Below are 72,089 nucleotides of genomic sequence, written 5' to 3' on the forward strand. Positions count from 1 at the left end.
AATTAACATGCGTATAATAGGATAAGTACAATTACCCAACAATAGGCAAAAGAAGAGAGTAAATTTAGTGAGATTTTAGGAAATCAAGGATGAAAGTGCTGGTATTAGAGACTCAAACAATTCTTTTTAAAAAAAAATTAAGGGGAAATAGATACATTTGATTTGCATAAGGGGTAATACTAGGGACACTAAATTTGGGGACTAAATTAGCAAACTAAATGATGTGTTACTAATAAGAATGAGCACGTTTATTTACGCTTAAGCAATAAACCAATAATCAATTTTCATGTCTTTTAGTTTTCAAAATTTAGTCTCCCTAACATTACCCTTTGCAGAAATGATCATTTTCAGTAACAACATATTGATCACATATCGACGACATAACGATGATATAACCACAATACAACAATGATATAATAACGACTGATCATTTTTGCAACAAAATAACAAATATGTTTATTGTAACTAATTGCCAAAATTTAATTAGCATCAGAATCCAGATTAAGAGATTTTGAGATTATTTAAGGGGTGTGCTATCCACACACTCCATTTTTCTTCTCACACACCTCTTGATAATTTTTGTCCGTTAATCTTCTTTAATTCATCCTATCCGACGGCCGAAAATTAAAAAGGTGTGTGAGAAGTAAAATGAGGTGTATGGATATCACATCCCTTATTTAATAGAAGAAAAATTGTTTAGATTAAACTTTGTGTAATAACATTGTTGGAAAATTACAATAAATAATCTCTGTGAATATATAAAATACAACAAATACAATAAATAAGAAAGAAGTCACCAAAATGATAGAGATACGGCTTTGGTTGAGGCGTGGAGAATCACTGTCTTTAAAGCCGATGTTGCGCTCTCTCCCAAGCATGGAAGAAAATGCCGATATTATCGGCGAAATATCGCCGATAATATCGCTTTTAGGAGAGAATGATATTTTAACACATATCCAATGAGTTTTCGTCCAAATATCGCGATATTACCGATAATATCGCCTCTCGAACAGCTGAGTCGACTCGGATGGGGGCGAGTCGAATCGGTTGAATATGCTCAACTCGTGGTCGTACATGGCCTTCTTGGTGGGGTTAAAGATGACGTTCCAGGCCTCGGAGACCAGCCGGAAGGCATAATCAGGGAAGCGATTCCGATGGGGGTTCAGCAGAAGAGCGAGTCGACGGTACTGAGTCGCGACGATTTCGAGGTTTTGAGTGTACTGGGCGAGTTGGAGAATAGCGTACCAGTCGGGCTGCTGGTTTTGGTTGTTGATCTGGGATTCAACGGCGAGAAGAGTGTCGGCGACGGTAATTATCTGCTCGGTGGCCTCGAGCCTGGGGTCAGTCTCTCGGGCTCGGATCGCGAAAGTCTTGGTCTCTTGCAAGTCATGCGCCGACAGTAGCTTCACGGCGCTCCGCTTCCGCCCTCGCCCTATTGGTGTTGAAATTGAACTCCATTTCTCTCTCTTCTCTCTCTCTCTCACTCCCCTTTCTGCCTTTCTTGGTTTTCGGTGAAGTTCGGACAGAGTAGAAGCGTGGGGGAATTTTGGGTGGACGAAAGAGGACCTGGGTTGTGACTGAAATGACGGAGATTGTTTGGTGGTGGGGTGGGAGAATGGGAGGTGCAGTAGGGGTATTTTGGGAGAATGGGAGATTGTTGTTGTTGAGGGTTTTGAGCACACTTGGACTCGGTTAATGGATTGAGATTTTAAAGCAAAGGAACTGCTACCCTTCAACACCTTGACCACCATATCACTTATGTTTTCGTAAAAATATGCTAAAATATTTATATATATGGTTTTGTTTTGAATTCTTTTTGCAAGAAACAAATTTGCATATGACAGCTCGCTATATAATCCACTTAAATCAGTTAAATCCATCATGCAATGCATTTCCTTCCAATTTTTTGTGATAAACTAATAGATAATTGACTAAATAAACATCCTGCAAAGTTTCAATAAAAATTTCCAAGTTTTTCTTACAATTTCCGTGGTTTCCATGTAATTTTTATCGATATCGATATTATCCCGATATTTCCATCGATATTTCCGTGTTTTCGGACTACCGATATTTCCGATATTACCGATACTTTCTTCCTTGCTCCCAAGTACCACGGCGCAAAAAGATCTTTTGCGCGTTGACCTCCAAAATTCAACAACCAAAGGACTTTGCTAGATGTGCACTCGTAATAACAAAATTGAAGCAAAGCCAAAAGAATAGTGCCCAACAAAAAAGAAGAAAACAAGATTACAATGATTAACAAGTTAAAGAATGAAAGTTCGGCTTTGTGTCCTATTTTGTCTAATATAGCTTCGTTTCTTTTACTGTAGTCTAATATTATTCTTTTTTACTTGTAAGTAAAAAAACCGTAAACTCAAATTTTATAAATCACGAATTTGTGACTAATTTTATTCCCACCATACTTAAAATCGTATATAGATAGTTGTATATTTTTTTTTATACCAAGTCAAATTGAATATTTTTTCGTACAGTGCAAGTCAACTTTCCATTTTTTGTTTTTTTTTTTGGCACACAAGTCAACTTCCATTTCACCTAACATTTAAATTTATTAGTTATGAGTGAAGCATCTTTTTGAACCTTATAAATACATCGTATCACAAATAATGTTCCCTTATAACCAATCATTCATGTTTCCTTTGTTTCCTAGCTATCTCTCTCATCATGCAAGAACCCGCAGAGTCCAGAAAATGGAAGCGCAAAACAACCGCTGTGCTCAAAGCCTCAGCAGCCGAAAAGGTTTGGCCTCTCTTGGCTGATTTCTGCAACTTACACAAAATCTTCCCCAAACTAGCCACATGTTACCAAATCGAGGGAGTTTCTGGCCAACCGGGTCTGATCCGGTACTGTGAAACTCCTCCTACCAATCCCGCTGATGAGTCGACCGTCAAGTGGGTCAAGGAGAAGCTACTGATGATTGATCCAATCAAACGGTGCATAAGCTATGAGATCATTGAGAATAACATGGGGTTTCACTCTTACGTTGCTACCATGCAAGTAGTGCCTACAAACGACATTGATCAGGATGGTGTTTACGGGTGCAAGATAGATTGGTCTGTAGTTTGTGATCCGGTCGATGGATGGAGATCTGAAAATCTTCAGGAGTTTCTTGAGTCTAATCTTCAATTGGTTGCAAAAACAATGGAGCATGCTCTTCTATCTACTTAAATATACATATATATATATATATATTCATGCTTTTTTTTTATCAGTCTTTTCATGTTTATGTAATATGTAATATGTCGAATAATTAAGGTTCTAAAAAACGCTCGCAGCTAGTCGAGCGGTGGACAAGGGCCTAGCGCCCAAGCCGATTTATGTAAATGTATTATATATCTTGTAAATAAGTGTCTATTTACACTTTAAAAAAATTATACTTGTATGGATAATAAAAGAATGATAAAATGCAAAAATAGAAGTAGAAGAATACACAAAGTACATCAATCCAACAAGTTCAATATTTAAAAAACAGTAAGCATATAATCATAATGACATAATGAGGAGTATTCTTGGATGATAGACTAAATTCTTCTTGTTCATGATCCTTGCATTGGTTTGGATGTAAACTAAACTATTTAACGTTATTGTATCTAGTTTATTTATTTCTTTTTTTTTGTATGTATCTCCTCAAAAGTTCTCCAATTCATTTCACAATTGGATGAACTTGTAGTCAATCCATCCTTTGCAAATTAGATACATCATTTCCATAAAGTATACCACCATGAAACTAAAAAATAAAAAAGCACACAATTAATAAATAAATAAAAAAGAAAAATCAAATCCGCCTAGCTCCAGATCAATTTTTTGAAATGATTTTCCCTAAATCCCGATGGGTCTTCACCGCCTAGGCTGATTTTTAGAACACTGAAAATAATGACTTTGTACAAAATAAATAGTTATGATGTTTCTGAAACTAGCCATCATCAACCCATACATGAAGGATTGTGCGTGTGGTATTTACCAAATTGAGGACAGTATCAGAGTTGATGGAAGTGGACCTTCGACCCATCTCTTTGATAATTCTATAGACTTCACCATTCTACAACCATATTCTTTGATATCGTTGCATTATTTTCCTATCAAATATTATTGTTGACTCAGTTTTTCTATATGCTGGTCAATCAAAACACCCATATGTATTGTATAGTTGGAAATACTTTTAAAATAATTATAAGAGTTTCTTCAAATTATAAAAGTGCTTCTGATGCTTTTTGAGAAAGCATTTACATTTTTATTAAAAGTTTTGATGTGCTTTTAATGAAAACACTTATGAACAAAAGTGTTTTTTAAAGAAGCCCTAATTCCTTACATTTAATTAGAAATATTTACTCAAACAACACACATAGGGTGTAATCCAGTTACAAACAAACTTTACACTTTTTCAAATTACATGCACCACTCTAACAGTGTGAAAAAAATTAAACAGTTTGATATGTTTTAAATTTGGATAACATGGTTGATATTTTCGGAGTATGAGGTATATTTAAAACACATTTATTTACTTTCCATTCTTATACAACTTCAAAAATAAATAATCACTACAACAAAATTGGCCACTACGCACAATAGAGGCCAAAAAGCACCAACAATTGTGCTTATAGACCAATAGCAACAGTGTAGCTACTATCTTTGTGTATGTGCCCTTTATAGGCGTCACCATTGCTGATAGCACACAATATGATGTTTTGTGCTCAAAGAGGCAGGCACAAATAGACCACTATTTGTGCCTCGTTTCTGACAACTTGTCAGACAACCTTTTCCAGACACGTTGGCACTTCATATTGTAATTGTGCCAACACGAATTAAATATTAAAAAAAATTGAGGAAATGAAAATTTTTAATTTTCTTAAAATGAAAAGGCCTACAACACATTCCCAATCTCACAAACATAATGTAATGTTACATATTTTATCTCTAATACAATAAAACTTGAAAGCACATATTTTTGGACAGATGCATTTTCCTCAGCAAGCCTTGCACCTCATCAGAAGCTATAACAGATATAGTCGAATTCAAAACAAAATTAGTCCAAAATAGGTTGGCCAGCTTGTCTGTGATACTTAAATCTTCAAAGCGTGGAACATCCAAATAGGAAGGCTAGCTTGCTGGTACTTCCAAATCTCTGGTAACAAGACGAACACACAAACAAAAGCCGGTACTCTTTAGTCTTTAGTAAGAATAATTAAAGAAAAAAGTGCATCTTATATACAATTCCAAGAAGACATAGTATAACTATAATGCAAAACAACAAACCCCTCAAGCCATTTCTCCTTGCAGAGATTGATAAAAGCATTTGTATATCTTCTAAAGATACCATCCAATCGATCCACCAAAATATCAATATCTTGTAGTTCATGCAATTAAACTATGGGTAGGGCAAAAACAAGCTTTTATGATTTAGTTCTATAAACTGATTCATACAGATAATTAAACCAATAATTCCTAATACCATTTGAATTCGTCGGACGCCAAACAACCTTCAACCACCACAGATAACACGGTATTGACATCCCTTGCTCTGACAGCCTCTAAAAAATGACCATGAGTAAGAAATATATCAAGCAGTAAAATACATTATCACATTGGATATTACTGAAAAAATGAACTATAAATTTAGACTACCAAGAAGCTCTTGAAAATGAAACTGACATCATTTACACAGAGCAGCAAGAACGAGTATGTAATGGCTTCCAAATTTTTAAATCATGATTCCTTTTCTTTACATGATCAAATGCTATATATCCTTCCTCCCACAAATTAATTGGTGTAATTCTGCTATGTATACATGCACTTGTTCGTGATTGAAACATAATGACTTTTGCCAGACACTTTAGTAACATTTTTAATTTCTTCATGCATGGCAATCAATCTTCACACAAATTAACACATGAAAAAAGCAATCCACAGTCCCAATAATGCGACTCTACCTCTTTCGAATGTAGAATAAAAGAGAGATGCAAAAAAATATCTCAAAATAGGTCATTTCCTACAACATATAACAAACACGAATTTTAGGACTTAGGAGATAATTAGTAGTTGGTCTAGAGTTTAATTGACAGAACACATAAGTGTAATGGAAAAAAAATGCACATCTTGTCATGGGCATCACAATTAACTGTAAGACATTGACTAATTTTCACATTCAATGATAATGACGTTATCCTATAGTCAAATTGAAACTTCCCCAAAAGAAACCTAATGTAAATTACCTAAATCAGAGTCAGATCTGAGCAAAAAAAATTAGGGAATATCTTCTATAGTCAAATTGAAACTTCCCCAAAAGAAACCCAGTTAAAAACAGTCAATAAATGAAGATTTACATAATTTAATTATCACATAAACACCAGTCAGCGATCATGAATTCGAAAGTAGAAATACTAAAACAAAGTACTACCTAGAAACCAAAACACATTAAAATTGAAAAATCTTAGAAAAAGATTACCTGATTTTAGTAACGTGATTTCCGATTCAGGCTATACATCCACCGATCTTCCCAAACCCGACACACCCCCTCCATATAAGTATTCGTGCACATAGAGAAATTTCATGTAAACATACAATGTGACGACCCGTCCCTGATTTTACGTTTTTATTAATTTTTAAAATGTGAATTTACGAAAATGCCCTAGGGACGAAGGCTTTGACTTCTGTTGACCATTGGTTAGAGAGACGTATGACTTATTCTTGTAGTATATCCTCGTAGTACTCGTTGGTACGAACGCATAGGCGAAAGCCATTTGCGAGTCCAGATTATAATTGTATAGTTACGGACATTTGAAATTGGTTACTTGTTAAGTTAATTTTGAACTCCCACCAGGTGGGAATAGTGGACCAATTAAATTAAAGGGACAATAAACCAATTAGAAGAGAGGGAGAGTGCAACAGCCCAATCAAAAATCAGGAAAAGAAGAACAAAAGAAAGAAAAAAAAAAAAGAAAGCTCCCAGCTTTCCGTGCACCCACACCCACACCCATTGCGACCACCCATCTTCAAAGGCCGATTCCAGCCAACTCCGGTGGAGTTTTTCGATGCCAGCACCACCATCTTAAAGTTTTCATTCCCCTCTACAAAACCCATCCAAGAACCACCTTTAGAAACCACCACATGTGGCAGGGCGAAGCTATGAAATCAAACCCGTCAAAACTGTGTTCGGCCACTCTTTTCAATTCTTCTGGCAAATCGGCAAACTGATGGCTGATGCCACCACTTAGGCTTTGTATCCCATCATCCCAGGAGAAAATCCCAACCAACCTTGACCCCGTTGGTCCACCGTAGACGACGAATCAACGGTAGGAAATTTTAGGCACCGTCGGCTTTATGGGCAAATTTGACCATCTTCTGTCTACTTTTGGACTTCATGGCAGGTATGAAATTTGTGCATCTCTTTGAGATCTTCATTTCTATAAAATTTGAGAATTTTAGAAATAGTGGAATTTTCCGACGAACCGTGGAGGCCAGCCACCACCGCGGTGGCACGTGCGGCAACGGCCTGGCCAGTGGGCCGACGATGTCCTTTTGAGTTCAATTAGATGTTCTGATGTCATAATTGATATGCAATGATGTGGTTTGATTGTTTGAACTTAGTTTCATTACGATACATCACTTGACCTTTATACGAATCGATGATTCGTCTATTCGATCATCACCAAACTTTGATACATATTAGTACGTAATATTTGAGGATCATAAAAACTTACGGATCGGGAATCCGACGTACGGATATTCCCAAATTGGATTTGTAAGTTCATAAAATAAAATGTTGACTGCCACTTGGTTTTTGGCAATTGGTAGAGATCCGACCGTTGGATCGTAATGAAATTTTAGGATGTTGTTTTAGAAGCATAATGTGGATCTTTGAAAGTAACGAATCAGAAATCCTTGATGTGGATCTTCCAGATCAAATCTTAGCTTGATGGCAAATAGAATATATTTGTACTATATATGAACACTTGGAATTTACAGGTTACCCACATGCACAACACATTCATCAACTACCGTCATGCATTGCAGGACAACGAGGTGGAACCAGGCGCCCTAAACGAAAATAAGACAATTAACTACTTCAAGTTTAAACGAGTAAAACGGATGTGAATCTTTTCATAAGCTCTTCCATAAACTTCCAGAAGCTACTTGTAACACTAGGATGAATTTAAGCAAAAAGAAAATCCAATCTTTGACATGCATACAAAAAAAAATGCATACGTGGGTGGGTCTAATTCTTCTCGGCCCAGGTTGGAAACAAACTTGATTCACCTTCCTCGTCCCAATCTTTGACATGCATATAGAAAATTGATTTAAAATTCGAAATCTAGAATCGACCCCAAAACTAAAAGTTTTTATTTTGGAAAACAACTTACAGTGGAGGACAGCCCACAAGGAGAGGATCATTTTTACCTCTTGGGTCGAGGTCCGATTCCAACGGGTTTGGTAGAAAATTTGTCGGAAAATCACCAGCCATGCTTCTTAATCTGAAATTGACGAAATTCGACTACGAATTTGTAAAAACTAACCTGGGGGTTGGAAGGAGGACGTGAAGAGGATTCTGGAGGTTTAATTTGACGGTCGTTGGTGACCGGTGGATGGCTTGTGTGAAAGAGGAGAGAGAGAGAGAGAGAGAGGACGAAGGGGGAAGGGATGAGGGGGAAAATGAGGGAAGAGAGAGGAGTTGGACGTTTGTGAAGGGAAGAGAGATTTTTTAAGTTTTTCATATTTTATAAATGTGTTTAACTTATCCTATCTAAAATCTGAAGGCAAGTACAATCCAAACCTCATTTGGTTTCCTTGCTTGCCCCATAAAAATCCCAAAAGTAAATATGTAAGGACACAAAACTTACTTTTTATTTAAATATATTGAACTAAAGGGCACAATAACCTTTGTCGTGTTTTTGCAAATTAATAAAAAAATTACAAATCTGACACATGCAAGGCAGGATGGACATAAAGCGCTGCTGACAAACATATTTTATAGACACAAAATCCTTTTTATGCCCTTCTTAAGTAAAAAAGTACCCTACTCGGCACGGTTTTCGTGTTCATTACTGTTTTGTATTTTTTTTTTTTTTTTTAACATTGGGCACCATATATGGTGCCCTTTATTGAATATGAACTATTTAAGCTTTTTGATGGTCAAACTGACACAAAATTCTCAATTGTACTCTTTTTTTTGTACCTAAAGCTCATTTTTGTTGTAGTGAATTATATATTTTTAGTTATCAGGTGATTAATTAAGAGTATTTTGTTATGAATAATTATTCAGAATTTTTTTACTGTTAAATGTGAACTACCTGCCCACGTGCCACCGATCAAGTACCATATATACATGATAGAAATACAAAATATGAGGTGGTTTTGGTAACCCAATACCAACAGAAATTACAAAATACAAATTTGTTCTTTAGCCAAACGAATTTCATTTACCCTAGCGAACACATGATGAAGAATCTTTGATGGTTGAGTGAGAAAATCCTTATAACTAAATGTTGCATTAAGCCATGTTTCTCATAAGTAACCGGTACATGTTGTCCTTTAAGATTGCATGGTTAGAACACTAATGCATGTGATAATAAATATTACCATATTGAAACTCTAACCAGGTGAAGCTCCAGCAGCTATGGTATTCGTTGAACCGAGAAGAAGAAACACCAAGTCTTCTACAAACTCCTAGTCAAGATTGGGTTCAGTTGAGTCCTGAAATTGATGAAATTTTACAGGATTAGAATGAATAATTATAAGATTGGCGAATGGTTCTTTTTAAATGGACTATAATATCCCTCAACGAATGTCAACCTTGTCAAGGATCCCATCGCCAACTTAAGCCTTGCTCAAGAGTACCTACTTTGGCACCAACGCCCTGCTATCCCTCAGAACCAGTGTCCACTTTGTTTCCAAACTTTTGTAAAAACTCACATGAATGTGAGACTTGTCAATTGTCAAAAGCCACCGAACTTCTTTTTGTATCATCTATTTAAGTCTAGAATCAGTAAGCTATTTGAGGTTGTTCACTCATATATCTGGATCACTTTCGTGTATAATCATTTGATGGATACAAGTATTATGTCACATTTGTGGATGATTATTATAAAGTCACTTGGTTGTATCTCTTGAAATTTAAGAGTGAATTGTTTGATGTTTTCAAGGATTGTTACAATCAATTTTCATCTAAAATAACACTAAGGTACCGTTTGGTACGCAGACGGGACGGAACGGGACGGGATGGGACGGGACGGGATGGAATGGTACGAAATGGAGGTTCGTGTTATGTTTGGTATGCATAGGATGGAACGGTTCGAATTTCATGTTAAATGACTATCTTAGCCTTGTTTGTACAATTTCTACAGTGTCGTCGTTTTCCTTCATTTTCTCAACAACCAATCAGACCCCCAAACAATTACAAGAAGAAAAAAAATGACGAATCAGACCCCCAAACAATTTCTTTCTCTTCAAATCAAACAAAGAAAAATCCTAAAATTCATTTCAATCAATTTCTGCAGCTTCGTCATCGTCCTCCCTGCAGCGTCGTCATCATCCTCCATGCAGCATCCACCTTCTTCCCTCCGACCCACCAAACTGTTTCACTATCTCTCTCCCCAACCTCCCTCTCCAAATCGGGCGACTCCGTCTTAATCCAATGGTCCGGCATCGACTCGCCCTCCCGACTCGACTAGCTCGGCATCTACTCGCCCCCTTCCTCCCACCACGACAACTTTATAGGATACAAGTTCCTCTCCTCCGCCCCCACATGGAAATCTGGGTTGGGCTTCATTTCCTTCCCTCTGGTCAATCTTCGATTCAACTACTCCTTCCAGATTTTCCGCTGGAACGAGTCTGAGGTCGACCCCAACCACCTCGACCAAGACCACAACCCCCTCCCCGGCATCGCCCACCAGCTCGCCACCTCAGATGACGAGTTTAGGTTCGAATCGGGTCATGTTCCGGATCAGATCCACCTTGCTTACACGGACGAAGATGGCGAGATGCGGGTCATGTTCGTGACGCCAGACAGCGCCGGAGAAGAAGAGGGTTTGCTATGGTGACGTCGTCGTCGTCGGATGGGTTTGCTGGGATTGGGTTAGCAGTTGGGTTACTGGGTTTGTGGTAGAGGAAGAGGAGGGCTACGGGAAAGACAAGGGTAGAAGAGAGGGAGGTTACGGGAGAGAAAGGGAGCTAGACATTGTAATTAATGAAAAATAAGAGGGGTATTATTGTCCAAAAAAATATAATTTTATGTCCCACGGGATGGAAAAACCCATTCCAAGGGGGGAGGGGGAACCAAAATCTAACCCATTTTCGTTCTGTGGGACGCGCGTTCCACATAATTTTAGCGCACCAAATGTGGGACGGAACGCCTCAGTCCCATCCCACGTACCAAACGCACCCTAAAGTCACACAATGGCACTAGGTACACAACCAATAACATGTCCGACTATTTGAGCACTCATGACATTTTGCACCAAACTAGTTGTGTTGGTACCCCACAACAAAATGGTGTAGCCAAGAGGAAAAAAAAAAAGGCTTGCCGGAGAAAACAATGTCCCTAATGTTACAAATGAATGTACCCAAGAGGTTCTGGTCCGAAGCACTTACCACTACTACCTGTAGGTTGCCTACTCGTGTGTTGAATGTCAAATCACCTTATGAAAGGGAGAACCATGGACTTGTCTCATCTCAAGATCTTTGGATGCACTTTCTATGCACACATTCAAGCTGCTCATCCACTACTAGAAATTTGGCTATAAGCCACCCTTTTCATTGGTGGCTATTGTCAAGTGTTGCCACTCACATTGGTGGCAAACCTCTATGGCCACCAAGCACCCACTAAACTAGAGAGTGTGACCAATGTAGAGGACTCTATTGTAACAATGGCTACTAATATTGCATTGGTGGGTATGTGAACAATGCCACCCTAATTCACATTGGTGGCAAATTTTCAAAATAATATTAAAAAAAAAAAGGATGCCTTAGGGGGCACCCAGATTTGAATATAATATCTTCTTTTTTTTTTTTGGTGATAAAACAAATTGTAATATCATTGATATTAAGAATATACTACAAATCCGCATAACTGATCTTTTATACAATTTTGAACAAATGTTGGGACTCAAACTTTGAAAAGTGTTTGAACACTCTGTTTCCAACGAGCTAAATCATGTCAATAACTTGAATCTGATCATTTGCTGCACCCAAAGTCAAATCCACAAATTTCATAAGAATAATGTTAAATCAAATTCAACCGTTAAAGCAATTAGAGTTGAGGACATGCATCACTGAGATATGATCAAATAAATACCTGGGAAATGTAGTTTTTCAAGAGGTTTGCAGTCATAATATCAGCCATGAAGACTCTCACGTTACTGCTACTGTTGGTTGGAAGGCGCAAGTAACTTTGCCGACAAAAATTTCTCACAAACCTGTGGAGATACAAAATTAAAAAAAAAAATTGAGCACTATCCACAGGTAACTAATAACGAACTAACTAAATTAATCTATGCTCAAAGTGCACAACTATTAGTTCAGAATAGTTCAATTTTCTGCAAGGAAAGGAAAGGAAAGCAAGGTGAATAACAAAGAGAAACTAAGATTTGGAGTTAGCTTTATGAAGAGATTGCATATAACATAAAAATGAAATAAGATGAACCAAAACACAATAATTAAAAATGGATTTCATGACAATACTAACAGAGTAATTAGAGAGTAGTAGCAAGCAAGGATGATAGATGCCATTACCAGAGCTCAAAACAGGGGACTCTATTCTTATTGTTGCCATGATCTCAATCAACTTTCTCTAACCTAGAACATAATAAAAACAGCAAATCAACTTTCCTTAACCTTGAAGCATAATATTTCAAGCATAAGACGAACACTAAAATCCCCAGAAAGTAATAAATAGCATTCCAGTTTCTAGTCTCTGAACATAGAGTACACCAAGAGCTCTCAGACATTACAAAGTAATCACACATATTAAATAATATTCAATGTAGATGCATACACATCATACATGTATGCAGCCCAGTTTATGACAAACAACAAATAACTATCACACTCACAATTACAAATATCAAATTGACCTCAATAATATATGATAACTATTACGAGGAACACGTTCGATTTAATTTCCAAAGTTACACTTTAAAGCCCAAAACATATCAATTTTTTTTTCCTTTTTTTTTTCATTTATGTGTATAAACAACCAACCAAATTGTTTTACCTTAAATCATCAAGAGAAACCTAAGCAGCCGAGAAAAATAATTCCAACCTGCAAGTTCATACCAAACAAAAAAAATTCTGGAAAAAATAGACCAAATAATTAAAATACCTACACATGTATAAATTTATCAGGTGAATAATTTCAACAATTATCCAGAATAAAAAAATTAAAACAAAAAAAAATGAATTTTACCCAAACAGAGAGTGGATCCATGGATGTGGAAGTGAAGGACGCTTGTGAGGGTCGGCCCAGGTTGGAAACAACTTTAATTCACCTTCCCCGATACATGCATACTGATAACGTAATTAAAATTTGAAATCTAGAATTGATCCCATAACTAAAACCTTTTATTTTGGAAAAGCACTTACACTGGAGGATAGCCGTCGAGGAGAGGATCGTTTTTACCTTTTGGGTCTAGGTCCAATTCCGGCAGGCTTTGCCGGAAATTGGCCGGAAACCCCGCGGTCACCGTTTATTAGATCTGAAATTGAAGAAATTCCGCTATGAATTTTTAGAAACTAACTTGGGGGTTGGAAAAAGGACGGGAAGAGGACTCTAGAGGTAAGATTTGCTGGTCGTTGGTGACCGGTCGATGGTGGCACTGTTGCATGGAAGAGAAGAGGGTGAGAGAGGATACGGGAGGGAGGAAGACGGCTGAAGAGGACAATGAGAACTTGAGAGAGAGAGAGAGAGAGAAGAAAAGTAGTAGAAAAGTAAATAAAAAAAGCAGCACCACTTAGGCGCCAACAAAATAAATAATGAAATAAAAAAAAAAGCAGAAGAAAAGTAATTTTAAGAAATAAAGCTATTTAACAGCCACCAATCATTGGTGGCTCAATGTTGAAGGCCACCCTTATCAGTGGCATTCCACTGTAAAGCCACCAAAAAATAGTAAGAGTAGCAACTTTATATCTATGGCCACCAATTGCAAAGGGTGGGCAAAAAATGGTGTGTAATGAGCATAATTCCAGTAGTGATCGTGATAGATTGGAACCTAAGGCTGTCAAATATGGATATTCTAGTCCTAAAAAAGGTACAAATGTTACAGCCCACACACTGGGAAACTGGCAGTGTCTAGAGATGTACGATTTGATGAGCTCTCTCCCTACTTTCACAAGGATTCTGAGAATGATCATAAGGGGGAGGTAGAGCCCCATGGAATCCTTCCCAACTGCCAACTCCAGTAGAGATCCATGAATGCACTCCCCAAAATTCCTCCATTGAGCATCACTTCATTGAAAAACTACATCACTAATAAAACAGAACAAACATTGTAGAGGAACCTCAATACAGAAGCGACACAGAGAAAATTACAGGGGAGCAATAATCTAAGAGAAAATTAGATAAACGTCGGGAAAATCTTCGAACCAAGAACAATATTGACTTGAGTACAGGGCAAGGCAATGAGCAGCACCATTAGCTTGGCTCGAATATGGGTGATATTAGCTTTAGTGATTGAGTTGAGGAAAGTATAGTACAGTAATTGTTTGGAATAAAACTTGAACTTTGAGCTCAAAAGGGAGTTAGCCCAGACGAAGGAATGGAAAGCGAAAAGCCTAAGGCCCAACCGAAGCCCAGAAGAAAGAAAAAGCTTGTTTCCCGACCAAGTGCAGATCATTTAAACCACATGCTCACCTACCTAAAGGTCAAGTGGCGTAGACCAGCCAGCTAATCGGCCCAAAAGTACTTTACAATGGCAGTACAAGTAAAAAGTTGATGAGTCACTACCCTTCAGATACATTCGGGCAAAATCAATATTGCAGGCAGCCAGGCCAAATCGTCTATAAAAGGAGGAAAAAAAATCAAAGACAAGGACATTCAATCAAACAAACAAATACAAGCACAAACTCTGCTCAAACCATATTTGCCTTCACGAAGTTGTAGTCAGCCTCCAAGCCTTCATCCCTTTCGGGATCAACCTTCACCAGAAAGCCTTTGTAAAAGCTCTGCTACTTTGTCTAAATCTTGTTGTAATATCGATTCCCTTATATAAACTCATCTCCCAATCTCCCCTTTTAGCATTCAAACCCTTTGTAAATCACAAAGAGAGGAAGTTGCAAGACGATCAGCCTTGCCCGACCTCCTTTGTTTTTGTCTTTCATTCATGAATCTAGTAATATGATGTATATTTCCATCTACATCCAAGTTATTTCTAGCCAGTATATGATTAAAAGACTTCTAAGTTCTAACCATTCGGGCAGACGAGATTGATCAATTAAAAGTCCTTGGTCTCAAGGCATAAAAAAGAGCCCTATGTAGACTTAACTCATCCACGACAGTCCTTGATAACAAGAAGTCCGAAGTTACTTAGGGCGCAGGTAATTGGCTTATTCTCTCGTTTTAATTCTGTTATATCATGATTGCTACAAAACGCTTGAGTATAGAATTAACTCTGATAGGAAGCCTCAAGGCCTATACCTAAGGCCCAACAAAGGCACTTATCTGAATTCATTCTGCTCTATGGACTCGGGCGATTAAAGTATAACGGTTGTGATACTTCTGCAATAATAAAACAACCAATATATGTTCGAGTACTTGGTTAGTTTTTTTATTAGAAGCCTCAAGGCTTAAACCAAAGGCCCCACAAAGGCACCTTTCATAACTAAACTCGGGCATATTTACTCAAACTAAACATCTGTTTTACATCTGTCATGCTAAAGATGGCAGTGGCACGCCTGAACACCTAAAGGTTAATTTTGATTGTGAGCCTCAATGCCTACACCTAAGGCCCCACAAAGGCACCTTTCATGATTAACTTTGTCCCTTCTCTTACAGCCCGACAATAAGCAGAAGCCTGACAGACAAGATCAACCAGCGCCAACCTCTCGGGAAGCTGTGTGCTCGTTGGCTAGGAAACGTCCTCACTGGATATTCCTTAAGACGAACATAATTTTGGCACGCCCAGTGGGACACATTTTTTTTTTAATCTCGCATGTCAAAGAAGAAAAGCCATAAACCTTGTAGAAAGAGCACAAAGGACGAATCATCTCAACCTTTGTTACAAATGACAGAGCAATCAGGAAATCTTTCTTCTCCATTAGGACAGGTGGTCCTGGAAAGCCCAACTTCATCTGGAAGGTCTGAAGGAAAAGGAACTAATGAAGAACTGCAGGCTACTATGATACAAGTGTTGAAGAGCATGGAAAGAATCTTTTTGGAAACTAAGGGAGAAGTAAGTAGACTTTGTACCTTAACAGGGAAGCTACAGAGAAGACTAGATCTGGAGTTCTCTACTCCAAAAGGTGCTCAAGGAAGTGGGATGAGCCAGGTTACCATCAGAGGTGAACTAGTTATTCCCCTATTTCCGTTATTGGAAGAAAAAAAGGATAAGGGAAAGGAAAAAGAAGTCCCTGAAGGAAGCCATCCCATAATTGAACCGGTTCTAGAAAAAGAATTCCCCAGCTTCCCATTATTATCATTTAATAATAGGAAGCAGAGCGAACAAGAAAGGACAAGGTATGGGATGCCCATAATAACCGGAGAACCCAACGGAAAAGAAGGCTTTATCACCTCAGATAAGCCTCCTCCTTATAGGCCACCTCCGTTGGCTAATAAGGGAGGAGGAGCTAACTGGAGAAAGCCCGAGTCAAAAAATGGAGCAGGAACGAGAAATGACTGAAGCCCAAAGAATGAAGCTGCTCTTATCTTCCATAATAATAATACAGCTACTCAACAACTGAGGGAGGAGCTGGCTGAGTTAAGGAGGACGGTGGCTCATAATGCTCAACCACAAGCTCATCCAATATTCAGAGTTACTTATAAAAAACCTTATCCTGAATATATTGATGAGCAGAACCCATTTCCTATCAACTTCAAAATGCCTGCATTCCCAATATTCACGGGAGAAGATGGAAGTGTGTCCTCCAGAGATCATATTTTCAAATTCTCCAATCATTGTGTGGCATATGAAGATAACCCAACTACAAGCTGAAGTTGTTTGGAAATTCATTGGCGCGGCTAGCATCTCAGTGGTACTCTCTATTGCCCCCTAACTCTATTGCCAACTGGGGGCAGATGGAGATAGCCTTCCATGAACAATTTTACAGAATAGAACCAGAAATGACTATCAATGACTTGGTTGAAGTCAAGCAATACGACCATGAGACCATAAAAGATTTCATGATGAGGTTCAAAAAGACAAGAATGAGATGCCAATTCCCTATTAACCAAGCTCATCTTATATCAATTGCTCAGAGGGCTTTAAATTACCTCTGAGGAAAAGGTTATATGATACACAATTCAATGAGTTACAAGAGTTGGTAATCGTCATCACAAAGTATGAAAGGTTGTTGCTAGAAGAACAACAAGTGAAGCACACTTCCAAGACTCATCCCTTTTACAAAAACAAAGCTGCAATTCATCGTGTGGAGGTGGAAAAAGTAGGGCCAGAACATGTAGATGGCCATGATAGAAAGGAAATTGATGTTTGTGCTGCTGAGATGACCACGCCTGTCAAACCATTAATGGTGAAAGGGTTGGTTCAACCCATCAAAGATCAGAAAATCATAATGAATGATGGAGGGTTTGTCCCTATGAAACCTCCCAAGTACCAGAGTTATTCCTTTGACTTGGCCAAAGCTCCTGAGATCTACGAAGAGTTGGTGTGGGCAAGAATAATTTTGCTCGACAGTACTAAGAAGGTGCCTAAGCCAGAAGAACTAAGAGGGAAGAAGTATTGCAAGATGCACTATACCTTCAACCATTCTATAACCAATTGTGTCCAATTCAGAGATTGGATACAGGACCTTATAGTGAAGGGCAAACTGTTGCTTGACAAGCCCCAAACCAGTATGCTGGTTGATACAAACCCGTTCTCGGAGGCCCCGTATCAATGCGATCAACCTGGTTTAGGTAGAAAAGCTGGGATCATCATTTGTTAAGAAAGAAGAGGGAAACAGATCCCATGTTCCCCCAACACTTCCATGTCAATAATATCAGATGGAGGACCAATTGATCAAGATTAGGTCATGAAATTGGTATTGGTAAGAGAAGCAGAAAAGAAGCAGAAAAGAAAATAAATGGGGGGCAGGGAGCTGCCCGAAGATATAACATGGGATTTACAATGCAAATGGGGCCATGAGCAAGACAAGCATAGGCAAAATACATGTTCATTTTGATAAAAGAAGGGTTACAAGTGATTCTAGTCTAACAAGTTTACATCTTTACTCAGAATAATTATTCGGGAATGATAAATCTGCATGATTGTAAAAATTCTACCAGGTTCGGCCAGAACAGTGTTGCTATTAGCAAGTTGAGATCTAGTGTGTTCGAGCTCTAAGTTTGACTTCTTCACTTCTTCAATTTGATGTTTAAAGGTGCCAAGAAGGGTTGTTTGCTCAGCCTTGAGAACAATAAGTTGTTCTTCCAACTTCTGGATTTCAGAAGTTACCACTCCAATCCTTTCTTTTGTCAGCAAGCCCTCATCCAGTAACCATTCGACCTGAGCAGAAGTACTCAATTCCTTCTCCTTGAAGCATTTTACACGATTGGCTTGTCTTTTAGCTCTCTGATATTGAACCCTGAGAGCCTTCAAGTTCTCAAAGAAAGAGAAAAAGGAATCATGTTGGGTTTTGGATAACTGGCCGGCCTTGAAAAGCTCTATCGTAACCTTCTCTATATCATGAAGAGCCTTAAGGCTGAACGAAGTTGAGAAGTCTTTCTTCACCTAATCTTGGAAAGCTTGACGTTGTTCTTGAAAGCCAGAAAGTTCAGAAAAACGCTTTGAAGACTTCAGCCTTGTTTCAAGTTGCCCGAATTCTTCAAAAAGTTCGGGCAAATCAGCAGTTGTTGAAAATGAAAAAGAAGGGGGAGGGGTTCGTACTCCAGTTTCTTCTAAGGGAGTAGTAACCACTGATGAGGCAACTTTAGTCCCGGTCCTCTCAATTCCAGGGAGAGAAATCCCCGTATCTTCAGAAGTTGAAGAAGGCCGAGGGAACACCGTTTTATACACCACACATGGGGGAGACTTGCCCGAAGCCTCTCCTATGGCCTGCTGCAAGAACCAAAGAAGACTAGATTAAGGCAAGAAAACAATTAAACAGTTTAAAGTAGAAAGGAACTTTGGGAAGAAGAAATATGCCTGAATGGGCCCTGGGGTTTTAAAAGAAAGAGTATTAGCTCCTGTTTGAGGAGGAGAATCACTACCACCGACAGGGGAAGAATGAGGTTCATCGGTAGTAGTTACTGGGCAAGGAAACACTTGCAAAATAGCTCCCATTGGGGTTATAGGAATTTTAGGGGCTACGGGTTCTTCAAGTGTTACCATTGGTGGTCGTCGTGATTCATGTATTGGAGATGGCTAGAGGAAATGTAAATGGAAAGTTAGTACGGGCATAGTGTATGGAAGTTCAATATCAAAATAACTGCTCACCAAATTGCTGTCTTCATTTACAAAATGCAACATAACTCTTGTGGCTGGATTAAATTGAGAAGATGGAGTTACATCCAAAGCGGAAGGAGAAATAGAAGACTTTGGAGGGGAACCTTGGCTAGGCAATGGGGCAAATACCCCAGCCTGGATAAAAAGAAAGGCAGAAAGAAGTTCAGTCATCTGTTTTAGAGACCTCGGGCAGAAGAATCTTTTCTTCACTTACGGCCTAATCAAGCAATCATGTTCAAAGTTTAAAAGAAAAGCAAGGGAGATCATACAGATGAAAATACAAGCAAATACCTCACGCTCTCTAAGGATAGACTTCTGCAGATCTTCAGCTCTTTGATGCATTTCAGTTTCCAGTGGACCTTCCCTGGGTGTGATAGTTGGTTTCTTAGAAGTATGAGGCCCTGATTTCGAAGAGAGCAGAGACAATCAGATAAGGAAAAAGGGTAGCATCTGATTGAAGAAAAGCAAAAAACTTACTTGACGACTTTTGCTTCGTTATGCCTGCCTTAGAAACTGGAGCTGAGGAGGCTGAAGACTTAGAAGCTTGGATAGTCCTCGCTCTTTTACTCATTCTGGTAGGAGTTAGCCGTTTAGGTTTGGGTGGTGATGCAGGTTCAGATTCTGCTGAGGTCTCAACCATAACTACTTTTCTCCGTTTAGGCGCCTTGACGTTTGCTTCGGGTACTTCTTCAACATCTGAATCTCCAAAAGATTCTGAAACATCTCCGCCTACTCCAGCTTCTCACCTTTGAGCTTCTAGTGTGGCTCCATGAAGAACTGCTGCATCAGCTGAATCATCTTCTTCTTTGATGGATGTCGTTTCGACATCTACTTGAGCTGCAGGATCAAGGAAAATAAGACTAAATAACTTTAACCTCAAAGGAAGGCAAGGTCAAGATAGGGAGAGAAATACCTATCAAAAGTAACCGGTTCTTCTGCTAAATCATTTCCTTCCAGTTTTCAAGTTCACCTGAACTTGGGTATGACTTGAGAGAAAGTTGACAAAAGAGACGGTCGTGAGTTTCTTGCAAATCTTCTCCATATTTCTTGGTCCATTTGGCTTCCCACCAAGTGGAGAAGAGTGAAGTACATTCGAAGTTTAGAACTATAGACTTTCGGGCAGCTTGATTCATAACTTCAAGACTTCGTTGGGCAGCTCGAAAGGTCACCTCTGAAGGGGATGATAACCGAAAGGAAGTGCCACAATGGACAGAATCAAAAAAGGGGATAGGGATGGCTTGTCTAAAGCCTAATTGCCTGCTACAAAAATTAGGGTGATACACTTCCAATCCGCGATCATAACGGTTGCCACGAACTTCCCAGGCTATGTCTCTCTGTTGAATACAACTGATGAATTTCTCCTTGCAAAATGAGGTGGCATCTTCTCCGGAAGCGTCTTGGAATGCTTAATAAGAGAACAAGGGATATCTCCTCAAAACTGAAGCGCCCCACTCCAGGTATAATCAAGTTCTACAAATCTTGAAGAAATAATAACAGGCAAAAGTAAAGTGATCTATGGGAGTAGCTTCAGCTAGGATTCGGGCAGGGGCTACACCTTTTGGGAATTCTAAGTTACTGGCCCGAAATTCTGGGAAATACCATTGGAGCCATGTTTGGATCATCCATAAGGGTCCATTCAGAGTGGTTTCAAATGGCTCACCTTGAGTCATTTCAAAGAGGAGATGATAAAGATGAGAAAGAAGAAATGGATTTGTGGCTACATTATCAAAGTTATGAAGGGCTTCCACTAAGGGGATCCATTCAACCTTCACCCCTTTGGATTTATTTGGGAAGACATGCTTGTTGAGCCAGTATAATAGGAAATACATATGTTCCTAATCTTTGTTAGCAAGAGAGGAATCTGCACCAAAATTCTCCTTGACAAAAGGGATGAATCCCTTAAAAGAAGTCCCATAACTCTTAAAGGTTGCAGAGTTATATTCCAATTTAAGAAAAGAGGCGGAGGAACTAAACCAAACAAAGGCACCTTTCATTACTAAACTCGGGCATATTTACTCAAACTAAACATATGTTTTACATCTGTCATGCTAAAGATGGCAGTAGCACGCCTGAACACCTAAAGGTTAATTTTGATTGTGAGCCTCAAGACCTACACCTAAGGCCCCATAAAGGCACCTTTCATGATTAACTCTGTCCCTTCTCTTACAGCCCGACAATAAGCAGAAGCCCGACAGACAACATCAACCGGCGCCAACCTCTCGGGAAGCTGTGTGCTCGTTGGCCAGGAAACGTCCTCACTGGATATTCCTCAAGACGAACAGTAATACTGTCTGGTTTTGGATACAAATACCATAACAAATATCTTCGATTCGATACAATTACCGTTTGGTACAAAAAAAAGGCACAAAATCGATATGGTGTAGTGTAGTAATGATATGATATTGTAGAATGACAAATAATTCCACCCCTAAACTTACCTCCAGTGCTTCGGAGGTCGATGCAGCATCTAGAACTCCTAACCCAACTCCATCTGTTATTAGTCCATCCATCATATCGCATGATTAATTCAGAACACCATCACTTTAGCATCTCTATTTTGATGTCAGTATTTTTCCTTAAATCAATTGAGTTTGTTGCCATATACGATAGTTGAAGAATCTTTCATGAGTAGTCGACAAATTAAAAAGTAAGACAAAATTAGCTCTCCAGTTGCCATGAGGATCCTCTCCAGATCCTCTTTGTGATGATCTTAAGAATCTTCAAATCGTGTCTGTTTACCGTACATTGTGCGGTCAGTTTTCATCAGATACTATTTATATTTAATTTTAAATACAAATATTTAAAATAATTTTTGACCACACGTATACAATAAACGGATACAATTTAAAAATTCTCGATATCCTTACAAAAAAGGATCCCAAGAGGATACTCGTTCCTCCAGTTGGCCACCAATTAAGCATCCACCAAGTAAAATAATTCACGAGCAAACAAAGAATCTTGCGTGACTCACCTTTCCACTCCACTCAAACAGCAGTCAACACACACAAATATATGGACTAAATAAAACGCACAATTTTTCACTTTCTCCCTTTCAATTCTCTCTCTGTCTCTCTCTCTCTCTCTCTCTCTCTCTATTTCTCATGGAGGAAGAAGAAGATCAGAAGCAGTCCAAATGGCAAGGCAACGCCTCCGCCGAGCTGAAACGCACGGCAGCGGAGCAAGCCTGGCCGGCCCTGGCCGATTTCTGCAACTTACACAAGTGGTTCCCAAATCTTGCCACGTGTCGCCAAGTGGAGGGCATCTCTGGCCAGCCAGGTGTGATCCGGTACTGCGCGAGTGCACCTGTTGATAATGATGAGTCCAGCATCAAGTGGGCTAAAGAGAAGTTGTTGACCATTGATCCGATCCAACGGTGCTTGAGCTACGAGGTCACGGAGAGCAATCTCGGGTTTAAGTCGTACGTTTCAACAATGCAAGTAGTTGCGATGGACGGCGGAGGTGGGTGCAAGATTGAGTGGTCGTTTGTTTGCGATCCGATCGAAGGGTTGGGATTGGATGAATTTCTTTCATATCTTGATTCTTCTCTTCAACTGATAGGAAAGACGATCATGGAGCATGCTCCTCCATCTACTACTAATTGATATTTTTGTGTGCTTATAGTATTAGTATGTTTATGTATTTTGTAATGAATTTCTCTTTGCGTTTAGCTGTGCACCCGACTTCTTAAGTTCCATCCTTCTCTTTGTTCAATAATAAATACCTTCGTGTGAGAATTACCCACAAGCTATCTTTTGCTCAACACTAACATTATAAATTAACCCAATAAGAACCACATAAGCTTCCTTGTGGTTTTGAAGAGATTTTTCAGTGTGACCGGAACACGGAGTGATACATCACGTGTCACTATATAAATGATGAAATATATGTGCTAAAAAGTTAACAACTTAAAAAATAAATTTTCCAACTATTTGTATAAAAATGTGATGTACCCATGTTCCGGTCGCATTAAAAAAATTCTCATGATTTTGTGGCATCAATCATTATCGTTTTAAGTTATGCTAGCATGGTCACCAAACACACAACGACTCACCGTGACTCATGAGCGTGAACGATTAATACTAGCATCATTCCTATTGCCTCTCAAAACAAAAATACGTACATAACAAAAGCGAAACGATTGGTTAAGTCGATATGTGGTTGAACATTGATCCATAAGATATTAACATATTCTTTATACACATTTAGAAATCAATCTTTGCTATGCAGTTAGGAAGTTGGCTACATTGGACCACCGAAAACCTCACCTTTCCACAGAATGTGAGTTTTTCTGATGCTCTCTGGTCTCCATCCCCAACTTCATAACTGCGGCAGGACCAAACGAAAAACAACACGGGCGTTGAATTATGATCACAAGAAACCCGCTTAAATGTAAATAACTTTCAACTGCTAAAATTATATGGTAGGATATATGGCCTAACTGCTTCAAAAACGATGATTCCCTACGCATGTAAGTTTCCGATCCTTTTCTTTTTTCGGAATGGGGGTAGGCCAATTGAATTACAGGCCGTTGACATCTTCGACGCCAGCACTCAATTTCTTATCCATCCAGTCAATTATGTCCTGTGCAATCTCTACACGCTCCGGCTCAAAGAGAAGGTCGTGCAAGAAACCGTCATAGAGCTTTATATCTTTGAACTCGGATGCTGCCTCATTGTAGAGGTCCTGGGAGGCTAGCGGATCGGTGACTCTATCAGCAGTACCATGAAGAACAAAGAAGGGGATATTCACAAACTTAAAGTTCCGAGTCAATTGAGTGGAGATGCGCAATATCTCATAGCCTGTTCGGACCCTGATTGGACCTGTATAGACCAGGGGATCAGAGTACTTGGCCAACAATTGTGCAGGATCCCGAGACACTGGAATTCCCCTCTTGTTTGCACCTTTAAACTGGAACTTGGGAGCGACCAGAGAAACAATTGGAGCCACAGCCTAAATTCAGACATCAGAGAGAGATTTGTAACATGTAAGCAACCATGTAACGCTCATGTGTTCAACACAGCTTCAAGCTTAGGGAAGGAAAAATCGCCTAAAAGCACATAAACATAGTTTGGGATGCAGTAAAGAACATACCCCAACAATTGGATGTGCTGGCTTAACGCGCAAAGCTGGTGATGTCAGTACAATACCCTCTAGCATTCCTTCAATTTGAGGGGTGGCGGCCGCCTACACAAACGTTAAGCAATATTAATGATAAACTTAAGACTCAACGAGTTGGACGGTCAGTAGATTTTTGGATGGCATACCTTCAAAACAACAGCTCCTCCTGTTGAGTGACCAAAGAGGAAGCATGGTACTCCAGGGTTCTCTAACCTAATCTTCTCCAAGAAAGCACCCTATTGAAAGAGTAGAATCAAAACAATCAAACTTCAGGGGGATTTAAAGTAGAGCCACTTGGAACCAAAAATACAGTACATAATATTATGAAAAGAAAAAAAAAAAAAAAAAACTCCCATCTATGTAGTCGAAAATGCTATGTTTATACAGAAAAATCCTAAATATTTGAGATGAGGGGATATCCAATTATGCATGCTGAGTTGAAAGGAACTTCATGATTTATAATCAATTGGAGAAAATGCTGCTGAACTTACAGTATCAGCAACAACATAGTCAAGTGAAGGAACGTATCCATGCAATCCATCGCTGCCGCCATGACCTACAACAAAGGAAACAATAGATTAATATAAACGCAAATCCAACAACTTAAGAAATCATCCGAATTAAGTAGTCATGTCCACATTTCCATTCAACAAACTCCTAGCATAATGCAAATGAGGTATTCCCACAAGTCCTCACAAGGTCCAGACATAAATAATGCAAAAGAACTCGAATTTCAGTATCATAAGACTCCATTATCCTCTCTTCCTTTGCAAAGCGAAAAATTCAGAGGGACTCTACAGAAATATGAAATAGATTCCCAAAGTTCTCAAATTCTTCTCTGTAACTCTCAGTTCCTCTCTTAGGCATAAACCACGCGTGGACCTTAAAACGTAGTGATGTTTGGTTCGAACTATAAAAGCGAAAGAGCCAAAACGAGTACAAATCTTAAGAATTTAGCTACCTATCCAGTCCATTGCATACACCCCAAAGTTGCATGAGGTTAGTTGCCTTGCAAAATCAGCATATCTTCCACTGCAAACAAATATCAAAGCACCAAATTTCTATTAAACCAACGTAACTTCAAGAAAAACCCCATCAAATTACAAAAGAAAACCCTCCTGAAATTTTACCTGTGCTCATTAAGCCCATGTATGATGATCAAAATACCCCTGAAATTTCAGAAAATTAAAAATAATAAATTACTAATGACAATCAGAACTTGCGAAGATTATACAGAACAGAAGCAACAGCAAGAAACCCAAAACTGAAATTACTTGCTAATTTTTCGGTTAAATTACGCACAATACAGAACAAAATTAAAATTTAACAACACGTGAAATACAGAAAATTATAAAAGTAAATTTATAAAAAAAAATCGATAAAATTACACAGAAATTCAGACGATGAAGAATTTACCTTGGAGTATCAGAGACCGGGAGCCATGAGCGGCAGAAGAGGGCGTTGTTGCGACCACCAAAGAACAAGAACGTGGCGGAGCGGTACCAGCAGTGGGCGTCGCCGGTGTGATACCCCTCAGCCAATGCTCTGCGCCTGAAGGTGTCCTCCTCCTCTCTCCTGAAAGCCGACTTTCGCTTCTTCGACGACGGCGCATCGAGCAGCGACTCCGAGATTCCGCTGCGGCGACGGCGGGGTAGGAGGAAGAGGAGGAAGGAGAGGAAGAAGGTGTGGATGAAGAGGAGGAAGGCTCTTAGGGTTTTGAGGATCGGGATTATGCGGTTGCTGGCTCCGGAGGTCAGCTGCTCCATCTCCGCCGTCGACATGGCCTAGGAATCGACGGTGAAGATCGAGAGAGGGAGGAGAGGGGAATTAGACTCTCCGGGAATCCGATTCGGGAGAAGAAACGCAGAGGGTGGAAAAAAAGGAAACGAAATGGAAAAGGGGGAAGGAAACAAATTTGCCGGTTTCACAGGGATTTTATAACGTAATTTGTCGTTTCCGAAATCTTAGCGGTCAATCTTGGGCGTTGATTTTAGCGGGTCCCGGTTGTTCACGGTTTGGATTTGGGGTTTGTTAACTATGTGGTGCCGGAAGAAAGCGGGAAAAGCAAGGAGGATTAATTGCTTTGTTGCCTGGTGACGTGGCGGGATCGTGTTGGCTGATGGAGTGGTGATTTCGGCTGTGGACGGTGGGATTTTAAAGGTCTACGTCAAGTTTTTAATTTGTGGACAGGCGGTTGGCGAGATTAAGGTGGCCGCAATTATATACATAACGTTGGTTTTGGCTGAGCAGCTTGGCTCGAATCATGCACGGCTTGTTTGAGGTTGATTTTGTATTAAAAAAAATTTGTTTAGAAGCGTTTTTATTAATACTTAAAACGATGAAGCCCATAAACTATGTGCGAGCAAATACAATATATATATATATATGAAAGAGAAATAAGTTTTCAAGAAGAGTAATGTTAGGTGATTAAATTTATAAACCAAATTATAGGGACGTTAATGATTGAATTATTATTTTAAATGTTGATTAACGTGCTTATTTTTTATTAGTGACATATTATGTGTTTTGCAAATTTAGTTTAAAATTTTGATCTCTCTAACATTACTCTGTAAATAAACGTGAAAGAGAGAGGTAGACTGAACGTGAGGCTTAAACTTTTATTTTTTTAAATTAAAGATACGGTATGATGACATGTGGGTTAGAGAAGAAAAAAAACAACAAAAATATGTTGAAGTTTTTATTTAAAGTTCTAACAACGTTTTTGCAACTCAAAAATAGTTTTTAAGATTTTTTTTGTTAAATAAAGTCAATAAGCATTGTTTGGTTGTCAAAAAATATTTTCGGTTAAAAGCAATCCCAAAAGAGTAGCACATCGAGTGACTATGCCAAAGGGGTATTTTCTTAACCAACTAATAATAAGGACAATAGGATTAGTGATATAATGACTTGGTTTATTTTGATAATTACGTACACAAATCACATTACCATTTTTATCTCTTATAAATGTATCAATTTACAATTGTGTCTTAAATTAGTAATTTACGATTGTCTGTTAACCACATAAATTCTATGTGTTATGATACATACTTGATTCTCAATGTAATTTCCAAAAACTCAAATGAACCACGTCTAATTTACAGCAAATCAACGGCAGTTAAATAAGATGAATTAAATCTGATTTACAGTTAATTAACATAGATTAATTCCATCTTTAGCCGTCAATGATTAAGCTGCCAAATTGAGCCAGCCAAGTCCCTTGAGCAAAATTGCCAGCCAAAGAGAGAAGAATTATTTTACAAGAGCTATACAAAACACGGGGTCCTCGCCGGATTCTCTTTGTAATGATCTTGAAAATATTCTAATCACGTTCATTCATCGTACATAGTGTGGTTAGACATCATTGTAAAAAAAAAATTTTATTTAAAATTGAATATAAACAGTATGTGACAAAAACTGATTACACGATTAACAATAAACGAATGTAATTAGAGGTTCTTCGAGATCCCACAAATAGAATCCGACGAGAATCCTCGTATACAAAGCCTCAAGTGTTCCACGTAAGCATGCATCCAACATATACTCCCAGGTCAGAAAACCTCTTGGATTCTCGTCGCTCAGATCCGTACACGTTTCTTACAAAAATACACGACGCGTTGTTTACTTATAAATCTGAACGAGCCCGAGTCTTGAAGCTTATCTGTTTCTTACCAAGAAAAAATAAATAAATAAAAAGAAAGGTTGTCTGTTTCGTTTCACAGCTAAACACGGCTAATTAATAATAAAATCGGGATTTTGATTATTTGATATCAAATCCTTTGACTTGATATCTGTGTTTATTTGTCAACACCATCTCCCATGCATGCGTACATCATTGGAAGATTCAGAACGATTTTGTAATAGCTTGAAAAACGACCAAGTCGGTCCAATCATTTTTATTTTACTTTTGTTTGTTTTAATTTGTAACATTGTGACAAAGTCTTCTTAAAATTTCAGACGGTTACTGATCTCCTCGGATGCTAAAAATAAACTAGTTTTTTTGTCACGTGCCTATGTGCGACAGTTAATTCTTTTTATTGTTTAATTACATATATGTTGAAAAATAATGAACAAACTACCCACCCTACATGGTTTTATTGTGATTCTCTTTTAATTAGTGCTCGAGAGATAGCTGTCTATATGAAATCTCGAGAAGAGAGATCCTTCCGAACCATTTGAATCTCACGAGTGAATAGAAAGGTGGAAGGGAGCAATTTGAATATTATGAAAGTTTCACCCCTTTTACCTTCTCTCTTTATATATAGATACTAGCATATGGGCACACACAAAGTGTATGAGAAATTTTTTTTATTTTTGTTTTTGAAATAGAATGAGAGAGGAAGAGAGTGATAGAGAATGTGGGGTGGAAGTTTTTTTTTTTTTTTTAGTTAGAAATATGTTATGATTACATATAGGTGATGTTTGAAAAAAAAAAACAGCAAAATTTAGTTGTGTGAAATTACATTTATGCCCCATATTTCTTATTCATGTTTTATTTTAATTAGAGGGATAAAATGGTAATTTTATAGGATTTTGGTTGACAATGAGTGTTTTATTATTTGTAGATATAATAAAAAAAATATTTAAATCGGTTTATAAAATTCAACGTGCTATAAGATTCAATCCAGTTTTACTTTTTTGTCCACTGATTCTTTTATTATACTCATTTACACCTTTTATTAGAGATAAATTAAAATCTTCTATTATATTATTGTTTGGTAGTATTTGAATTTTGAATATTTAAAATTGAATTATCTACTCGATATATATCTTCCCACAGAAGACAAAAACAACATACAAACATAAACTACAACCTAATTACTAAAGGAACAAATACATACCCACACTTGCAAACTAAACTAAAAGTAGGGGTGGTTCGGGTCGGGATCCTGAACCAAAAAGCTCAAACTCAAACCCAAACCGATCCCTTTAAGGACAGAATTTCAAAACCTGAAACCAAACCAATATTTCGGTATTCTCGAAGTTCGAGATTCCCGAAATTTTTCGGTATATTGGTTCGGGATTGGATTATACAAAACTCATCTATTCAAAATTCAAAATTGTTTTACAAAGTAGTTTTCCCAATTGCAGATCAGGAAACAATCAAAACAGATTCAACCCCAATCTTGACAAACCCTAGAAATCAACCCAGAAAAAGAATTTGAAATAAAACCTTATATTTCAAAATCAACCTAGAAATCTCATCACTCCTTGCGGCGGCTGCTTTTTCTACAACTGCTTCATTCCTTTTGCTCCCTGGAGCTCCTCGTCGGAGAGGAGTTGCGGCTATCGAAACCACTGGTCTCAGTATACGATGCGGAATCGAAGTTGTCAGATCTTCTGTGGCGACCCTTGGATGACAACGAAGGTGCCTCCTTCATACTTCTACAGAAGGAAAGTTGACGACGATGCTTCCTTACTTCTGGCGACAACGGCGGCTCTTTTTTCTGCAACAACTCTTGGACGACGGCGTCACGACGATTGTGAAGTCGAGACTGAAAGAGATGAGATTGGGTTGAGACTTAAGAGAGAGTTCGAGAATGTGTGTGTGTGTGTCTGTGAATCAGAATGAGAGACAGAGACGAGAGGACTGAAAAACTTAAGTTGGATTGGACGGTTGAGATTAAATCTCAACTAATCCAACGGTCCACATAATTCTTAAAACCTATTTAAAATTAAATATATATTTTATAAATGCTTCGGTTCGGTTCGGGATTACCGAATGAAAGCAAATGTGATCCCGAATGCCGTACCGAATTTTTCGGGATCGTTTCGGGATCAGGTATATAAAAATTCGGGATTTTCGGTTCGGGACGTTTTCGGTTTGAGATCGGGATTTTCGGTTTGGTTCGGGATGTTCAGGATTTTTTTCCAGCCCTAACTAAAAGATACAAAAACAAGTACCTACAAGAAAGACACATTAACCTGTGATATGAGAATATAGTTATTATCGATACAGGTCGATTATCGAAAATAATATGTCATATAACTAGATAACACAATTAACCTGTTATATAAATTGATTTCAAAAAATACAAAATCTATGATATAGGTAGATAATTAATACTCTACTTAGGAGCGGCTTTCACATAATTGCAATGATCATCTACCTATATGATAGGTTAAGAATAAAACATGCAATTTGAAGAAATTAATCAAATCAAGCTCCATTCTCGTTACACAACAAAACACCAACAAAAACAAAAAGTAATAAGGAGACTTCACCACACCACAAACCAAGCTTGCCGTGATGGAACTTGTTTTGATTTTTACGTGAACTGGAACAGGAGGAAGAAGAAATAACAAAAAGAAAAAGTAAAGAAATAAGGAGACAGAGTCCGCACTTGGATAAATAGAGGAAGAGATATAATTTTTGTACAAGTCTTATAAGGTAATTATATTTTTAAAACCTTACTAGTCAAAACTAATTATCATAAATATTAAGGGAGAAGATAATCCTAAACTCAAGGGATAATATTGATAGCTCACCACGTTATTATTTGTCTTGGACGATTAATTGATTAATAGATTCACTTCATAATTTTATGAGGAATTGTTATTAACACTTTAAAAATCACATTTTACGCATATTATTCTTTCTAAATACAAAAAGTTTGGAGTGCAGATTGAAAATTTTGGAATGCTGTTTGGACCCAAATTTACACCATCAGCCTATGAAATCAAGGCTGTTGAGTGAACATAACTCCCGACTGTCGGATCAAGAAATAAAGGTCATTATTAAAAGATAATGGTTTTTAAAGTTATGATTTTTATCATAATTATCTTTTAATAATGATTTATTATGAAAGATGAGATATATATCTGGAAGCATGATGGCACAACTGGCGTGTGAATGTATGGATGGGATTGGATTATAGTGACAGCCATCAGGATGCTTGCATGGATGAGTTTAAATCATAGAAACCTAGGTAGACTAGGCTTTTTGTTTTACTTGGTAATGGATGTGGCAGACGTGTCGTGGGAAAGGCTATTAGATATATATATATATATATATATATATATATATATATATATATATAATTAGTGGTTGTTTAGGTGAAGGTTATCCAAGTCACGTCAGATACATGGGAATTTGAAATTGGACTCTACTTGAGAATCAAGCCGTGCCAAGCAAGTACATCAGTCCTATAAATACAGATGCAATGGCAACGGAAGAGGGACCTCCAATTCAACACACAAATTGCCTTGCGCATTCTCTCGCTCTACGCGAAACCTCTTAACAACCTTGAGATTTTTGTTTTCCTCTTTTCACCAATGCACCTTCAGTTTGGATAAACAACATCGTGAAGGCAACCGGCGAACATCTTCAATTTGGATAAACAACACTGTTGTCGTAGAATCAACCGACTGTGAAACATCTTCAGTTTGGATAAACAGCATTGCGACAGGGCCGATCGGTTATCTATCCAAGTCTCGGTCAAGAAGGATTTTTGAATCCTTATCGGCATGGGTCATCTCGTTAGCTTTCTCGGCGAAGCGGGGTGTTACAAGTTACTATACTCGGCACATTAAACGCCGAGTCGTTTATGATTGGTTATTCGCAAATGGGTTTTAGAGTTCGGCATTATGACGGCCGAACCACTTTCACAGTCAAGACATATATTTGTTTTGAATACTTGTGTCCCTATACTCTGGTGTCGATTCGGCGTGCTTATACTTTTACGAATATAATCACGGTGACCGAATCCGACGCCGATGATTTGTGAACTTCGTAGAACTAGTAGCTTTGTCTTCAAGCTCTAGAACCTGAAGGCCGAGGCATGTTCCTTCCTCGGCTGCAGTCTCAAGATCAAGAAGTCAGTCGCGCACCCAACGCAACATTAACAAATTTTACTCCTTGGCTAAGCTCGGCTGACGAGTTGGCATACCCCGCATACAACCAAATAACGTAGTTAGCTTACTAATTACTCGGCTTGCGCGCCACGTAGGCTTGGTAGTTTTTAGGGTCAACATTTTGGCACGCACGGTGGGACCCAGTGCTAAAACTACGAAGTTCACATGACAGATCAAGAATTCAATCAGGTTCCGTTGGAGACTTGGAGCCAAGTGAAGCATTACTACAAGAAGAAAGCTAAACTCCTTAAGAAGTTGTCTAGAAGATGGGGGCAATTTTCAGCTCCAGCAACAGTCAAACTTCGGCCTAGGAAAATTGTCAAGATGGCCGAAGAAGAACCCAGGCCACATGTTTGTTCGGTTGAGACTGAAAGTGTGGTAGGCCTAAAAGAAAAAGTTCAAGTTTCTGAACCAAAAAAGTGTGGTAGGCCTAAAAGAAAAAGTTCAAGTTTCTGAACCAAAAATTAACTCAGAAAATGATTCGTCAAATGAATGTTCCAATGATGAACGAGGCCAATACACGGCTTTAGACGAAAAAACCACATCAATTGATATGGTAATTGGAGATATGATCTTAGAAGCCGAAACCACGCAAATTGATATGATTATTGGTGATAAAGCCGATAAGAGAAATCCCAATCGGCTAAGTTGTTCAAGTTAAAAGCCGAAATTGGCGAAATTATTATGCCCGGGGGGCATAACAATTGTCCAACACAATCGGCGGCCGATAAAACATCTTTCATTAAGCCAAACGTATTTGGAGATGTTATTCTATTCGACTTTGAAAAAAGTCAAACTGAGAATTTTGATATAAAAAGATCTCAGCTAGGAATAAAACATCGTTGGCCTCCTCCACTTTATTGTTCGGCCACTTTTGTTTTCCTTTGTTAAAATAAAAAAAATAAAAATAAATAAAAAAAGAAGAAACAACGGGTGAATAAACATTTTCTTAATCATTCGGTCTTTCAAACCGATGCGCAAGAAAGTAAGGTTAAAGTTTTAGTCTTGCCAAGATTACATATAATATATATAGAGTTTTGGTGTTGGGCAGAAATCATGCGGTATTTGTCGAGTTTAGTGGTGTCGATTCATGTGGCAGTGTTGACAAAAACAAATTATTTTTCTTAATCATTCGGCCGTGTAGGCCGATGCTTAAGAAAATAAGGGGGGCAAACATTGTTAGTCGGCGGCGTGAGTTTATTTGCTGCGTTGCTGACATTGGGTTTAATATATCACGTTCAGGATTGATGGACAAGCCGAGCTGCCAAGAATGGTTCTCCTTGGCCTAATGTTTTGCGACCTCGCCCTACTTTTTATCGACCTCGGCCTAACGGTAGGAATGCATGCAAATTCAACATTATATTTATATATGCATGGCATTCATGTTGGCAGAACACATTCAATTGAGTTTTGTTATGGAGTTTAATATATATATATATATATATATATATATATATATATATATATATATTTATTTATTTATTTATTTATATTTATATTTATATATTCAAAATAGGTAGTAGGCTTCAGCCTATGGACATGGTGGTGTGAGGAATCATGATTTGCTTCAAGGTACCAGGCTAGTAGAAGTTATGGTTTGCTTTCATGTCATGTCAGAACACAATTGGAAAGAGTGAAAAGTCATGGTTTGCCTTCATGTCATGTCAGAACACAATTAGGAAGACAAAAGTTTTATTTATTTATTTAGGCCGGGCTCGACCAATTCGTCGAATATACTTGGCCGAATCTGGATTTTATTGTTGTTTTGCTCAGCCAACTTTTTCCGAGCTCGACGGACATGAGTTGGTGCTCAGCAATAAAATCATGGGTCTCTTTTCTTCCATAGCATGATATTTACAGTAAAAGGCTATCTAAATGGGGGATTTGTTTTAATATTTCAGTGGACCTCATCTCAAATTTTGGTCAAAAGAACGAAATTTTAGAAATTAGTTTGCCAAATGAATTTTTATTTGACGGTGGTTTCTCAGTAGTTCTCAACTATATGTTTTCTCGGTCATTCGGCGAAGTTGCGAGTTTCGAGGCCATATAGTCGAAGCTGAGGGAAATTTTAATATGCGTTGACGAATAATTTCTTGACCATTCGGCTTATGAGCTGAAGCTCAAGGAAACTGAAGGGCAATGTTTGGACCTAAATTTACACCATCAGCCTGTGAAATCAAGGTCGTTGAGTGAATATAGCTCCCGACTGTCGGATCAAGAAATAAAGGTCATTATTAAAAGACAATGGTTTTTAAAGTTATGATTTTTATCATAATTATCTTTTAATAATGATTTATTATGAAAGATGAGATATATATATGGAAGCATGACGACACAACTGGCATGTGAATGTGTGGATGGGATTGGATTTAAGTGACAGCCATCAAGATGCATGCATGGATGAGTTTAAATCATAGGAAACCTAGTAAACTAGGCTTTTTGTTTTACTTGGTAATGGATGTGGCAGACGTGCCGTGGGAAAGGCTATCAATATATATATATATATATATATATATATATATATATATATATATATATATATATATATATAATTGGTGGTTGTTTAGGTGAAGGTTATCCAAGTCACGTCAAATACATGGGAATTTGAAATAAGACTCTACTCGAGAATCAGGTCGTGCCAAGCAAGTACATCAGTCCTATAAATACAGATGCAATGGCAACGGAAGAGGGACCTCCAATTCAACACACAAATTGCCTTGCGCATTCTCTCGCTCTACGCGAAACCTCTCAACAACCTTGAGATTTTTGTTTTCCTCTTTTCACCAATGCACCTTCAGTTTGGATAAACAGCATTGTGAAGGCAACCGGTGAGCATCTTTAGTTTGGATAAACAACATTGTTGTCGTAGAATTAGCCGACCGTGAAGCATCTTCAGTTTGGATAAGCAGCACTGCGACAAGGCCGACCGGTTATCTATCCAAGTCTCGGTCGAGAAGGATTTTTGAATCCTTATCAGCAGGGGTCATCTCGTTAGCTTTCTCGGCGAAACGGGGTGTTACAAGTTACTATACTCGACACATTGAACGTCGAGTCATTTATGATTGGTTATTCGCAAGTAGGTTTTAGAGTTCAGCATTCTGACGACCGAACCATTTTCACAATCAAGACATATATTTGTTTTGAATACTTATGTCCCTATATTCTGGTGTCGATTCGGCGTGCTTATACTCTTACGAATATAATCACGGTGACCGAATCCGGCGCCGACGATTTGTGAACTTCACAGAACTAGTAGCTTTGTCTTCAAGCTCTAGACCTTAAGGCCGAGGCGTGTTCCTTCCTCGGCCGCAATCGCAAGATCGAGAAGTCAGCCGTGCACCCAACGCAACATCAACAAAGTTTACTCCTCGACCGAGCTCGGCCGACGAGTTGGCACGCCCCGCATACAACCAAATGACGTAGTTAGCTTACTAATTACTCGGTCTGCGCGCCACGTAGGCTTGGTAGTTTTTAAGGTCAACAAATGCTAATAACAATTTCCTTTACATTGATATATAATGATGCGGTGATGCTCACTATGTTATTTGGCGCCGAATAATTCATTTTCAAATATAAAACTTAATTATTCAAAGTAAATAAGAAGTTTCTAAATTGATAACTAGTATAACCATATCGTTGTCTCTAAATCGAATCAACGGGTTATGCAAGTGGTCTTTTACCACAGTGGTTGAAATATGTTGAGCCATTGCAAGACAGAGTGGGTTCAAACTCTGTCGGTGGCTAATCCAACAAAATCTATCGTTTTACAAAAAAAAAAAAAGGGAGGGGGGGTTCTCACTCATCATAATAATAATTATGTTTAGCCCTTGGGAATAGTTCAACCTGTGACCGATGATGAAGGATGGGATATCTAGTTCGGATTAGGGTTAGCTCACCAAATTAAAACTAGGCATCGTTATGAAAGCAAGTTTTCAAGGCCATAAAAGACACAGGAATTTTTGGCTTCTTTACCCTCAAAAGTCTATGAAGATGATGTTTTTGGTGCATGTAGTTTTCAATAGCGACACTTTTTTAGAGAGGAAAGAAAAAAGTGCAAGAAAAAAATTACATGTTAATTGATTGGCCTTGGGTTTGGGTTGCGTGATAACATTTTTGTCTGAAGTAATAATGCGGGATTAGGCGCTACTTTCTTTTGGAAGTTGGAAATTAACTCTGCTTTTTGGAAGGAAGCTTAAAACGAAAGGTAAAATTAGGGAGATCAAATTTTTAAATATTAAATTTTGTAAATCAAATGATGTAGTTCAAAATGATTGAATTATTACTCAAGTATTGATTAACGTACTTATTTATTATTGGTGACACATCATTTAGTTTGCAAATTTGGTTAAAAAATTTGATCTCCCCAGCATTATCCAAAACGAAAGCTCTAAAAGTCAGTTCTTGTCTATTCATATGGATGTAACCTGGGAAAAATTGCAAAACCTAGACGACTCTTGATTTTGATTAAATCCGATGTGCCCAATTTATTTTGAGATAATAGAGTTTTCTAGCATAATTACAGAGAAAATATGCACAATATAGAATGAGGTGGTAACCCTAAAATGGGTTGATAAAACAAACTTATTTTTAAGTACAACGATATATTTTACACTAAGAAGAGAAGGAGTTCGGCTAAGTGGCTATAAGTCATGCAATGGGCAACCTAATTTGGTATCAAATTCACCATCTATAAGATTCGAACCTAAAACCTCTCACTTATAATGAAGAGGAATATCACTAGACCGTAATACTGAATGACAATAAAATAAAAATATTACACCTTAGCAAAGACGCGTAACAGCTCATACACCACAGTTAAACAAAAAAATTACGTGAAAAAGGCATGTGGTGTTTTTCATTTGGTATAATAGAGAAAATTGGATAAATGGTACAATTTGAAAAAACCTTCAATTTTCAAAATGGTATGAAACCCATGTCAAATAGGACAACCCCATAATCTTGCATAAGTATTTTGCTTTTATTATTGAAAGAAATCTTGTGAATGAAAACATGGTGAGAGATTCGTTGTATGGATGATAAGCCTCATAATGAGGTCACGTTAAAGCATTTGGCCTAAACCATGAGGTCACAATTTTTATTGGGGTGTAATATTCACACATTTTTCTAAATTTTGGTCGTCGACTCGGATAAATTAAAAAATATCAAAAGACAGAAATTATCAAGAGGTGTGTGAGAAGTAAGATATCATTAAAAATTTAAGTGTTTCTGCCACTATTATGGTTTAGTGGTATTCCTCTTCACTTATAAGTGAGAGGTTTTAGGTTCGATTCTTGCCAAAGACGAATTTGAATCACATTATTGTTAACTCATTATGAGGCTAAGCCTAGGGCTGGCATTTTGAACCCGACCCGACCCGACCTGTTAAAACTGGGGTGAGTTCTTAACGGGTTGGGTTGTTAACGGGTCAACCCGTTAGTCACCCGTTAAGTAACGGGTCATTTTGGGTTAACCCGCGAAACCCGTTAACACCCGTTAAGAAGGAATTTTGTGTAATTTTATAGTTGGAATAGAAAACCTAGCTCTCTCTGTTCTCTCACCTTCGAACCCGACTAATTGGCGTCGTTCTCTCCCTCATCTTCTTCCTCAAAGTTGGCTGCCGTTCACTAAGTTCTACCACCCTCTCTCCGGTAAGTTCCGATTCCCTTTCACCTCTTCTTCCATGGCGATTAATTTTCGTTTTTGCATATTATATTTTTCGTCTTTCTCAGTTTTTGCTTGAGCTTGGTTTGAGGTGGTACTCTTCAGATGAGCTTCGAATTAATTTGGAATTAGTTGATTTGTGTTTGATGATTTCGATTGCGATTGTGCTTTTGTTGTGCAAATGGTGATTTCTGTGTGTGATTGTGCTTTTGTTCTCTTCCTTCGCAAGTTAGATAGAGAGAGAGATCTTCCCACTTCTCCATCCCATCACACACTCGATTCATACACACACACACATACATACGTTATTCTTTTATCATGGGTTTGATGGTGATTGAGGAGGAGAAGCAGGCGGCGGCCAAGCCCTTCGACGAATTGGGTTCTGATTAGAATTGGGTTTTGATTAAAATACGTGTTCTGTTTTCGCATTGGAAAAAAGGTCATTGCTTTTCTCTTTTGCTTTCCCTTTTTAGTTCCTTTGTTTATTGCTTATTGTTTAGAAAAAGTAAGGAAACCTTATTCTGCAGCCTACGGTTTCTTTTGCCTTTTGCCTTTTATGGGTCCTTTGTTGTTCACAAAATCAAGAACTGGTGGTGGAGATAAAGAGGGAATTTAAGAGAGAGATGCTATTCTTGTTACTTATAACTTAGAAAGTGAATGATTGATTTAGACCTACAAGCAAAAGGCGCATTCGAGTTCACAAAGTGGACTTTGTGAGAGATATTTGCTTCTACCTTTTGGTCATTGTATGTTTGGGTGTTATCTTGATTCACAAGGAAATAGATGTGTGGGCTGCAATGGCTTCGACCTTTTGGTTATTGCTTATGTGATTGTGGTTTACGTCTCACATAGGCATCGGAAGAAAAGTGTAGAATTGAGCTGTAATTCGAGCAATGAGAGTGACTTGACTGTGCCAATTCTTAGCAGAGGAAGGAGCTACACAAGGCAGTTCTGAAGTAGTAGAAGTCAACAAATGCTGCTCTAATCTTAGATCATTGGTTTTTTTACGCCGATTGATTTTCATACTTGAGTTGCCGCTTTATCTGCCTAGGAGATTGACTATTCCTATTGTTTGTGAAGCAAGATGGTGTAAGCCATATGTAGTTGCTTCAGTGACACTAGCACCAGTGCTTTTGTCAACACTTTGGAACCATCAATTTGGAAATTTTAGCTTCAAGACAAAGCTTGCAATCTATATTATCGGTTTGATTTTTGGAATTACTTTTGGGATTTTTGCTTTTTTGACAACTGAGAAGTCAAGCCCACCAAAAAAGTGCTTATTTCCTTGGCTTGCTGCAGGGTTTGTAATGAGTGTTACTTGGAGTTATCTTACAGCTTAAGAATTGGTAGGGTTGTTAGTTTCAATAGGGTACATATCAGGTGTGAGTTCTTTCATGCACGGGTGTTCCTTACTTTTTAACCCATTTTCTCATACTTATTGTTATTTATCGTCAGTTTTCGTTTATGATTAATGCAGATGGATAATGATGAAGAGAACACTGAGGCTATGGAAATGTCAACATTCAATCTAACAGATACGCAAGGTACAACAAGTGAACCAAGTCCTTCAAAGAGAAAGGCTAAAGGTATACGAGTAGGTAAGATACGTCAAAAGAGATCTCGTGTTTGGACTTTGTTTGAAGAATTGCCTATTGGTCCTGATAATAAACAACAGGCGAAATGTAAAAACTGTGGGATAGTTTACATATGTGATAGTAACTGTGGGACGAAAAACCTGTTGAATCATATGGATTCGTGTAGTAAAAAACATCAAGTTGATATGAAGAAATCTCAAGTTGGATTGCGTTCTCCTCAATTTAATCATATTAGTTTTTGTGATTTATTGATTGAGGCTATAATTAAGCATGATTTGCCTTTTAGGTTTGTTGAATATGAGGGCATTAGAGCTTTATTTAGATACATATCTCCTAATATCAAACTACCCTATAGAAATACTGTTAAGAAACATGTGTTGAGGATGTTTGAAGATGAAAAGATAAGACTTCGAGATTGGTTAAATACAATTGAGGGAAGAATTTGTTTGACATCTGACCTATGGTCTTCTGCTGCAACTGATGGATATCTCGCACTCACAGCTCACTTTGTTGACAAAGAATGGAAAATGCACAAAAGAATTTTAAATTTTTGTCATATGCCTCCTCCACATACCCGGGTTGCTTTGTCTAAAAAAATTAACTTCTTATTAGTTGAGTGGGGGATTGAAAAGAAACTGTTTTCCATTACTTTGGATAATGCCTCTGTAAATGATTATTCTGTTGAGCTATTGAAGAAACAATTAAATTTTAGAGGTTTGCTATTAATGGATGGATCAGTGACGAAAGTTCGTGAGTGCATCAAATATATAAAGTGTTTAGAAGGGAGAAAAAATAAAGTTTTTTGCTTGCGTTGCACAAGTAGGGTTGGCAGGTAGTAAAAGAGGGTTGAGACAAGATGTGCCTATTAGATGGAATTCAACATATACAATGCTGGATAGTGCTATTTTTTATCGTCGTGCTTTTCTCAATTTGGCACTTGTTGATTCTAATTTTAGTTCATGTCCTTCATTGGAAGAGTGGGATAAAATAGAGAAGATTTTCAATTTCTTGGGGTATTTTTATGAAGTTACTTGCTTATTTTCCGGAACAAATTACCCTACATCAAACTTGTTTTCCCAAAAGTGTTCAAAGTCCATTATTGTATTCAAGATGCTATGAAAGATTGTGATGATTTCATGAGACGGATGGGGAGTTATATGAATTTGAAGTTTGAAAAATATTGGTCAGAGTATAGTTTGATCCTTGCCATTGCAGTGATTCTTGATCCACGCTATAAATTGGAATTTGTAGAGTGGGGTTATAACAAGTTTTATGGTAAGGATTCCAGAGAGTTGAAGGATGTTAGTGGCACATTGTTTTCACTCTATGGTCATTACATAGACAAGTTCTCTCATCTTCTTGTATCCAACTCAGTCAATCAAACTCCTACTCAAATAAAAGTTGGAGACAAACTTTTTGAGGTAGTATTTATATTTGGTATTCCTGTTTTTATACTTTTTATATGCATCTTTATATTGTTCGTTGACGTCATTGTTTCTATGTTGTTTTTATATGTAGGAATTTGATAATATTTACCAAGATGGATCAACTTCAAATGAAAAAATCGAATTACATCTATATCTTGAAGAAAAGAGACTTGATAGAAAACAAGAGTTGAATATTCTTTCATGGTGGAAATTGGAGCAATTTCGTTATCCCGTACTTTCTCGTATGGCTTCTGATGTGTTAACAATTCCCATCTCAACTGTTGCCTCGGAATCAACATTTAGTATTAATGGTAGGGTGCTTGATCAATATCGAAGTTCTTTGTTGCCTGAAACCGTTCAAGCCTTGCTATGTACTAGAGACTGGCTTTTTGGCAAAGGAGGTAAATTTTATATTACTTTGTATTTTTTTTCTTACATAATAGATTATAATTGTTTTCTTTTTTTAACTTTTATGTTTAGCTTTAGAGAAAGAGGGTGCTGACTTGGAAGAACTCACTGAAGAAATTTTTGACATGAGCCTTAATGAAAACTCAGGACAATGCTCCAATAGTATTAGTCTTGATTAAGCATGGTATGTATTTTCGCTTGTTCTTTTAAAGATATTTTCTATGATGTTTAATAATTAGGATGGATTATGCAAGAGTAATGTCTAATTTTGTATACTTGCTCATTGCTCTTGATTTTGTGGGTGTGTTGCAGATTTTTGGGTGTTCGATATGCAAATTCTTCCTTGAAGTAGCGATGTAATTGCGTGGTACATCTTGGTGATGTTGAATACGGCATTGCCCCATGACGTATAGCTATGCCTCACATTTTGTAAAACCCTTATGGAGTTCTATTAATTAGTTGATTTGGAAGATTGTAGTATGATATATATATATATATATATATATATATATATATATATATATATATATATATAATACATCTTGGTGATGTATAGACCCAAAGTCACAAATCTTAAGGTCACAATTTGCATTGAGAAGTAGGTTACTCGGTTTCAAGTCACGGTGCAAAACATTTGCAGATATATAATGTTTATAATTTTGGGTAAAAGATGTGTAATTTGTATTGGAATGCAAAATGTTAAAAAAAAACAAAAAACAAAAAAACTTGTTAACCGGTGAAACGGGTGACTTATTAGGCTTAACGGGTTGGGTTCGGGTGACCCGTTAGCTTAACGGATTGGGTTCGGGTGACCCGTTAAATTAACGGGTCGGGTTGAACCTGACCCAAACCTAATAAACCCGACCCGTTTACAGGTCTAGCTAAGCCCACCTCCTCCACCTAAAAAAATTCAAGCATTTCTAAAAGCACTGTCAAGGAAAAGCACTCTTTATTATCTGAAAACCACTACTACAAAAAACAGTTTGCGAGACATAAGTACCTTCGTCGTGCAAAGTCAAAAAAATTTGCCTTGAAAGTAAGGTTTGCGGAACGAAGAAGTAACCTGCGTCTTTGCACGACGTAGGTTATCTGTTGCACAAAGTGTCTTTGCGCGACGTAAGGACATGCATCACGCAAAATATCTTTGCGCAACGCATGTTATTTCTTCGTCGCGCAAACCTTTGTTTTTTTTTTGGCAAAAATATTTTTTATTTAATTTTTAATAAATATTGTAATTAAATTCTAAACAATAATTAATAAACCAAGAAAAAGTATTTAATTATAAAATATATGAAAATGTACATACAAGATGTCCGAGCAAAAAAGAAAAATCTACAAAAAGTAGTCTTCTAGGTTTGATACATCAGGCTACTGGGTATCGACTGGGCGAAGTGGCTGAGAGGGAGAAGGTAAAGCAAGATCAGGTGCTGGCATCAGGATTTGGAAGGGGGACATCTATAAGGCCCGTACAATCACACTCATCTGCTCGCCCTAGGCCGCAAGCTGACCTTTTAGTTTGTCACTTCCTCCTTTAGGGCATTAACCTCTCATGTGGTCAATCTAGAAAATGAGGTACCCGTCTCATGAACCCGGGCTTTCCCCATACACCGAACAATCTTGCCATGATGACGACCGAACTTCCAATCCAAGACCTCAATCAAGATCTAAAGCCCTGCATCATCAGGTACAGTGACGTCCTCGGGGTCTCCGGGGGAAGCTACGATGTTTCTTCTTCCTCCTTCTTCTTCTGGGTTACAGATTCATTTTTTTTATTTTTTTATTTTTTTTTTCTTCTTCTTCTTCTTTTTTTGGGTTCGGGGGGGAGGGATGGTTTTTTTTTTTTGTATTTTTTTTACTTTTATTTAATTAATTATTTAAATATTTTTTTAATGACACGTAGCGCCCAATCATTGTCCACCTGGGCGCCACGTCATCACTTAACAGGAGAACTAACAGTTTGACTAACGGATGTATGAGACTGTCCCAAAATTAACACTTTAGGTATGACTCTGGGATGAAAAAAACTTGATGTACTAAATGTTGAAAACCACGAAACATGATGGTAGTAAACAGAGTTTAACCCTTATTATTGATTGAAATCTTGTGAAATAAAACATGGTGAGAGATTCGTTGTATGGATGATAAGCCTCATAATGAGGTCACATTAAAGCATTTTCCATAAACCATGAGGTTACAATTTTTATTGGGGTGTAATATCCAGACACACCTTTTTACTTCTCACACATCTTTCTAATTTTTTATCGTCGGGTCGGATGAATTAAAAAAGATCAAAAGACATAAATTATCAAGAGATGTGTGAGAAGTAAGATATCATTAAAATTAAAATTTTTTATTTTAAAAATTTAAGTGTTTCTACCACTTAGTATTACGGTTTAGTGGTATTCCTATTCATTTGTAAGTGAGAGGTCTTAGGTTTGATTCACCCAAAAAAATTCAAGCATTTCTAAAAGCACTGTCAAGGAAAAGCACTCTTTATTATCTGAAAACCACTAGTACAAAAAACAGTTTGTGCAACGTAGGTACCTTCGTCCTGCAAAGTCAAAGAACGTTGCCTTGAAAGCAGGGTTTGTGCAACGAAAAAGTAACCTGCGTAACGCAAAGACACTTTGCATGATCTAGGTTATCTGTTGCACAAAGTGTCTTTGCGCGACATAGGGACATGCGTAGCACAAAGTAGTTTTGTGTGACGCAGGGACATGCGTCGCCCAAAATGTCTTTGCGGGACACATGTTACTTCTTCGTCGCGCAAACCCTTGTTTTTTTTTGGCAAAAATATTTTTTATTTAATTTTTAATAAATATTGTAAGTAAATTCTAAACAATAATTAATAAAAACAAGAAAAAGTATTTAATTATAAAATATATGAAAATGTACATACAAGGTGTCTGAACAAAAAAGAAAAAACTACAAGAAGTAGTCTTCTAGGTTTGATACATCAAGCTGCTGGGTATCGGCTGGGCGAAGTGGCTGGGATGTCGAAGGTAGAGCAAGATCAGGTGTTGTCATCAGAATTTAGAGGCCAGACATCTGTAAGGCCCCGTACAATCATACTTATATGCTTGCCCTGGGCCGCAAGCTAACCTTTTAGTTTGTCACTTCCTCATTCAGGGCATCAACCTCTTATATGGTCAATCTGGAAGAGGAGGCACCTGTCTCACGAACCCGGGCCTTCCCCATACACCGAACAACCTTGCCATGACGATGACCGAACTTCTAATCCAAGACCATAGTCAGGATCTGAAGACCTGCATCATCAAGAACAATGATGTCCTCGATCGGAGTCTCTGGGAGAAGTTGCGATGTTGCTTCTTGGAGAACAACAGTGCCTTTTCCACCATAGCAGCCTGTAATAATAAAGAAAAACTTATAATGTTTAATAATAAAATATAAATAATATTTGAGTGATTCATAAAAATAAGAATAATAACAATTACATATACTTACATGAAGCTGCTCAATGGTCTCATCGTCGAGTCGAACGTAAATGTCCTTGAACAGGTCAATCTCTGGAAACTTAGAACCCTCCTGAAGAAAAAAAAGTTTACTTCCTACAAGCCATTCAACTAGACACATGACCATAGAGACTAACTAGTAAACAGGTAGGAAGGTTAACATAAGCGACTGATGCTGTTAGGGGATTTACATCCCATAATGTTTAGTCAAGATCTAAACACCTTGAGAAATGCATCTTCAAGTTCTAATGAGTAGCAAAAGATAGCTTGCATAGTTCACCAGGAACCAACTGTTAGTTCCAATACAGTCTAAGTCTAATCAATGAGATACACAATTATTTTAGGGAAGAAGTTAATCTATTGATTCTGACCTGAGTCTATACCTACTGGTTGGGTACAGTCGGGAGAGGATGAGGATGAAGGATGTGTGAATTTGGATGATGCCACACTCGCAAACAACGACTGTCAATCTACACATTTCCTCCAAGCATTTGAGTCAAATACTGTAAATTCTAACAAGAAAATGACACACATAATATTATATTTAGAAAGAAAAAAATTGAGGACATTCAAAGAAGAAAATAGTGAAGGAATAGAACCATTTCAAATGGTACAGATGCAAAATTTTGTGGAGAATTAACAAGCTTTGATACGCAGCTCATGTTTCTACAAAGGAACCATAAGTCTAGTTCATGTGGAGCTATTAATCACAATTTAACCTCAAGCTGCTCATGCAGTTGCTGATTTGGACTTACAAATGCATGCGCAGAGCCTCGTTGATGTTAATGCAAGTAAGACGAGAAATATAGAGTATTTTAGAAAACAAAACAGTATTCAAACAATAGATACAAAAGAAGCAATATTGACCCATTTCTTCTAGTCCACCCATTTCATTAATGGTTGAAGCTGCTTTCTTTTCTTCAAAGCTAGAGGCCTTCTTCTCTAAAGAGTGAGAGAAAAGTGCAGGAAAACAATTTGTCAGAACATTCAACTACGTACATAATCGGAAAACATATCTAATCTTTTGTTTAGCTGAAAAACCATCATGTCGAATTACCTAGTGACATTTTATATACATGAATAGTCAGTTGACATCCCAAACTAAAACTATCAACCAAGATCACTTCTAACTCACTTAAGCCAAGGTAAACCTAATACTATCTTATGGAGAAGATGAGGAAAAGTTTGAACAAGGAATTGGAGTTGCAGATGAAGCAGATTCTTGAGAGGGCACAAGTGGAAATTGTGAAAATTCAGGAGGCATATGACGATGATGAAACAGATGTTTATGTTGATGATCTCAGTGAATGATACAGGTGAGGGTGTATGTGGTATCTCCCTTTTGCTTCAACTCAGTTGGCATATTCAATTGCATGCTACAATTGCGTAACATTTGACATTTTCTTATTTCTTTAGATAAAATTTTTGTGAGATTATTGTATTATGATATGCTAAGTTTGCTCTGATTGTATAATTTTGTGTATCTAACATTGTGTTGCTTGTTCCAAAGAATTAACGAATTGGTTTTATTCCGCTGTTGAGTTATGTGAATATATGTTGTTTCATGACATTTTCTCCATTGATTAAGTAGCTCTGTTTTGGAAAGCATTTGACTTACTTTGGCCCATTTTTTGTTTTTAATTACTAATGTTAGCATCAAATACATTAAAGACATGGTCTTAATGTTTTGCCTTCGATGTAGGTACCCACAAACTATGGTTTTTGTGGTTATGCAGGGGCTAATGCATTGTGTTCTATGGCTTCAATTATGTTTGAGATGCGTGATTTTTATGCATTTAAAGGGAAAGTTGTCGTGAATCTATTATTTTGATGGAATACACACTGTACGAAACAAGTTTCAACGATCCAACCGTCAAACTTATTTGTATATACTTCAAGATCACATAGGCCAAAAATCGCAAAAACAAAGATTAAGAGATCAATGGGACAAAACTTTTCGACAATTATAAACGAAAAATCACGATTTAACAGTAGTTTTAACTCTGATTTTGATGATTTTTAACAGCTACACTCACTGATCCTATATGAATACAATGAACTAATTCGATTGTCAATTTAAAATATTTACAAAAGTGGATACCACAAAATCTTATGTTATACTTAATAAAAGTATAAATAAACTCCAAGTGTTAGTAAATCTATTGTTTTGATGGGATACGCATTCTATGAAACTAGTTTCAACGATCCAAACGTCAAACTTGTTTGTATATTCTTGGAGATCGCATACGCAAAAAAAAAACATTTAGAGATCAAGTTTTCGACGATTATAAACGAAAAATCTTATTCAAAGATGTTTTATTTGTCTTCAAGTTTACAAAGGATTAAGACTGAAAATGAATCCTGAATTACTTACTTGTATTAAAATTGGAAGACGATATTGATTTTCTACAAGGAAATAATAAGATAATCGTAGCCATTGTTTATCTACATAAATATGGCATTTGCTCACAAAAATCAACCCACTCATTATTGAACTAAAACCTATTGTCAATAGCTTAGCATTGAGAATATAATAGTGAGGATAAGATTAGCTTTGAAGATTATGGCTTCTGTAGGTTTGGAGAAGGTTTTGAAGAGAGATAGGGGAGGGAGGCAGCTGCTGCAACTGGGTTTGTAGTTTCTGCTAGGAAAATTTTGTTGACTTTGCACGATGCAAACTAACGTCGCACAAAATTGTTTTGCGCGACGAAGGTGTGCATTTGTTGCACAAAATAGCTTTGCGCGACAGAGGTGCACCTTTGTCGCGCAAAACAGTTTTACGTGACGTCAGTCTACTTCGTGTAAAGTTCCATTGCGTAAAATGTCTTTGCATGACGTTTTGTTGTCACCGTTGCTCAAACATACTTTGTGCGACGCAATTTGCTCCGTTGCGCAAGTTGCCGTCGCGGAAATATGTTTTTGTACTAGTGAACACTTTTAACCACTAAAAAGCACTGCCAAGTTCCCCTAATTAAAAGATAACAAATTAATTTTTACATTTTTATAGGAATGAGGATCCTCTTCGGATCCTCTTTGTGAGGTTCCTGAGGATTTTCAAATGGTGTCCGTTTATCGCACATCGTGCAGCTAGTCCTCTTTCTTTTTATAGGAAAATGCTATTTAAACACATATTGTTTACCTTTCATACACTCTTGTTGACCTTTGCCCATCTTCTTCAACTCATTATATCCATAAAAGATTGAGAGAAGTGTATGAGAAATAAAAATAGGTATGTGGATAACACCCTTTTAATAACGGTGAGATTAATAATTATTATTTCTAATGATTGTTTTTATTGCTGGGCTGGGTGATAAGGGCCTCAGCCACAATTAAATGTCACAATCAGGTTATGTAGGCCTTCTCAAAGTTGAGCTAGCCTATACCGATTGGCCCAGTGAAGTTCGGTTCTTCCAATTGTTGAATATCTTTCGTAATTGGCCCAAAAAGCCCAAGCTCGTCTCGTTGTGTTTTACCTGGGTCCAAAATTTCCCGAATGTTGGAAGAAATCTCTCTTCCCCCGAATTAAAAAAGAAGAAGAAGGTCTTGGCTTTATAATTACAAATCATTAATATTTGAAAACGCAGATCGATTGAGGAACTCAAACCTAACAAATAAACAACCCCAATTAAAATCCACACAAGATGGGATTGAATATCTGTTTCAATCCTACTATGTAATAGTGAAGAAGAATAAAAAATATGAAGATAAAGAGAAAGATAAACAATATTTTTTATGTGGTAAAACCCCCCCCCCCCCCCCCCCCATACAATGAGAAAAATCCACTGGCACATTGTCGGTTGAAGAATCCACTAAAGAATAAAGATTTTTACAATTGTAATATAACTCAATTACTCAATTGTAATCTCCTGAATGAATGCATATGAATCTTACCATACAAAGTCCAGGAGATCTGATCTTCTTCAATGAGTTGTCGTGCAATCCAAGTCTTCTTCTCTTATACAGTATAAGAAATAAGCTAACTCGCGCTTTCAATATGCATCAAACAAACAGGGTTCACTCCCCCTTTTTGTGGTGTAATTTTCATTAATTAATGAAGTTCTTGTGTTGCCTTCACAAACTTGAACAAGAAGTCGCTTCACAAAATAATTAATAAGTGATCCACCTTCTTTTCCTTTCAAGTAAAACTCCTACTGTTGTTTTCTGTCTCCCCAACAAAAGAAATACTGACAGCTCGATCGACAAGTGCTTTTCTTCTTCACACCTTCGAATACTTGTGAGGATCTGATATGACCACAATTTTCTTATAATCTCTCTACTTTTCACATGCATGGTTGGTTGTTTTTTTTTTTTTTTTTTTGGTGAAGTTAAAGCTCTTTAGATCAAACCCTAGTTTTTGAATTCCTATATTTTTTTTTTCCAATTTGAAATTAAGAAAATTAATAATGCCTAAGCAAAATAAGGGTGAAGTGCTGATTTAGTCCATGAACTATCACTTCAGTGAAAATTAGATCCTGAATTATTATTTTATTAGGTCCCTGAATTATTTTTTCGGTAAAATAAGTCCTTAAATTTATTAAAAATTGCTAATTTCATCCCTACTATTATATTCAAAGCTATTTTATCCAATTTTTCGTCAACTTTAATCACCTGACACACTTTAGAGTGTAATAGGTCATTTTCTCGCCTATAAGCCCTTAGCATTTTATATACGTTGTGAATCTAACGTCTAATTTACTATTTAAATTAACTACATACACTATCTCGCATACATCTACAGAAAAAACAGAAAACAATATAAATTACAAGTAGAACCTACAGGTCCATAAATCTTCAAACCCAAAATTTCAAAGTACTTAGAATTTCAACAAGTTCACCCTCATGCCACCAAACAGAGAAAACCAGATGGGTTCATACTCTAAGGCCAACATTGTCCACAAGCCACCAAGACTCTCAATGGGAAGTCTCCAAAGAACCATACCTGACATCTCAGCTGAACTAAGCAGCAGCATCAGCAGCAAAGAAGCCATTGACGATGACATTCATCTTCCAACTATATCTGAGGTTGAGGATGCCAAGTGTGAGTGCTGTGGCATGTCCGAGGAGTGCACGAACGAGTACATAGATAGTGTGCGCAGCCAGGTTTCGGGGAAGTTAATTTGTGGGTTGTGTGCTGAGGCTGTGAAGGAAGAGATGGACAAGAATGGAGGCAAACGAGAAGCGGCTGTGAATGAGCATATGAGTTCTTGTGAAAAGTTCAATAGGCTTGGTAGGGCATACCCCGTTTTGTACCAAGCTGAGGCCATCAGAGAGATTTTCCAAAAGAGTTCAAGAATTAGGGCAAAATCCATGAGTCCTAGAGATGAGAGTGTTCGAAAGAGTAACGGGGGTATTGCAAGGAGCTCTAGTTGTATTTCCGCAATCAACCGGGAAGAACCGATCAGCCCTAAACCTTAAACTTTAAACTCTAAATTGTAGACCTTTGTAATTTGGAAAGACTTCATTAGTTTTTTCTCTATGTAACACAACCACCATCCCATCATAGTTAGCGTCAAAAGGGGCACTTTCCATTTACAATAAATGTAACAATCTAATGCTAATCTTACTGTGATTGATTAGTTTTTTTTATTACAAGCAATACTACAATTCTAAACTACATTAAGGGAAGGAGGAGGATTTAAACAAGGGATACTGGGTTGAAGATCCTTCAGAACAATTCAACACTTGCCTATGTTGTTGATTAGTTAGCCCTAGCACTTAACTAAGTTTGTGCCAAATTTCTATTTCATTTCTTTATACATGTACTTGGTCTTATAGGATTGGCCTATGAAGGAATACATAAACGCCTTGTATAAAATTGAGCTTATACAGTCTTGTTTTTCTTTTGGTGGAAAATACAGTCTCGTTTATTTGAGCATATATCAAGCCCCGGCAACATTTTTTTTTTTTTTTTTTTTTTTTAACAAAACATAGCTTTAGTGGGTTAAATTGTAATTGTCAGGGAGAATGGTCGAACTCGCACCATGCATGGTGCATTGACATAACTATGGTAATTATTGTACAACTATTCATCACATATTGTAAATAATCTATTTTGTCAATATTTTGATAGGAATTGTTTTGTGTAATCAATGGCGGAGCTAGAAAAGTTTCACCGCGTGGGCTATCTTAAAGATTTAGATCTTTATAAACAAACAAACAAACAAAATTGATACTATATTTGTTTACTGTATCAGCTGGCTTAAGAAAATTTTCACAAGGTGAGCCAAAAACTTTTGTTATTCAAACAAATTCAAACTTGTACATGTACAAGAAGCGATGAGAAAAAAGATGTGAGAAAAAAATGGTTTATAAACTATATTATACAATTAAACAAAAAGAATTTGAATCAATGACTAAATATATGGTGGACTACATTCAAAAATTAATAACAATTACATGTAAAATTTTGTTTCCTACCAAAAGCTACCCATGCTACAGCCCAGGGTAGCCCTTAATGTGGCTCCGCCCATGTGTGCACTTTAATAAACTAAACTTCACAATCACAAACATGTTGGTGGGAAAGTAAGGTGGTGGCATAGTGTGTTGTGTAGAATATTCTCAGAGGGACGCGTCGAAGGTCCACTTCCAATAACACCGATATTGTTCCTAACTTAATAATTATAACCTACACAATCCATCAAGTGTGAAGTTTTATCACAAAATACCTCGGTATTAATTGAAGTGAGGTTAGGATATTTAAATTTTCTTTTCACAGAGATACGGTCGATGTGTGATATTTCAACACGCCCTCTCATGTGGGACCTAATTAGTGGGTCACACATAGGAGATCCATACATCGACAATCACATGGAGCCAAGAGGACTCACCCTACATGCAGGGCCAAGGGACCCACCATCATCGCGCAAGGCCAAGGGGACCCACCCATCACGTGGCAGTACATACCCGCTCTCTGACTCTGATACCATGTAGAATTATGAGAGAGACATGCCGAAGACACATTTCCAACAGCACTGATATTGTCCCCAACTTGGTAATTACCACATCCACAATCCGTCAGGTGTGAAATTTTATCACAAAAAATCTCGGTATTAGTTGGAGTGAAGTTAGGATATTTCAACATGTTGTTTACGTTTTAGTTGTCCATTCCAATAACTTCCCACAATTAAAGATTTTATCAAACGTTAATCTTTTCCAGTGATGGGTCATTCTCCACGTCATTGTTAGCTAGATAGTTTTGTTGGCAGTGTAAGATGGAGGGGTAGCATACTATGTTTTATCATCCATGGTTTTTGCATGCATTTACTTCTTTTTTGGTTTATCAGTATCCGTGCGGTTGGCCATCTTCAAAGACCAAATCACTTCCTTTGTGGGTTTATGAGAGACGTATATAAGTTTTCAGCATGAGTGTGTCCCCGACGTTATCAATTTAAGTGTTAAAAAATATGAGTGTACAATAATATTGTATTTATAATCTTAAATATGGTGTGTGTGTATTAAAAAATAAATACAAAATCCAGCATATAAACTAATTGTTGATATTACGTATCAGTGTAACGATCATACTAAAAATATTCATATAAAAATTTTGGTCGATGCACAGCATGAAAATGCACCACCGAAAATTCAAATTAGTAATTAGCTCCATAAAAACCACAAACCTATGAAATTCTAAAGATAATGTGCATGGTTCTTGAATTCCTCACGGGTGGAAACTTGACCACAAGAAATTAATTACATTACAAATATAATATCAGCTAAGCTTATGAAAGTATTTTACATGCATGCATGCGAGAACTTCGGCCGCCATCTGAACAAAGTGCAACACAAGCCCTAGCTAGCTAATGAACAATTGATGCATGTTGCACTTATGAATCAATACTTTGATAACAATGTGTGACTTTATTCAGCCACACAAAATTGATACATTTGTTAACATATTCTTTAATACATGTACAATCAGGTTTTTATCCAAAATGGTTCATGAGATTTGTATAACTCCTCATTTTGGTCTTTGAGATTTGAAATCGATAGAATTGATCCCTGAGTTTGTCCACCATCAATCATTTTGGTCATTCCGTAAAAAAATATCCATTAAATAAGGATAAAATGACAAAAATACCCTCAGTTTTTGTCAAGTTATGACCTATTGTTTAATAAATTGAGGGTAGTTTTGTCATTTTAATCTTTGTTTAACATAACTATTCACAAAAGGACCAAAATGCTTGATGGTGGATAATCTCAGGGACCAAAATGAGACCAAAATGAGAAGTTATGCAAATTTCAATGACCATTTTGGTAAAAAAAGCCTTTTCTTTATAATCCCCCTTGTATTACTTGTTTGCATAAGATGTAAATTTAATGCGGCTGTATGTATGCATGTTTTGTTTGTGTGTATGTGAAATATAGAGATTAGCTCAGTGATATAACAATAAAACTATTTGAACACAAAAAAAATTCACATTTAATGACACAATCTCATAGAAGTGGGCCCTGTAATTGTACATGGGCATTGTTGACTAAGAATCTGGGAGTATTGATCTTTCTTTAACTGAACCAGCTACGTATAAATCTGAAATCAAAGATCCAGTTTGGTTAAATGCAATGAAGGAGGAATTGGACGCCTTGTATAAACAAGGTACATGGAATTTGGTGCCTTTACCATCGAATAAGAATTTAGTGGGATGCAACTAGACACAAAGGTAGACTAGTTGCAAAGAGGTTTAACCAAGAACCTAGATTAGACTATGGGGAAACTTTTAGTTCTGTAGTGAAGCCAACCACAGTGAAATTAGTTATGGCTTGGCAACGGAATTTGATTGGCCTTTGAGGCAACTTGATGTGAAAAATATTTTTTTACATAATGTTCTCCAGGGAGAAGTATATATGGCTCAACCTCCAGAGTTTCTGGATCCTAGTTATCCTGCATTGGTGTGTAAGATAAATCAATCACTCTATGGGTTAAAGCAAGCCCTAGGGCTTTGAATGAGAGATTCATTGCCTTTCTACCTTCATTAATCTTATTCAGATTCTTCCTTGTTTGTCAAGAAAGTTGGTTCCTTTGTTGTGATTTTGTTGCTCAATGTAGATGATATTATTATTAAAAAGGAGTAGTTTTGAGGTTATTAGATAGGTTAAATGCTCTCACTATTGAGTTTGATATTAAGGATTTAGGTGCTTTACATTTCTTTTTGGGAATTCAAATTACCAAGAATGCAAATGGGGTTTTCTTATTGAAAACCAAGTATATCTAGGAATTGTTGTAGAAAACTGAGAGGAGTGATTCAAAGTCCTATTAAACTCCATGTTTGCCTTACAATAGGCTCTTGAAGGATGATGGACAACCTTACAACAATCCAGCTTTATATAGAAGTGTAGTACAAACTCTGCTATATCTCACCTTCACTAGGCCAGGTATAGCCTTTTTTGTTCATCAAGTGTGTCAATTTATGCAGACACCAATGGTTTTCCATTTTGCTGGAGTAAAATGGATATTGAAATATTTGAAAGGCACTGTGCTTTTTGGTAAGTCATATTACAGAGGACAATTAGGGCTCAAAGCATTCAGTGATGCTTATTGGATTGGGCTCCCAATGACAGAAGATCCACAATTGGTTTGTTTGTATTTTTGGGTTTAATTTCCATATCTTGGTCTTCTAAAAAGTAGCAAACTATCTCTAGGCCCTCAACTGAGGCTGAATTGGACTGCATCCAACAATTATTGAGTTTTCTGCAGATTGATGTTGGTTCACCACCTATATTATTTTGTGACATTCTCTCAGCAATAGTTTTGTCATTTAATCTAATGCAACATAAGTGTACAAAACACATTAAAATAGATGTGCATTTTGTTTGAGATATAGTTGCCAAGAAGAAGCTGTTTGTGCAGTTTGTTTCATCGAGAGAACAATGTGCTGATATACTTACAAAGGGTTTAAGTGCTCCCTTGTTTAAGATTCAATGATCCGATCCCGTGCTTGATTTCTCCAAACAAGAGATTGAGGGGGGATGTAAGGAGTATAATATTGTGTAAATGAGATCTTGCCACTTGTAATAAGATTAGATGATTTGTTAGGAAATCTGTTAACAGTGAGTAATCTCGGTATAAAAGCACTATTAGTAACTTCCTCATTAAGAAACAAAGATTAAAGTTCTCTTTTTCCCACTTCTCTCTCTCTACGATTGACTATTCTTCTCTCTATCTTTCTATGCTTCTGAGTATAATGGTTTACAGAGCAAAGGTTTCGAAAGGCATTCTTCGATGTTTCAGTACAAATAAACAAGTATAAAGAAGGAATTGGAATTTAGTAGCAATGATTTTATGCTTAATGATTAAATGAAGCAAACAGAGTGAGAATGCTATGGGCTGAAGGAGGGGGTGCACACCAAGCTATATCAACGAAGTTGAAGACTCATTTTCAGGTAAATATGGTTTGTGGCCTTTGTTCATGGCTATCAAAGATAATATGACATGGGCTCCAAACGGTCTGCCATGCAAGAAGTCGTGCGCTCTGACATGGGACTTTTGCCAAAAGTGCAAGAGCACTAGGTTCAACCAGAGGCGGATGCATTAAGGGGCATGGGGTTAGCTGACCCTCAAACTTCAGTGGATGTCCATGGATAACTTGAGTGTTGACCCTTCGAACTTCAGTGAATGTCCATGAATAACTTGGGTGATGCCCCTTTGAAGATTGGAGTTGGCTTCATACATGTCCTCCAACTGTAAAAGTAGCTTTTCTTCTTATTGTTTTTTTTAATAAATATCACTTTGTCAAAACGACATAGTTTTGGACCCTTAGTTTAATAAAAAATAAATAAACACTAAGAGTCAAAAAATTAAACACATGGATGATGAATATGTTACTCAAGGGATATCACGATGTGGAGCTCAAATAATCACAAACTTCCATCATTATCATGTGGAGCTCTTTGTTGCTATCGTTGATAAGCAACTTGTGGAATTAAATAGTCGTTTTTATGAGGTAAATACAGAGTTACTTCTTTGTTTGGCAAGTTTGAGCCCAGATGATTCATTCTCGGCTTTTGATAAACAAAGGCTAATATGTTTTGCGCAATTTTATCTGAATGAATTTACTACTTGTCAACTCTTGGCACTTAAAGATCAACTTGGGCATTATATTCTTGATATGCGTTCGAGTAGTGAACTTTCTCAATTGAAAGGAATTGGTAGCCTTGCAAAAAAAAAAATGGTGGACACGGGGAGGACTAGAGTATATAATCATGCTTATTTGCTAATTATATTGGCTTTGGTTCTACCAGTTGCTACTGCTTCAGGGGAGAGAGCTTTTTCTGCTATGAATATTGTGAAGACTCCATTGCGTAACCGAATGAGAGATCAATGGTTAAGTGATAGCATGGTGGTTTATATTGAGAGCAATGTTTTTTCTTCCATTGACAATGAAGTTATAATGCAACTTTTTCAAAATATGAAAACTCGTCGAGGACTATTGTAAACTTTTTGTTATTTGTTCTATAAGTTATGAATGATGGAACTATAGTTTAATTTTTAAGGTTATTGTAAGTCTAACAAATGTTTGTAAACTTTTATATGTGACCCTCCGAAATATTTTTCCTGGATCCGCCACTGGACTCAACTCGAACAACAACGTGCCAATGTCGAAGCTTGGTCGAAGAACCAGCTGTGGTCCAAGAATTTATTTCAAGCAATATATGTAACGATTTACACGATGAAGTACACTACTTGGTCTGACGTCAAAATATACATATACATACTTTTGTTGTATTATCACTATTTCATTTTATTTGGTCTGACAAAGAGCAAATTCAGAGAGATTGAGAAATCGATCAAGAAGCTGTAAAGTGTGATTGCTTCAAGTTTTCACTCATTCGACAATGGGTGCAGACTCTGGAGTAATTGAGTTGTTTAATACAACAGGATTATCTATTACAAACCAGCCACATCAACTACTAACTGAATCAACGAAACATAAACTGAACTAATAGCTAAACCTAACTCCACTACTTAACCTTTTTTTTTATTTTTTATTTTTTATTTTTTTATTTTTTATACAACCTCGACCGTACGAGGAGAATTTTATTGACATCGAAAAAGAAGTTACACCTAGTCAAATGAGATATAAACCTAACCCCTCATGATACATGAAAAATGGATTAAAAAATAGATTGGGGGACATAAACCTTACCCTTCTAAAAACACAAACAATTAAAATACAAGGAAAAGAGGGGAGACATGAAACCTAACTCAACTACGTAACTGATTGAGCTATGATCAAGTGTTACATATTCTATTATGTATATAACGTGAGGATGTGGAGTTTCGTTCCACGTTAGAAAGGTAAGTGATAGGATTTTTCTCAACTACGAAAAGAAGGTTAAAATCACACAAAATATTTGCAAGAGTATAAGGATGTTGTAGTATAGATGCTCATGTAAGGTCGTTCTCCACAAGGAATATTTAAATAATTTATGTAAACACAATTCCTAATTAACTACTTAAACTTAAAATTGAGAAAATAGATTTTGAATTTGGGTAATATTAAAAACAAATTTTAATTAAAAACCAAGCAATAAACTCGTCCAAAATTAATACTATAAAAGAAGGGAGTTACTAGATCCACCCCATTGTCTTATTTTCCCACCCACGTTATAATCTCACCCACCTTAAAAAGTTAAAAAATTAAAATGCTATTTTCTCACCCACTATTATTCCCAAAATAACCTTTAATATATATGTACATATGAAATTATAAAATTGTCTCTTAAAAAATATAACAAATAATATGTAAATGAAAACCACTAAGGTCTACAAATTCAAATGGAAACGACAAAGGTATCCAAATTCAAAAGAATTTGACAACGACAAATTTAAAAATACGATGGACAAATTCAAATGACCTACACACAAATTATTCTTCTACCTTGTCAATGGATACATAATCTTCTACCTCTTCCGTATAAGCATCATTGTGGAGCCTAAAATAATCTCAAAAATTCTAGAGACGACACGTGGACTTTTATTCAAAGAAAACAATATTGCCCTTAATAAATAGGCAAGCTTCTCAGATGCTCCCACGCGCAGCTCACATCCCTGAAGGTCTCAGCAATTGAATACGACTGCCCACAGCTTACCTGCCCTTGGCAAGGAATTAAAGATAAGGATTAATTACCCAAATCCTATCTTTAATACATTTCCAATTGAAGATTGACTCCAATCAAGTAAGTAATCCTAATTTAAATCAATTACAGATAATTACTCTATCATCTCAAGATATTATTTCCTATTTAATATCTTGGGAATATTTAGAGAATATCTCTCCATTAAACACTATATGGCCGGCCCTAGCCATATAAATACGGTACCCCATATTCTACCAAATTTTGAGAGCTTTTTGCAACCATAAAAAAACTCTAAACACTTTACTCTCTCAGAGAAACTAACTTAGGCATCGGAGATCAGTTGACCTAACCCCCCCCCCCCACCTCGTGGGCACGTGAGGCTTAGGTCTCTGATCAAAGGTGTTGATTGTTTTATAGGTGCATTTTCGTCAAGACTGAAGATGGCGGAAATTTGTATCGACAAATTGGTGCTTTCATTAAGAGATGATTCAAAATACTCGAAGAAGCCTCTTGCATTAGTTTCTTGAATTTTCTGTTACATTGAATTTCTCACACGTCGTATTAATTAATTTTTCCCAAAAAAGTTTCTTGATCAATCCCTGGAGAAAGGATACAATGGTAGGAAATTCAGAAACTACGACGAACGGAACCTCCTACGTGCAAAGATTTGGACCAGAAAGTGGAGATGAGGACATAGCCCTATGACTGAGGTCCTCAAGGCTCAACACGGCAGCAGGAAGAGCCCCACTGTTGTGGAGCCGCGCCACCACCATCACCACCGTGATCCAACTGCCATGGCAAGGCCATCAGGCCACGACACCACTCCTACCACCACTGCCCCTGCAACGTCACACCCTACCAAACCTTAGATAAGTGACCCATGTCTAATTCCAAGCCCATGGGCAAGAGGCCAAGCCTAACGCAGCAGCTGCCGCAAGCAGAGTAGCTCAACAGGCTCAAGCCCAAGCCACTCAGCCCGTAGGCCAAGATGTGGCAGCCTAACGGCCAAGAGGGCCAACGGCTATGCAGAACTAAGGCGAGCAAGCGTAGGTCCAACATGCCTTGCAACCCGCTCTAACGACCCGGCCCGTGACCAAATCCATTCTAAGGCCACATCTAGCAATCCAGATTTCGACCACCGGTCCCGTGATCGATTTAGGGTTACCTACACCCCATTTTTCTGTAGGAATACCTGTTTTGGGCCCGGATTTTGTACCTGCAGTACACTATACTTGTACCACACATGGAGACATTCATTATCTAGACTCTTCCAATCCAAATGGTGAGCACCACCTGCCCTAGCAGGTCACCAATTTGACCAACACCTTCGCGCAGCAAACCATCTTGGTGAACCAACTCCTCGAGCGCATCGAGATGCAGCTCACCCCAGACGTAGTGTCTCGAAGCAGAATAAGGGTGAAAGAATATGACTCATTCTAGCGATGTCCCAACAAAAAGTCGTTCAGCCCGCCACAAATCGTGTGTTAGGGTAGTGTGCACTCTCGTTTGGGCCCTCAGGGAAACGTCTTATCCTGCCCAAATACACATAAAAGCTTTCATTCCCAACTCGGCTCACGAGTCAGTGTGCATTCGAAGTTGAGTCCACACTCCGACGAGCACTTAAGACATTCCAGGCAAAAGGTCCACACGAGGCTAGGCCCACAAGGAGATCCTCCTACGAGACAACAAAGTAGGCAACCACCTGACGCCTAAAGAAGAGCACGTGAGCAGTCCAGCTCAAGTTCCACTGGTAGCCCTTGCCCAGAGCAACAGCGAGCAGCATAGGGTGAACCACGTGCACAGCAACTGCGTCACAGACAAGTAGGACATGCCGAAGAGAAACATGAACCAGTAGGTCAACACTAAGGGCAGCTAGAAGCTCTACTGCCCTCACCAAGAGCAAATCTAAGATGAAGTACAAAGGCTCGTAGCAGAGCAGTTGCACGGATTCCAGAGCATTAATACTACCGACAATGCCCTTCAAAGAGAAATGGCCAACCTAAACAGTTCATCCTTTGTAGACGAGATCGAGTAGACGAAGCCACCGGGAAGTTCAACCCGTCGTATTTCACCTTGTTCAAAGGAGATGAAGATTTGGATAGACATTTAATGCACTACCGAAGTGTCATGACCCTTTACGCCAACAATGATGCTCTCATGTGCAAGATCTTTGCCATGATGCTCCAAGGTGACGCGCAAGACTAGTTCCACACCTTGCCACCACATTCAATCCGAAACTTCAGCAAACTTTCCTTGATTTTCACTAAGAAATATTCGTCCTACCACTCGATTAAAAAGAAGTCTGACCACCTTTTCAACATGAAGAATGACCCGAACGAGTCACTCCGTACTTTTGTCAAGAGATTCAAGGCAGAGAAGGCGAAGATTGTCGGATGTGATTATAGCATCGCATGCTTAAGGGCTCCCAACAGATCACCCTCTCTTCTGAGAATTAATTATGGGCGAGAATCTGTCCCTGGCAAACTTTTTTACTTTGGTAGAAAATCACTCACTCTGGGATAAGGAAAAACGCTCACAGAAACCGTCTGAGTAGCTGCGTAACCAACTTAGAAGAAAGAGAGCGATAAACCGCTCAACATCAAAAGCAAGCCAGAAGATAAACTGAGGGACTGGTCCCTAGCAAATGGAGGTACAGCACCTAAGATATACACCAGGTTCTCAATCCCAATTAGCCAGATCTTTTGCGACCTCAAGGATAAACCATGGTTTAACCTACCGCTACCCAAGAGGGGGGACACCTCTAAGAAAGACCAGATAAAGTACTGCGCATTCCATAGAGGTCATAGGCACGCAACCAACAATTACACCATGTGGAAAACGTACCTTGAGCAGCTCGTGAAGGAAGGCAAGTACAACCAGTATATCAATAGACCAGCTGCCCGGCCAAGGCGAGAAGTAGATGCCGATGTCGAACTTCTAACCAAGACAATTCGAAACAATGGAATCTTTGCCGAATCCGAGCATCTAGGGGATACCAATAATTCCAAGAAAAGGAAGATCCAGTAGGCGAGATCGATCTATCAGGTTCAAGCCATCGATGTTATACCTGGACTAATCGTCGGCTTTCCCAAGTAGGACGCTGAGGGAGTATACTTTCCCCACGACGACGCCTTGGTGATTTCTGCTCAACTAGCCCACGCCATCGTTTACAGAATTATGGTGGGGAACGACATCTCAGTTAACATTGTACAACTGTTAGTCATTCAGAAGATAGGCCTAGAAAACACGATCCAACGCAAGGCGGATATCTTGATCGAATTCAATGGACTTACCTCAACCGCCATTGGCATTATCACACTCGACATAACCAGCCCATCGATTGTTTCATTGAAGACCTTCATGATCGTCAGCGACCCATCTCCCCATAACGGGATACAAGGCCGACCCTGGCTAGTGAAGATTGGAGTTATGACCTCGATCGAGTATCAGAAAATATGATTTCACATCCTGGGATGAGCAGTCGGAGAGATCAAAGGCGACTAGGCCAAGTCTAGGCGATGCACTGTACAAGTTCTTAAGGAGACAAAAAAGGAATATTTCGCCCCAGCAGTAGCTGAAGTGCAGAAAGATAATTCTACTTCTATCAAATAACAATCACAGTGGGCAAGACAGGAAGACGTTGTTAAGGTTGACACTGCTCTGGTAAATAAATTAGGATGGAAACCCGAAAAAGACGCGGAGCACATCTTCCTTAACCCTAAATAGCGATCAGACCACGCCGAATGTGCATCCAAAGCAGATCCGAGAGATCCTGGACATGAAATCACCCATGACTCTGAAAGAGATCTAAGGTATGACCTGACAAACAACTGCACTCAGCTAATTCCTCTTACGACCTACCAATGCAATCTATGCCAGAAACAGCAGAGGATCTATACGTCTATATAGCAGTATCTGAAATAGCAATAAGCTCTACCCTCATACGAGAAGAGTTGGGGGCCCAACGGCCTGTATTCTACACATCCAAAGCTTCCTCAATATGGAAGCCAGATACCCGAAAATCAAAACTTTGATTTTGATGCTAGTTGTTGCAACCTGAAAGCTCAAGCCGTACCTTCATACGTACGCAGTCATCATTATGACACGGTATTCCGGACAGCCCAGACGCACGATGTTAAAGGTGAAAAACTGGCGGACGTTCCGACACACGCAGTAATCAAGCCCCGAATCACCCAAGAAGTAGCCGAGCACGCTGTAGCCGCATCAAGCCCACTTGATGGAGATTTTTGGCATTTGCATGTTGATGGATCATCTAACTACCAAGGATAAGAGGCAGGCCTAATTCTCACTACTCCGGACGGCTTAATGCTCGAGTAGGAAACCACTCTAAGATTCAAGTCAAACAACGAAGCAAAGTATGAAGCCCTATTAGTATGTCTCTGATTGGCGAAAGACCTAACAGTGAAAAAGCTTGCGATCTATTCCGATTCTCAACTGATCACCAACCAAACCTCAGAGGAGTATGCATCAAAGCATCCGAGGATGGCCTGATACCTCGAGAAGGTACGAGAGCAGCTGGTGACGTTCCAGGCATACACACTCACTCAGGTTCCACGAGCAGAAAATGCCCACGCATATGCACTGGCAAGCCTAGGCTTCATGCTAGACCATCAAATTAGAGGCTTCATCCCAGTCGAGTACTTGGAAAAGCCAAGCATAGATGAGAAACCAGCAGTTAAAGTGGCGCAAATCAACACAACTCAGAGTTGGCAAGATCCCATCATCGACTACATAATCAATGGAAAGCTCCCTACAGACAGACTAGAGTCCAGAAAGCTCCAGATGAAGGTAGCTCGCTACTACATGTGGAACGGCATCTTCGTTCAAAGATCATTTTCAAGACCGCATCTCCGCTACCTATCACCGTCTGACAACCTAAAGATTATTTGCTCAATCCACGAAGGCATCTGTGGAAACCACTCTAAAGGTCGTTCCTTGGCATAAAAAGCTCTTAACGCTGGCTATTACTGGCTAACCATGCATTAAGATGCCAAGGAGTATGTACAAAGGTGCGACAACTGCCAGCGCTTCAAACCCATACCCGCACTACCTGCCAACGAACTTCACTTACAGACGAGCAATTGACCATGCATGCAGTGAGCAATCGACTTGGTAGGACCAATGCCATCTGCCACTGGGAGGAGAGGTGATGATCGTAGCAACCGACTACTTCACAAAATGGGTCGAAGCCGAACCCATTACTACAACTACCCAGACGGACATAGAACACTTCATATAGAAGAACATCATCTGCCGTTTCTGAATCTCATACTCCATCGTCACCGACAATGGTCCGCAGTTCGTAGATAAATACTTGGCGAAGTTTTTCGAAAAATATGGCATCAAGCAGCACATGTCCACGCCCTGGTATTCGCAAGGTAACGGGCAGGTCGAGGCATCCAACAAGACCATCCTCGACTACCTCAAGAAGACCCTCTCCAACAAGAAGGGTAAGTAGCCATATGAGCTCCCTGGTGTTCTATGGGCATATCGCACCACCAAAAAATGAGCAACTGGCGAAACTCCATTCTCCTTGGCATATGGTTTTGAGGCATTCATTCCCCCCAACGTCGTAATGCCAAGCATCAGCATTGTGATGCCGAACCTCGAGCAGAATGAAAAGATGATGGCCACTAACTTAAACCTGGGAGAAGAAGAGCGTGAAAAGTTTATCACCCAAATTGCCGCCTATCAGCAGCAGCTCCTCTCCAACTACAACAAGAGGGAAAAAAATCTGGCAGTTCCAGCCATGAGACTTAGTCTTCAGAAAAGTCTTCATCATCGTCTCACGGGAAGGCTCCAAAAAGATAACTCCCATCTCGGAATGTCCGTACAAAATTAGCTAAGTAGGCAGAAGGGGCAGCTACACCCTCACTATTATAAGCGACAAAGAAATCGGCAAACAGTGGAATGCCTACAACCTGAGGAAGTACTATGTGTGACTTCCCACCATTTCTTGGACCTCGTTCATGACAAAAAGTTCGATGACTCAAGCAGCTCGACGAACAAGACCTTGCATGCCGAGAATTATCAGTTGTTATGCCATTACTGCCTACGAGCAAAGTTAATAAAAACCTCTATTTTCAAAGAAGATTGAAAGAATTATTCACGAGCTTATGCCAAATGCATAGACAAACTGACCAACCATGTGATAAGCAGAAGACGCCCGCTGCTACGCAGACATGGCGTAAGCTCTCCAGCGCGAGAAGGTAAACTAATTCCCCGACACCCATCTAGGGTCTGCTCTCCAGCGCGATAGGGTAAACTAATTCTCTGACACCCATTTAGGGTCTGCTCTATCGTGCGATAGGGTAAACTACTCAGGAATATCTAGACGTGGATAGGTTGTAAGATTGCTCAATTCCCCCTGAATGCATCGACTACCTGCGCCGAACGACTCCTAGAATTAGCCACGATAGTCATTCCCTTGGAATAGACTTAGCAAACTAAAAGATTCAATTCTGCGGGATCCTGGGTCTTTAACCAGAAGAGACACTAAGTGCAGGACCCTTGCCCATGAAAGAATTCGTGTGACAAGATGGTCCATCCTCGACGTGCAAATCTTCATGAAGTGACTTGGTTTTAAAGTGTTGCAATACTAGTTAAGCAACCTATGGAATCAAAGTTGCGACTTGGTAGGATATGGCATCTGAGGAGCGACTTCGCCTACACCTCACGCAAAAAAAATGCCTCCGAGAGCCAGGGATGACTCCTAAAGTGGTTACGCAGGTCGTTTGCTTCTGTAAGTAAGACACCTAGCCGACAACCTGACGATTAAAAGCCCAAGGTAGCTCGTAAGCTGAAATTTACACCTGTTATAACTACGCGGAATCGCCTGCTTATTTACAAGTAGTACTTCCGGCCAATGATCTATGGTTTAAGTTTTGCTGGGACAAAGTTGAGTGTCACGACTATAGCAGCTACACGAACCTCATTTGCTTCCTACGAGAAACATCAGTCCGACCGAGTCAAAAATCTCGCAACATGCCCCGGGAGGGCCAACGCTCAAGAAGCCACTAAAGTCGAGTGTCACGACTATAGCAGCTATGCAGATTTCCTCTGCTTCTTATGAGAAGCACGAGTCCGGCCGACGGCTCTATAAATTAGAAATCTCGCACATGCCTTGGGAGGGCCAAAGCTCAAGAAGCCACTAAAGTCGAGTGTCACGACTATAGCAGCTACGCGGACCTTCTCTGCTTCCTATGAAAAGCATGAGTCCAGCCCACGGCTCTATAAGTTAAAAATCTTGCAACATGCCCCAGGAGTGTAATACCCTAAAAATTTAAACATATGAATTAGATATTCATAATTATGAATATGTGGTAAAAATAAAAAAATAAATCAATTTATGGTTATGGAAATAGAATTGGGAAATTTTAGAGTTTTGTTTCCGGACATTATTATAATTTACGTGGTAAAATCTATCGATAAGTGGAAATGACGAAAGTGACCTTATTTGGTTAATGTAATTATACTAAGACGTATTTTATCCTCATAAATTTTATTTTATTTCTTGATATATTTAAATAGAGGATGACCTTATGAGTGTGTAGGCAAAAACCGTTCGAGAAACGGAATTACAATGAGTAAGATATGAACAAGCAAAGTTAGAGGGCAAAATGGTAATTTTAGGAGGGAGTATTCTAGAAGCCAAAGGCTTCTCTTCTTTTTCTTTCCCCAGTTGGAAGATGCAGCAAGGGGGTGCTGTTGTGTTCTTCTCCCCCTTAATTCTTCTTCACTCCAAAAATGATAAATTTCTCATACGGCAACGATATTACGCACGGTCGAATGCTACATATTCATAGCAAATCCCTCTTCAATTTGATACCAAAACCATATGCTAGAACCAAGCGTGCTCATATATTGAAGCCTAGAAGTTTCGATGGTTTTCGTGGGTTTTTCTCCGATTTTGGCCAATCTCGCTGGAGATGGGTCTCGACCTAAGAGAGAAAAATACTCCTCTCATCATGCACTTCCAGGATATGTAAGTGGATCTTTCGAGTTCCAAGTTTCATTTTCAAACAAGTTTGAGAATGAAGTGTTTAACTCGCAATTTCAAGGTTCTTGTTGAGGATTCGTGGTGATGAAGTTGTTTTAAGAGCGTAGTAGCAAAGTGGCAGATTGATGAACAACTTTGGAGGAGTTTGGAGGTAAGAACCTAAGAAACCCTATCATATTTTCTTTTTGGTTCTAATAGATGGATTAATTTATGTTAAGTTCTTGGTGTAAGTTGGATGAATTTGTGTGAATTTTAAACTTGTAACTAAAGTGGTAAAGAATTGGTTTAAGTTGATGAGTAGGCTCGTCGTGAGCCTCACCTTGGATTTTGGGTGATCTTTAGTTAATTTTATTCATGTTGGACTTGATGGAGGAATTATAAGAAGTGGTGGAATCTGGTTATGTGTATATAATTCTTTGTTGAGTATTATGTAAGTGTGTGACCTAAGTAAAGTTTGTTCAATTTCTCTTACGGTTGGTGAACTACGATTGGCTTGATCCCTCTAAAGGGTACTAAGCAGTCTAACGAGAAGTTAGATGCAACCATAAAATAAACGAGGTTAAAGAATTAATCTTTAAAATGGAAATTGATCAAGATAAGAAAATGGTGTTAAATTGAGAATAGTGTGTAAAAGTAGTTAATTAAACAAGAGTTTAATTGGGGTTATCATCAGAACTATTTCTCGAAAATAAATATTTCGGGGGCGAGGCGTTACAAGGAGGGCCAAAGCTCAAGAAGCCACTAAAGTCGAGTGTCACGACTATAGCAGCTACACGGACCTCCTCTACTTCCTATGAGAAGCATAAGTTTGGTCTACGGCTCTATAAGTTAAAAATCTTGCAACATGCCCTGGGAGAGCCAAAGCTCAAGAAGCCACTAAAGTCAAGTGTCACGACTATAGTAGCAATGCGGGCTTCCTCTGTTTCCTACGAGAAGTATGAGTCAGGCTGACGGCTCTATAAGTTAAAAATCTCGCAACATGCCTTGGGAGGGTCCAAGCTCAAGAAGCCACTAAAGTCGAGTGTCACGACTATAGCGGCTACGTGGACCTCATCTGCTTTTTACGAGAAACATGAAGTCCGGCTGACGGCTCTATAAGTTAAAAATCTCGCAATATGCCCCATGAGGGTCAAAGGTCAAGAAGCCACTCGAAAGCCGAAATACAACCATAGTGGCCACAATAACTCATCTGCTTTCTACGCGAAGCACGTGTTCAACTGCTGGCCTTATAAGTTAAAAAAATTTGCAATACGCCCCGGGATAGCTAAAGATCACGAAGCTACCCAAAGCCAAGATTCACATATATGGTAGCTACGCGAACTCGCCTGCCTTCTATGGAGACAATGAGTTCAGTGGCCGGCTCTATAAGTTGGAAATCTTGCATTTCTTTCTTTTGCAGGTAAAGCTCTTCGAGCATCAAAGCCAAAACTGAAGCCTAAAGTGACCACTCGAGTCAAATGCTCCATTGAAGTAGCCAACTCAACCGCCCATCTTACGGTGAAGTTTTGCAAGTCGCCTCAAGCAGGCAAGGCTCCCGAAGCACCGAAGCCGAAACTAAGACCTAAGTCACAATGTGGGATCAATTGCTTCGTTGAAGCAGCTCACCCAGCCGCTCGTCCTACGGTAAAGTTTCACAAAAGACATGGTTAAATAGAATGATGAACCAAAAACAAGGAAAGCTGTTTATTAAATTTATAGTAAATTGATAAATCAGCTCAGATGCCAACAAAGTTCAAGCAAATCAGAACAAAAAGGAAAAGAAGAAAACTCCTAAGTCTAAGCAAAAAGACTACTCCTTAGCAGCTTGCACAACCATTGGTTCCTCGACTACCATGTCTTCAGTAGTCGTGCCATTCCCAGCAGCTGAAACTTCCATCAGCTCATCCTCAGCCACCCCCGGCTGGACTACCTTACGCTCAGCTGCTCCACCAAAGGTAGCCTCAAAAGAGAAATTAAGCAGATCAACTAGAGAAATGGAAAAAGTATCGAAATCATTTTAGAAAAACTCATAATCCGACGGCCTACCCTGAAGATGGTCTACATAGCCAAGCTTATAGAAATCGGCTTGACAATGAGCAAACACCACTTCGTGACTAGCTTTCTCATTCTTTAGCTGCGCATTCTCATCAACAAGCCCAATGTGAGCACTTTGTAGCTTATCCAGTTCCTTTTTCAAGTTCTCACTAGTAGATAACGTACCTTGCAAATCCATCTCCTTGGACTCAAGCTTACTGGCAACCTCCTTAAGACGAGACATTTCAGCATACATGAAGATAAGTTCATCATATTTGGCAAAGAAAACAGATCGTAGCTCCGAATTGACACGCTCAAGGTCCTCCACCACCAGAAAAACACGACTGATTTCCTTCTCTACAGCTTCCTACATCGCTTGAGTCGCACTAAGCCTAGCATTCAAATGGGCAACCTCCTGATAAATGATCTCCAGCTGCAAAGAAGTGGGGCAGAGACATCAGACCCTTCAAAACGGCGAGTTTAGATTCAAGCTTCTCAATTTTTTCAGCAGCCGAGCGAAGCTGAGCCACCAACGCCACTTCGGCTTCCTTAGCACACTTGACAACATCCTGATCAACGCGCATAGACTCAGTTACCAGGATCAAAGTCTTATGCATTGTAGCAATCAGGGAAGACCTCATCGAATAGGCAAGACGCTTCGCAAAATAGTTTGAGTATACGACAACTTTCCCAACACTGTCAATAAACTTAGCATATGCATCGATGTCCTCAAGCAGGTCAGCCTTCAGCACCGCACAAACCTCGAAAAATTCTCCAACCTCAGACTCAGTGGATTTCTCACAATTACCCCTGCGAGAAGATTTCCCTTTCTCAGCAGATGAGTCAGTCACGGCAGAAGAATAGGCCCAGGCGCCACCTTAACAGCACAATCCACCTTCTTGCTTTTCATAGTGGCAAGCCTCTTAGAAGCTGATCCAGACTTAGCTCCCGACAAACGCTTCGATACAAACTTAGACACCGAAGGCCCCACCGAACCCTTCCGCTGGGCAAGTCTCTCAACGATTGATGCGATCACCTTCGGAGTAGCAGATTTCATAGGCTCAGTTTCAACAGTTTTCTTCACCCTTTTGGTGAAAGTTAGATCAATAACAAGATTCTCGGCAGCAGACGAGCTCCCATGAGCTGCGAAGGAAGTTCGTGGCTTATTCTCGGCTGAAGGCTCACAAGCAGGTGAGGAAGATCTCTTATTTCCATCCTCATTGACAGCTGGCTCTACAGCAGTGATCAGGCCACCTTTCTCCCGATGAAGAGGGCTGAGCAGCGAGCGCCACTTACGGTATTCAGCAAGAATGCCCAAGGCGACGTGCATTTTCTTCATACCTGCTAAAGTCTTGGGAGTTGAGACAAACTCCGAATCTACGCAAAGCAAGAAAGACGACCAATAAATTGAAGTCATGGAGCTGCTCAACAAAAATTCAATCAAGACAATAGTGAAGCAGTTCACTTACCACTAATAAAGGTAGTTGGGACATGCAGCTCAGGATAGAGTCATACTCCCACTCTCCGCTCACCTCATCTCTCAGTCCAAATCACCAATGGGCCCGAGCCTAGCACCGTGCCCAGAGCGCCATTTTTTCTTATCCCGAGCTGAGTAAAGCTCAGTGCCCCAGCACACCGACCCTCTTGTCGCACCATAGCCAGCCCATGGCCTGCATGCTGTGTGTCACCAACCTCCTTAGCACCCGCCAAGCCAATTTTTCAAGTCCCAAAACTTCCAAAAAATTCAAGAAGAAGAAAATTCCAAGTTTTCTTACCTTGGTGCGGCACAAAGAAGAAGAACAACAATGAGAGACGACTCTTTGCAATGACAAGAAAAGAAGAACGCTAGAGGAGGAGGAATAAAAATTTCCTCTGGCTTCTCTTTCTTGTTGGGATGATAATTTTTCTCCAAATTTATTTAATCCCTTGCTTAAGGCAGAATTAAATAGGTATTGGGAACAATTATTTTCCTTTTCCTAGAAGAAGTTTATCTCCAAATCAAGAAAGAATATCAAGTTCAACTTGGGAAACAACTCTGCAAGCCTAAGAAACTTGAGATTCCTACACCTACTATCATTTTCCTGTGTGCAGCCCAATAGGTGTGGGGGCATTTGTGGATCCTAAAATAATCCCAAAAATTGTAGAGGCAACACATGGACTTTTATTCAAAGAAGACAAGATTGCCATAAATAAATGGGCAAGCTTCTCAGATGCTCCCACGCGCAGCTCACACACCTGGAGGTCTCAGCAGTTGAATACGACTGCCCACAACTCACCTGCTCTGGGCAAGGAATTAAAGATAAGGATTAATTACCCAAATCCTATCTTTAATACATTTCCAATTGAAGATTGACTCCAATCAAGTAAGTAATCCTAATTTAAATCAATTAGGGATAATTACTCCATTATCTCAAGATATTATTTCCTATTTAATATCTTGGGAATATTTACAGAATATCTCTCCATTAAACATTATATTGCCAGCCCTAGCCCTATAAATACCCCATATTCTACCAAATTTTGAGAGCTTTTTGCAATCCAAAAAAAGCCCTAAACACTTTACTCTCTTAGAGAAACTAACTTAGGCATTGGAGATCCATTGACCTAACCCCACGCCCCCCCCCCCCCACCTCGTGGGCATGTGAGGCTTAGGTCTCTGATCAAAAGTTTTGATTGTTTTGCAAGCGCATTTTCGTCAAGACTGAAGACGGCGGAAATTTGCATCGATAGTCATCTTCTACCTGTTCAATGAAAAAGTCATCATCTAAGTCCATTGCTATTTTTTTTACTTTCTCTAATGAAAGGAGATGAAAATATGAGTTAGGGTTTAAGGTAGACAAATTGTCTCCCATGCCCAACCTTTTTTTTTTTTAAATTAAGCAAAACAAGATAATTAATGTCCTTATTAGTCTTTTTGTAAATGGACAAATTTGTAATTAAAAAAGTCATTAAATGGTGGGTGGGAAGATAAGACATTGGGGTGAGAATAACATCACTCTAAAAGAAAAGGGTTTTAAATACGAATTTATAAAAGCACTTGGGTTGAGCCATCACATAGCAATCCTATGTATTTTTACCAATTACTTATGATCTACACATGCCACTTTAAAGGTTAGGTTTTCCTAATATATATTCTACTTGGAACCTCCAACATAGAATGTATATCTAACATGCAATCTGTCCGGATGCTCGGATCAAATATGAACATGAGAGACTCATTGTGCTTTGTGAAAACCTTTCGAAAAACCATGCAACCCTTAAGACGTGGTATTCATTTTAAGTGAAATTACAATTATTACTCACAAGAAGCCAGCGTCAATTTCAAGGAACCTTCCGACCAAAATTGCATCAAATTACTTTTCTAAAGATCCTAATAGTGATCAAGCATTAAGATAATTAGAAAGTTTAGAACGGTGACACGAATTAGTTACGCATATTCATAATTGAAGTCCTAGAAAAATATTATTATGAAGAAAAGAATGAAAACACCTTAGAATAAACTTCTGAAATTCTCCAAGAACCCTAGCCAATTTCTTATCTCCAAAGTTGCATAAAAGAGAGGTAGAAAAGACTAAGGGCAGCCAAACCTTAAATATCCTACGGCTATTGCATAAACCCTAATTGAAAGTCTTTTGTTCCAACTAGGAAACCAAATAATAATAAAATATACTAGAAAATAAAGTCCTAATTAGGTTAGGAGAATCTGCAAGGAACTGTCCAGCCACGTTTTAACCTCAAATATCCTCCAAATCCGGCCCATGATAGCTTCTTCAAAGATTGGAACGTTCTAAACATATCTCCAATAGGCCACAAACCCATCATATGTCATCTTGGGCTCAAAAAAC

At 38.5% G+C, this 72,089-nt stretch overlaps 5 protein-coding genes and 1 long non-coding RNA gene across 11 annotated transcripts; 4 read left to right on the forward strand and 2 right to left on the reverse strand.

Annotated features, from left to right (window-relative positions):
• Nucleotides 1-2,682: 2,682 nt before the first annotated feature.
• On the forward strand, nucleotides 2,683-3,186 carry LOC103441302 (lachrymatory-factor synthase). The gene has a single exon (XM_008379989.3). It carries the CDS (start codon nucleotides 2,683-2,685, stop codon nucleotides 3,184-3,186), a length of 504 nt encoding a protein of 167 aa, XP_008378211.3.
• An 8,805-nt stretch (nucleotides 3,187-11,991) lies between these two features.
• On the reverse strand, nucleotides 11,992-13,914 carry LOC114826521 (uncharacterized). Of its 3 annotated transcripts, none has more exons than XR_011583659.1 (6): nucleotides 13,591-13,914; nucleotides 13,415-13,515; nucleotides 13,223-13,270; nucleotides 12,742-12,804; nucleotides 12,305-12,425; nucleotides 11,992-12,191 (listed from the first exon to the last, which is right to left on the reverse strand). It is a non-coding gene; the product is annotated as an uncharacterized lncRNA (long non-coding RNA). The 3 variants fall into 3 exon arrangements; XR_011583660.1 differs by having other exon boundaries at nucleotides 13,223-13,299; XR_011583661.1 differs by lacking the exon at nucleotides 13,223-13,270.
• Nucleotides 13,915-22,702: 8,788 nt separating this feature from the next.
• On the forward strand, nucleotides 22,703-23,203 carry LOC103410731 (lachrymatory-factor synthase-like). The gene has a single exon (XM_008349403.4). It carries the CDS (start codon nucleotides 22,703-22,705, stop codon nucleotides 23,201-23,203), a length of 501 nt encoding a protein of 166 aa, XP_008347625.3.
• Nucleotides 23,204-23,743: 540 nt separating this feature from the next.
• Nucleotides 23,744-26,658, reverse strand: LOC103410732 (uncharacterized). The gene is made up of 7 exons (XM_008349404.4): nucleotides 26,136-26,658; nucleotides 25,850-25,888; nucleotides 25,681-25,751; nucleotides 25,211-25,275; nucleotides 24,866-24,955; nucleotides 24,693-24,785; nucleotides 23,744-24,551 (listed from the first exon to the last, which is right to left on the reverse strand). The coding sequence occupies exons 1-7, from the start codon at nucleotides 26,498-26,500 to the stop codon at nucleotides 24,120-24,122; spliced, it is 1,155 nt and encodes a 384-aa protein (XP_008347626.3). The 5' UTR covers nucleotides 26,501-26,658; the 3' UTR covers nucleotides 23,744-24,119.
• An 11,441-nt stretch (nucleotides 26,659-38,099) lies between these two features.
• On the forward strand, nucleotides 38,100-42,125 carry LOC139198247 (zinc finger BED domain-containing protein DAYSLEEPER-like). 4 transcript variants are annotated; one of them, XR_011583602.1, is made up of 8 exons: nucleotides 38,100-38,218; nucleotides 39,084-39,434; nucleotides 39,531-39,611; nucleotides 39,709-39,829; nucleotides 41,042-41,247; nucleotides 41,345-41,654; nucleotides 41,734-41,845; nucleotides 41,974-42,125. XR_011583602.1 is itself a non-coding variant. In XM_070826708.1 (6 exons), exons 2-5 carry the CDS (start codon nucleotides 39,703-39,705, stop codon nucleotides 41,838-41,840), a joined length of 750 nt encoding a protein of 249 aa, XP_070682809.1. In that variant the 5' UTR covers nucleotides 38,100-38,218; nucleotides 39,084-39,702; the 3' UTR covers nucleotides 41,841-41,845; nucleotides 41,974-42,125. The 4 variants fall into 4 exon arrangements, 2 of the variants coding, with proteins under 2 accessions (XP_070682809.1, XP_070682810.1); XR_011583601.1 differs by having other exon boundaries at nucleotides 39,084-39,611; XM_070826708.1 differs by having other exon boundaries at nucleotides 39,084-39,829.
• Nucleotides 42,126-49,997: 7,872 nt separating this feature from the next.
• On the forward strand, nucleotides 49,998-50,549 carry LOC103441304 (uncharacterized). Its single transcript, XM_008379991.3, has one exon. It carries the CDS (start codon nucleotides 49,998-50,000, stop codon nucleotides 50,547-50,549), a length of 552 nt encoding a protein of 183 aa, XP_008378213.3.
• The last annotated feature ends 21,540 nt before the right edge of the window (nucleotides 50,550-72,089 follow it).

Source organism: Malus domestica, chromosome 08 (genome assembly GCF_042453785.1).
Source record: "Malus domestica chromosome 08, GDT2T_hap1".
In the NCBI taxonomy this organism is placed as follows: domain Eukaryota; kingdom Viridiplantae; phylum Streptophyta; class Magnoliopsida; order Rosales; family Rosaceae; genus Malus; species Malus domestica.

Excerpts from the sequence above, each read along its gene's own strand:
- LOC103410731 (XM_008349403.4), top strand. The coding sequence starts at position 22,703 with ATGGAGGAAGAAGAAGATCAGAAGCAGTCCAAATGGCAAGGCAACGCC.
- LOC103410732 (XM_008349404.4), bottom strand. The coding sequence starts at position 26,500 with ATGTCGACGGCGGAGATGGAGCAGCTGACCTCCGGAGCCAGCAACCGC. Across the intron at positions 25,889-26,135 it reads CCGGTCTCTGATACTCCAAG|GGGTATTTTGATCATCATAC; the intron begins GTAAATTCTTCA and ends CTGAAATTTCAG. Across the intron at positions 25,752-25,849 it reads CATGGGCTTAATGAGCACAG|TGGAAGATATGCTGATTTTG; the intron begins GTAAAATTTCAG and ends ATTTGTTTGCAG.
- LOC103441304 (XM_008379991.3), top strand. The coding sequence starts at position 49,998 with ATGGGTTCATACTCTAAGGCCAACATTGTCCACAAGCCACCAAGACTC.
- LOC139198247 (XM_070826708.1), top strand. The coding sequence starts at position 39,703 with ATGCAGATGGATAATGATGAAGAGAACACTGAGGCTATGGAAATGTCA. Across the intron at positions 41,248-41,344 it reads TTGGAGACAAACTTTTTGAG|GAATTTGATAATATTTACCA; the intron begins GTAGTATTTATA and ends TTTTATATGTAG. Across the intron at positions 41,655-41,733 it reads CTGGCTTTTTGGCAAAGGAG|CTTTAGAGAAAGAGGGTGCT; the intron begins GTAAATTTTATA and ends TTTTATGTTTAG.
- LOC103441302 (XM_008379989.3), top strand. The coding sequence starts at position 2,683 with ATGCAAGAACCCGCAGAGTCCAGAAAATGGAAGCGCAAAACAACCGCT.